This window comes from Quercus lobata, chromosome 2, assembly GCF_001633185.2.
Source record: "Quercus lobata isolate SW786 chromosome 2, ValleyOak3.0 Primary Assembly, whole genome shotgun sequence".
NCBI classification, from domain to species: domain Eukaryota; kingdom Viridiplantae; phylum Streptophyta; class Magnoliopsida; order Fagales; family Fagaceae; genus Quercus; species Quercus lobata.
In genome coordinates, this window is record NC_044905.1 from 17,973,864 (window position 1) to 18,044,518 (window position 70,655).

The window sequence follows — 70,655 nt, forward strand, 5'->3', positions numbered from 1 at the left end:
AAAGATAAAGCGACAAAAGGGCTACAATAGCATATGGCATGACAAACATAGCCTAGGCCTAGGCACACAAAAATGGCATAGAGCGCACAAGCATATGGAAGATGGCATAAAGCATATAGAACATAGACCCAAGCACATAAACATGTGAACATAGAGATCTAGGCATATAAGCATGTACGGATGCGGATCTAAACAAAAAACATGGCAAAAAGCGTATGAACACATAGACATCACATCGAGCATGTGAGTTCATAACCCTAACATCAACGCAAAGCAAAGATAAGAACAAAACAAAGGAAACATGGCATAAAATCCTAAGTATGTAAATCTAAACATATAAGCATGTAGAAACATAGATCTAAGCATAAAAACATGGTAAAAAGCACATAAACACATGGATCTAAGCAAGGAACATACATAAAGCAAGAAACATGCTAAAGAAAGTAATAAATCATGTTATTATGGCAAAAAGAGCAAGATTGTGCTAGGAAAAAGATTTAGAAGGTTAAGGGCATGCATGATAGCTAAAAAAAAGTTACATCCACACCCTTAAACCCCAAATCCAAAGTGTAGAACCAATGAAAGGAAGATTAGGTAAAAAAGAAATAGCTTGTGTTCTTGGTGAAGAGAGAAGAATGAAGAGACTTTGATTTGTTTTTTGGAGTGTTTTTTGGTGTTTGGAAGAGAGAGAAAAAACGTAGAGAGTAGCTAGGCAGCAGAAAAATTTCAGAATTTTTTTTTTTTTTTTTGGTTCTAGGGCATGCCTGGGGCTAAAAAGGTATGGAACTCAAAAATCCAACGGTCAGTTCAAAAGTTATGGCTCTCGGAAGTTTGCGATGCAGCGATCGATATGTCATCCTAGTTTTTGTGATATCTCAGCCGTTTTAACTTCAATTTCGACCCATGAATAGTCGTTCGAACGAGAATAGGATAATCTTCGCAATGGCATTGGTTTCAACCCATTACGGTAGTCAGATCAAAATTAGAGTTTTTGGATCCACCTAGGATCGACTTCGGGTCAAACTTGGTCAAAGTTGTTAAAAATCTCTAAGAAGCTCGGGTTTAAAGTAAAACTGTGAAAATTTTCATTTTGTGAGAGTCCAAACCATGGTTGACCTTCGGTTAAACCTAGGGCTAACCAGAGGCATTTTGGTCATTTTAATTGAAAAAGGCACTTTGTGTGCTCCAATGCCAGAACGGGTGGCGCCACATTGTTCTAGATGTTCTCACAACCCCGTAGAGAGAAAATGATATTTTTGGATTTCCAGGGGTCGGACACGCAAATTGAGGGCATATAAAATACGATATCAACAGCTACCCCATCTATATAGAGCTTCCACATTGGTGGCCCAAGGACAGTAATTTCTGTGATCTATGCCCCCATTGATTCATCCTCCTCGGCAATGGCCCTTTTGGAATACTCAGTGAATTCTGCCACTAGGTCTGCTAGCACTTGCCCTTTAATGGTCGTGTAGGGCAAATAGTTGATATCAAACGCCCTTAGGATTGTTCCCCACTTGGAAATTCTCCTTGTATAATCAGACCTCCGAAGTATCGATTGCAAAGGAAGTTGGGTGAGGACCACAATCGTGTGCGCCTGAAAGTAATGAAGGAGCTTCCTCGTAGTATGCACAATGGCCAAAATGGCCATCTCCAATGGCAAGTAATGGATTCTACCTCCTGTAATGACTTACTCACATAATAAACCTCTTTCTGCACCCCGACATCCATTCTTACCAAAACTAGGCTAACCGCATGACATGTAACTGCAATATAGGCGAAAAGGACTTCCTCCTTTTCCAATCTAGAAATGATAGGAGGATGAGACAGGTACTCCTTTAGCTCTTTGAAGGCCAGGATACATTCTTCAATCCATTCGAATCCCTTCCACTTGTGTAGGAGTTGAAAAAATGGTCTACATCTATCTGCTAATCAAGAGATAAACTTGTTTAAAGCAGTAGTCATTCCGGTCAGCTTCTGAACTTCCTTAGGATTCTGAGGAGGTCGTAAGTCACTTATAGCCTTAATTTGATATGGGTTAACTTCTATCCTTCTGTGCGTAATCATATATTCTAAGAACTTGCCAGAACTAACTCCAAAAGAGCATTTTGAGGCGTTGAGACGTAGCTTATGTTTTCTTAGTACTTCAAACACACTACCCAGATCACTTAAATGCTCGGTCACTAGTTTACTCTTAACGACCATGTATTCAATATATGCTTCTACATTCTTCCCAAGTGTGAGAGACTGGGAAAATTAGGCCTCTTAAAAAAGAGATATTTTTGTGTGCTTTTTAGGGCACCTCTCTTTTTAAGTAAGTGGTGTGGAGTCGCCACTTATTTTTTATACAAAAAAAAAAAAAAAAAAAACTAAATATAAATACATGACTGAATTGTTTCCTTTCATTGATTGAATAATAAAAAAATACATATTTGAAAATTTGAAAATTACATGGCTTTGGGTCCTAGTTACAAATTACTAAATAATTACATGGCCTTTTGTCCTAATTACAATCTACGTAAAATAAAAATAAAGACAAGGCTTAGATCTACTTATCTAAAGACCTAAATCTAGAGGCTAGGTTACGGAATGGGAAGGTGTTAGGCACTCATTCCGCCCAGACAAAGTCTGATCTTCTAGACTCTTGTGACCTATGTATCCTTTTTTTGCATGCTATGAATGATATGTTGCACACGTAAAATAAACTAAATCACACAAGTTTATTTATGAATGTATCCTCTGCTTTATATATAAAAAATTCAGATCTATTTTTGTGATTAAAAAAAAAAATTGATTTCAGCTTATGAAAAAAAATCAGATCTATTTTTGTTATGTAAAAAAAGTGGTTTTTGGAGAGAAAATTCAGATATGTTTTTATTTAATTAAAACAAAGTCTTTTAGTTTTTAAAAGAATCAGATCTGTTTTTAAGAACTTGGAAAAAAGAAAAAGATTTTTTGAGAAGAGGGTTTCATTCATGAAATAAATTTATGCTACAAATGCACTAAACAAAACAAACACAATAAACACAATCATGCATGATCTTTTTCTTTATTTCAAAATTTGCACATGTTAAAAAAATCAAATTAGTATCTAAGATACAAACTAGTTTTTTATGATAAAAAATTCAGATTTGCATCTAATGAATATACAGATCCATTTTTTTTGTTTAAAGAAAAATTTAGATCTACATCTAATAAAGATGCAGATCCGTTTTATTTTGAAAAAGAATTCAGATCTACATTTGACGAAGATGCAAATCTGTTTTATTTTGAAGAAAAATTCAGATCTACATCTAATGAAGATGCAGATCTGTTTTATTTTGAAGAAAAATTCAGATCTGCATTTAAGGAAGATGTAGATCCGTTTTTATTTTTAAAAAATAAAGAATTGATTACATGCAGATTTTTAAAATCAAGAAAGAGATCATAACAATTATACAAGATTCAAGAACATGCTTTGATCAAAAAAATAATTAACAATTCATGTTATGGATTAAAAAAAATACATGCATCATCACAAAAGAGAAGCATAAAGAAAAAGGGTTATTAGAAACAACCTCTAGCATGGAGCATTTGTTGTTCTTGAGAGAATATTTTAGGTTCAAAGAAATTTATTCGACTATCTTTGAAATCTAAAAACCCTAGTTTAAGAGAGAATACCTGAAAAGGGGAGTGAGAAATTTGAGAGTGTCCAAAGGTGTCTCTCTTTGAGCGTAAAATAATGTCCAAAGGGGTCCTGAATGTTCGGAGGTATCCCCTATTTATAGAGGTGTTAGTTGCTTGGAAAATAAGCTAATTATTTTGAATATAATTATCCTAAAAGCCTAATTATCCACAGTATTTAAATATTATCACCTTATTTGTTTTAATCCCATGCAACAAATCTCACTTTAAGAAAAATACTCCACCAATCACATAAATTCATTTAATTAATTTTAATCATTAACTGATCAAAATTAATTTCAATTAATCACACATGATCGGCTTCACCCCATACAATGCATGTAAACCGTGAAAACTCGATCTTGTAATATCTTTCAATCCAACGGTCCGATTTGGAAACCGGACATACTGTCACGACCATTAGAACCTCAAAATCATTTTTATGATATACAATGAATGAATTAATGTATGTAATGCAATCATGAATTTTGGGTACATGGATGATCATTCCAATCATCTTCCTTGATTAAATCAAGGGTGCAAAATCGAGTGTCTACACCAAGTTGAGATTCAAACATTCTAGTTTCCATCCTCTGATAGGTAGACCCAACATATTTCAAGCCAAAAGGCATCACCCGATAGTGATAATTACTAGTAGGGGTTAAGAAGGCAGTCTTTTCCTGGTCAACCAAAGCTAAGGGTATTTGATGATACCTTTGAAAGGCATCCAGAAAGCTCATCCGAGGATATCCAACCGTAGCATCAACCAACTAGCCAATCCGAGGAATCGGAAATGGGTCCTTGGGACAAGCTTTGTTAAAATTAGTAAAATTCACACACTCTCCACTTTCCTAACTTCTTCTTTACCACAACGGTATTTGCCAGCCACTCTAGATAAAACACTTCTTTGATTGCTCCTGCGCGCTTAAGCTTATTTACTTCTTCCTTAACGACCTTGGCATGCTCTTTTAAGGAACGCTGAGGTGGTTGCTTCTTAGGGACAACCATCGGGTTCACATTCAAGTTATGACAAATGAAATTTGGTTCCACCCCTGGAGCTTCATACGTGCTCCAAGCAAAAACATCAATGTTCTTCCTAAGGAAAGCTAACAATTCCTCTCTTTCTTGGGGAGGCAACTGGACCCCCAACTGGAAATACTTCTCTGTATCAGTGTCAATGATAACTTTCTCGAGCTCTTCACACATCAGCCCCCCATCTCCAATATTTGGGGGTTCAATTATTTCTATTAATTGCTATGAGGCTTCCTTCTAGGAAGCTGAGGCTCCCTTCTCTGACTGATGTCTAATAGTGGCAACCAAGCACTGCCTCGCCATGGCCTGACTTCTTATCAATTCCCTGACCTGTCCCTCTGAAGGGTACTTCACCTTCATATGAAGCGTCGAAGATATTGCTCCCATGGCATGGAGCCATGGTCTTGCCAAGATAGTAGTATAAGGTGAATAAGCGTCCACCACTGTAAAGCTTACTTCAACCATCTCGACTCCAGTTTGGACAGGCAACTTGATCAAGTCCTTTGGTATAACCGTCTTCCCATCAAATCCCACCAAAAGGGAATCATAACTAGTTACGTCCTTGGGTCTCAGATTGAGTCTGTTGTACAGGTCAAGATACATGATTTCAACTCTACTTCCTTGGTCTACCAGGACTCTCTTCACATCATACCCTCCAAGGTTGGTTGGGCCTACAACTTTCCTCGCTTAGACTCCAAGACCTAACCCCCAATATCTGGTCTTGCTATGGACATAACCCAATAAGGGTATGTCCCAATCTGGCTTAGGGCTACAAAGATAACATTAATTGTCCCCATGGATGGCCTCAATACAAACTCCCTTTAATACCTTGATCCGGCCTGGCTCCCCTGCCCAGAGGATTGATGCACAAATTGATTCAACTTTCTTGCTTTGACTAGCTACTCCAAGTGATCACGGAGAGTTCTACAATCTTTGGTGGCATGCTCACGATCTTGGTCGGCCACTTGAAGTAAGGCTCACTCTTTATCTTTTCAAGGATCTGGTGTACTGGCTCCCTAAACACCGAATAGACCATCTGAGCATTTGGGTGCTTAGTGTGATGAGCAAAATCTATCCTGGGTTGGCTATGACTATGCCTCCCCATAGGGGTCTCCATCTATCTCATTAAATGTTTTCCAGTACCTATCTGAATAAGTTTTTAGGGTCTCACCCTCTCTCATCACCATCGATAGCAAGGAATTCAAATGATGAGAAACCCTGCTACATGTAACAAATCGGGCCCCAAAAGCCCTAGTTAGCTCTTCAAAAGAGCTAATTAAACCTTCATCCAATCCGTCAAACCACCTCATTGCCACAAGTCTCAAACTTGAGGGAAAAACCTTGCACATCAAAGCCTCATTCCTAGAATACACAGCCATCCTCTGGTTGAAATGACTGACATGCTCCACAGGGTCAGTCCTCCCATTACAAATAGTAAAGGTTGGTTGTGTAAATTGACGAGGGAGTTTAGCCATATCAATTCTATTTGTGAACTGTGATTTGGAAATTTGACGCAGCGCCTTACTCATCGTATCATTCCCCATGCTCTTGGGCCTCGGACTTTTAGCTCTCTTCCTATGATATCGCTCCTCTCTTTCCAAATGTGGAGATAAAGAGAAGGACTCAACAAGTTAAGTATGGACCTGAATTGATGGGATAGATATTAATGAGATTGAAAGCACAAATTAATAGAAATAACGCTCCTCGGTCAAGTCCAAGGATAAGATGTTCTTGTATTTAACTCAAGCTTATCTTAATACACTATGTTCTTTTTTTCTTTTTTTCCTTCCTAGATTACATGCCCCATGTGGTCATTTCCTTATATAGTCCTTCACACCTTCATCCCAACCTTCCACCCATTAATTTTGTAGAAAATCCCTTGGATGCTTGTCCCATCAGGACCTCTTGGAAGCTTTGTGGGTAGCTGTGAGCTGAGATGACACTGTTCAGGTGTCATTTCTTCATAAATGCAGCCAGTTCATTTGGTGCATTGCATTTAATATAATGGTAACAGTCTTCTTCCCAGATATTTCTTCTTTTATTGTTGATTGAGCTCTGCTACTTTCCCTGAAACTTATCCTTCCATAATGATTACCTCCCTAAAGCCTTCCCAAGGTGGCCCGGCTCCTCGGAAACCACAGTTGACCCATTACTCTTTTCCTTTGTCCTCGACACATTGACACAGGCCTAACAATCCCGTTGACCATCCTCAGGGCTTTTACTCGTCCTCGGGCAATGTACCTGCTTGGATTTCCTATCGCCACAGTATATTATTCAAATACTATAAACTTATCAACTCACAATTAATTATTTGCAAAACTTTAATGAATTTGTGCAAGGCACACCTCTTTAAAGGAAGAGTGTCTAGAGTTATAGCCCTTATGTTGTGAATGGTAAGGGGAGGGTCTTAACTAAGTGTACCTTTTGATTGACATCTCTTAATGAACATTTTCTTAAGCGTAAAAATTAGCATATAGTTAAACATAAATTTTATTTAAGCAACTAAATAATTTTTTACATTCATTCCATCCGTGCATATTTTATTTTAATTTACGATTTACCTAAAAGATAAAATATTTTTAAAATTATTCTTTGGGGAAAAAAATTAAGAACACATTTACCCACTTAAACATCAACAATGAGTCTTCATTTGTTGTGGCATTAGCATTTTTCAAAACTATTAGACTCTCACCGATGGAATTAGGGTGAGTTTAGCTATAGTTTTTTAGTTTGGCTAAAATGCAAATTACATTTTTCCTTTAAGTTTAAATAAATAAAATTCATTTAAATACACTTAAATTTATTCAATTAAGTAAATTTTTGACATTGGCTTTAAAAGCTAGCTTTTTTTACTATTCAGCTTATTTTTACTACTATTCATAGGTCTCATTACACTTTTGGTATTATTCATAGGTCTCCACTGTATTATTTCAGCTATCTTTTAGCTTTATCTACAGTACTTTCAGTAAAAAGTTTTTAGTTTTAGCTAAATAAGTTATTCTCAAATGGACCCCTAAGGGCTCGTTCGTTACTGCTGTTTAAATATTACACGTATTTTCACATTTTTTCACCCACATGTATTTCCAAAAAATATAAACAACATTACTAGAAATCTCTTACCAAACGAGCCTTAAGGGGTTATTTGGTTTTAAAAAAAATGCTTACTCATCACTAAAATATCATCACTCATCACTCTATAACTCATCACTTATCACTAAAAATACTACAACTTCCTAAGAGCATTCACATCAGTTCTTCTAAATTTTCTGTCTATTTTACATGAAAAAACCTACTTTTTCTATTTTACACATCCACTTTTACAAACCACCCACATCAGTTTATCTATTCTACACATTTATTTATTAAAATATTCATTATTTTACTAATTTTTATTATTCGCTCCCTCACTGTCCCTCTTTCTCACAAACTCACAGCCACCATCACCACCACCATCACCACCCAGCCACCGTCACCACCATCATCAGAAACCAAACAAAAAACAGATATCAACCCACATGAAAAATCATCAGAAACCAAAGAAAAATCCGATCAACCCACACGAAAAATCAAATTCAACATCAGATCAACCAACACCGATCAACCCACACGAAAAATCAATGCCGATCAAAACGCCATCGTCTCCATGCCTCCACGCCTCCACACATACCCAGATCAACCCACAACCCAAATCAACCCAGACCAAGCAAACCCCCACAAACCAAGACCAACCCACACCATAAACTCAGATTAAACCACCGTCGAGACCTCCCCACGTCGCCGCCATTGATCATTGACCCAAACCTACACCGCCACCATCGAGACCACGCCACACGCCACGCGCCGATCTCGCCATGCTGTGACCCACAGTGCCGATCTCGCCACGCTGTGAACTTCGGTGGCATGCTTTGAACGAGAGAGAGATGTGAGAGAGGGAGAGAGAACTAAGGATGAAAGGATTGGGTGGGTTTTTTGTGAGAGAAAGAGAGAGCGCAGAGAGGGAGGTGAGAGACAGTGGAAAGGAGAGAGAAAAAACTTTAATAAACTAAATACACGAGCTACAGTGCCCGTGTAAATTTACACGAGTACTGTAGCTCGTTTAAAAATTTAGACGATTTTACACGTTTTTAAACGGACTAATGTGGGATGTTTTTTGGTTCAAAATGTGTAAAAGTAGTCAAAATGTGTAAAATACACATTTATACACAATTATACAAGGGCTGGTGTGAATGCTCTAAGGTAGTATGTTTAGCACTTATTTCCAATTTTGATAACTTAAAAAAAATTTCTTTTTGTGGGACCCGCTACTTGAGCACCATGTCAGAGATATTGTTAGCCTACCCGCCTCACACACATTCATACCTCATTCCATTTTATGTTTCCCCTTCAGCCCTGTTTATTCTCCCAAACCCCTCCATGAACCCAGCGTAAGTCTTAGCAGGAAGGAACCCCAAATCCAATCTTCGGCTCTTCAAACCCTCACTCCGCCTCTCATAAAATGAGAACCAGCTTCGGCAAAGAAAAAAATAAAAAATAAATAAAAAAACCGGACCCAGATGTGTGAAGAACAGAGCAGATGAAGCCCAACAAACTTTTGTCACCTTTTCAGCTTTTCTCATCTTTCTCTTCCCCTACATCTCAGATCCAAACCCACCACAGCCACATCACGAATCCAAACCCCACACCCATAACCACATCTCAAAAATCAAAACCCCAAAACCACATCTCAAGTCTGAACTCCACGGCCACAAATTAGATCAGAAGCTTGAAATCACCTTTAAAATACCATACCACAGATCTTGAAAGAAGAAATAATGAGAGAGAGAAAGAAACAAGATGAAGTTGAGAAAAGAAATGGGTGAAGAAAAAAAGAAAGATAAAAATAGAGCAGAAGGATCTAACACAAACTCGAAAAATACTTTATTAAAAAAAACAATTATACAGCATCAGATTTTCGTGGAGGCTGCCGGGTTTCGGCTGGAGCTGTTGGGTTTCAGATGCTCCTGTTGGGTAGCTGCTCATCTTTGGATGCAAAGGAAGAAATGAGAAGAGGAATGAGAGGAGGAAAGTGAAAAATCAATGAAATGGGTATACTATGGTAGGTGCGGGTTCAGACAGTGGAATAGAGATACCAAAGGGAAGGAAGAAAATGGCGAGAGACGTTGGGAGTGGCTGAGGTGGACTGACTTGATAGAGACACAACATGACAGTGGGTCCCACATAAGTCCAAAAATTTACATCAACGCCCACAGTAACTCAGTTTCATAACTTAAAAATACCCCCAAATGTGTTTTCAGATTTGCTAACTCGCCACTCAAAAATAAAAAAATTGAGTGACAAAAACCAAAACTAAAAACAAATCCAAACACACCCTTCTGCTGTGGGACCCACCAATTTTAAGTTATCAGCTATTAATTTAATAAAGTGATAGAGGATGAAAAATATAAAATCCAAACAGCCCCCTAAGTCTTTCATAACCACACATATAACCTAAAATGATATTTTGGCTTTTAAATAAAACAAACTCGCCTTCGGGACTCTCCTTCCTTTTTGTGTAATATGAATTTAGAAATTAGAAACAAGTTGAATGGCCTAGAAGCCACTAGAAATCATAAAAAATTAGAAACCAAGTATATTTTAATGTCAACTCTACTTTTAAGATTTTTTAAAAGCATGAACGCACCATAACCAAAACTCAAGATGCTTTTGGCTCATCCAGATCCTACCACCAATGATGAACTACCTATTTAACTATTATATTACTCCTACCACATAAACCAATAGCGATTCAGATTTTGATACACTAGAATAAAAAAACGCTTATTAAGCAGTCATTAACTAATTATTTAATAATAATTATTATACTAATCCTATCACATAAACCAATAGCAATTCAGATTTTGATACACTAACAAGAAAACACTTAACTCAGTATGGAACTTCCGAGAAAGAAAAAAAAAAAAAGCAGATAGAGCATCGCAGTTCGCAGCTCCTTGATTGCAAAACAAAAATTCATTACATTACAAAGTTAAAAAGTTCTAAAGAAAATCAACGGTCAGGATTCCGCCGATCAAACACCATCATCGTCATCATCAACTACACATATATATACAAAATACAAAAACAAAACGGCCTCTCCGTCACAGAAGAGAGGTGGAGCTAGATAGTACATACAGCGTTCAAAACGACGGAACGACGCCGTATCCATAGATACGTTCAACATCGACCTCGACGTCCGTACGCTTTGCGAACCTTCCTTTGATTCGCGGCCTCGTCTCTGCGTAGGCTTTTCGCGAAGCGTATCGGATCGTCTTCTCGAACTTTCGGTTCTTCCTCTTCTCTCTGTACCTCAAAACCCTCGCTTCCCGATCCGCCGCCGAGATCTGAACCGCTCGATTCGCCGAGTCTGTTGTCGGCTTATTATAAGAATCGGATATTTCCGTCACGGTGCTTCCATCTGGAACTACACCGACATCGTGGGACGAAGAAGACACCTGAAAGAAAATTACCATATCAAATCAGAAAATCGAAGCAACCAAACACAAGTCGAAGAAGGAAAATTATTTAGGAACGTACACTCTGGCTAACGCACTGAGTGTTGTAGCCATAGGAGTAAGGTTTGGAGGCTGAGAAATCCATGTCGAAGCAGTGGTCGTTAATCAATGGAGGTTGAACATTCTTGCTCTGTACTGGTACTACTCCATCAGTACCAGAACTGTTTTGCTCCTGAGCTTCCAATTTCGGATCCACCGGCCCGTATTCCAGATCCATATACGGATCCACTTCCGGTAACAGAAACTGACCCGTATTCAGATCCGTACTCTCCATAACCTTGTTATTCGGGTTCGGAAGCAACCAAGAAGCAGCTTCGGCCTCTTCCCTGCTGACGTCAGCTTCTCCTTCCACGTCGGAGAAGTAACGTTCTTCTAGGAAGTTAACGGCGCCAGCCTTGACGGTGGCGGATTCGTAGAACGGAGTGACGGGAACGCGCTCGTGGCGGCGTGCGAGTGGGTTAGCGGAGTGGATGTCACGGTCGCACGTGACGCAGAGAGCAGCGGCGTCAGCTTTGCACGTGACGTGTGCCGGAGCTTGCTCGCAGACCTCACAGACCCACACACGCGCGTGACGCGACGCGAGCTTGTTGGCCGCGTGGATTTTGGAGTCGCAGCCTACGCAGAGGAACGCCGAGTCAGCTCGGCAGAAGATAGTCGCAGTTGCCGATTTGCACGAGTCGCAAAGCTTAGATGCCATAAGTGAGTAACTCAACTCAAGTACTCTCTCTGCACTAAGCTCTTCTTTCTCTTTCTTTTTTTTCTCTCTCTCTCTCTCTCTGTTTGTGTGTGGTGGTTGTTGATTATGTGTAATTTTTGGTCTATCTTGTGGGCCTAGGGAGATCTGGAGAGTGACGAATAAGAGAACGACACGTGGGAAAGGCTTAGCCAAATAAATGAAATTAATTGAGTTGAAAATGAAAACAGTTTAGACTATAATATTTTCACAATATTTTCACAATAAATTATAAATAAATAATTATTAATTCGTAATAATTATAATTTAAATTTACTGTTGAATTTTTTTTTTTTTTCCGCTGATAAGAGCATTAGCATTGGAGAATGCTAATGCTATATCTAAGGAAAATTTAGCATTTGTAGACTTAAAATCACCTGCATCAGAAAATTCTAAAACCAACTATTGTAAATTTTTTCCAATACTTGCTACAGTGCAATTCTATCTTTAGAATTGCACTGTAGCAGTATTCTAAAAAAAAAATTAATATTTTATCTCTACTCTCTCTCCTCTGTCTCTCATCTTTCTCATTTTTTCCTGATCTCTTCTCTCTCTTCCGTCTCTGCTTCTCTATGCTCTCTCGGCTCTACTCTCCATCTACTCTCTCATCTCTCTCATTTTTTTGAATGGGTTTGCTCTACTCTCCATCTGCTCCTCTATGCTCTCCGGTGATGATTTTTTTTTAATGGATTTGCTCTGGAGGCTCCGGTATCTCTACTCTCTCTTCTCCGTCTCTCATCTCTCTCATTTTTTCTGTTCTCTTCTCTCTCTTCTGTTTCTGCTTCTCCATTTGCTCTCCATCTGCTCTCTCATTTTTTTGAATGGGTTTGCTTCGGTGGCTCCGGTGATATTTTTTTTGAATGGGTTTGCTCTAGTGGCTCCGGTGATGATGTTTTTTGAATGGGTTTGAATGGGTTTGCTCCGGTGATGATTTGTTTTGAATGGGTTTGATCCGGTAGCTCCAGTGATGATTTTTTTTGAATGGGTTTGAATGGGTTTGCTCTGGAGATTATTTTTTTTGGATGGGTTTGCTCCGGTGATGATTTTTTTTTGAATGGGTTTGAATGGGCTTGCTCCGGTGATGATTTTTTTGATCGGTGGCCTGGGTTTTAAATCGGCGGCGTGGGTTTCAGATTGGTGGCTTGGGTTTGCTGATCGGTGGACTGGTTTGATGGTTTGTGAGTGTGGCTCTGTTGATGGTTTGTGTTTGTGTGTGGCTCCTTGTTGCTGGTTTGATGTTTGTGTGTGGCACTTTGTTGCTGTTTTGATGTTTGTGTTTGTGTTTGGGTGTGTGGGTGTGGTGATGGGTTTGGGTAGGATGATCGGTGTATGTGTGCGTGTTGTGTGTTGAACCGGTGCTAGAGGTTGAGAGAGAGGAATAAAAATTGCTGTTGGAAAGCCTAGGAAAGCCCAGGAAAACGGTTGGAAACAAAATAATAAAGAAAGGTAAAAAAATAATATTTTAATAAAAATAGAGTTTTGGGATGTGAAGGAATTGTAAAATGGTATGGTATATTGATAAAGTAGTGTTTTAGAATGGTAAAATAGAATAGCATTGGAATTTTCCAATGCTAATGCTCTAACAACATGCAAACTACTTAAAATTTGTTGTGCAAAATAGTGTGTAAACAGCCTATTTGGTTGAAAATAGGGTTTGGGGGTTTACTGTACGCTATAGGGTAGGTGTCATTTTAGGTGACCCCACGCGAGATGGCAGGAGGTTGGAGACTTTTGGTTGGAGTTTGGTTTCGGGAGTTTCTTTTGTAAAGTTTTCAACGTAGTAAATGGAAATGGGGGAGGGGGAGAAGGGTGCCAATAAATGAAATGTGTGTGGACTGTAGAAGAGTGTGGACCCCAGAGAGTGCCAGATTGGTCCACCTGATTGATGTGTATTATTTGTACCGTGACCTTAGCTGGCTGGTCCTAGTCTTAACATACATAGGCAATTTGACAAGGGAGGTCGTGCTCGCATGCACCGCGGGAGCTTGCTAATAGGGAAGACATCTATATGAGATTTTGTGCGCAAAACTCTTAATCAACATCTTGGGGATTGAAAGATTCTTTTTTGTATTTATCTGATATGTGTTGAACAGGGAGAGTGGGTTGGGGGTGGGGTGGGGGGGCTACGCGTACTTAGGAGAATAGTCAAATTCTCGAATATTAATGTAAAAAAATTATAAACATTTGATCATGCAAATAACGGATTTTATAAACTAATAGACATATAACAAAAAGTTTCAATCAAACTTAATAGACATGGGTTTAAATTAAGAAAAATATTACATTTTTATTTTTTACCTATTTTTAATTAAAAACTAAGTGTAAAATAAAAAATAACTTATCTTGTCTTAATCTCTTAAGCATAGAATAAAAGACAAGTGTTGATTTATTTAAATTTTTGGTTGAGTCATGAAAGAACTGGGTTATTTTAGTCTTATTTTATTTTATTTTTTTATTGGAAAGACGTTAATAGTTGAAACAAGATTTTAGGTTATAAATCAATCATTATTGTGGGGGAATGGGGCACAAACAAAAGGCCCATAGACCCAAGCCCACAAAGAGTGGAATGAAAGGAAAAACATATTTCCAGCCCAAGATAACTGCTTAAAGAAGTAGGCCCTGCACATAGATAAGAATAACATGAAGAAGTACGTTGCGCAATAAGACTCAGCCCATGGGTGTTTCCTGTTCCCAATCGGCATGTGGCCGAGGAGAATTTTGTCCTTGGTCCATGACCGAGGACACAGACAAACTAAGGAAAGACAAAGAAGTACTTTAAAGTGTACATTTGGATCCCGTTTATTTTGTTAAAAATTGAAAAATGAAAACAATAAAAAAAATAATTTCTGATTATTATTTCTTACTGTTCAACACGGTTTATTGGCCTAAATATACTGTTCATGGGTGCATTAAGCAGTAGTCAAAAAAAAAAAAATGCAAAATGTGGACATGAGAGATGCTATCCAAATGAAGCTGAAGTGTAGCCAACGAACCTGGGAAGATAAATTGGTAGAGCCTAAATTCAATAACAATTACTTCCGCATTAAATAGTTGTTCCCACCTAACCAAGGCTGCATTTATTGTTGAATAACGCACTTGAACAATACTCTTCACCCATTGACCCACTCACTTCTCCAAAAGGTAAAGGAGACATTTAATAGAACAAGTATATTTCCATCTCCTCCACACAATCCCCCACTAAGAGGAGGATGCCACTAGTATAAATAGGACCCTTCACCAATTCAGAATGGTGATTAAAAATAAAAAAAATTTGAAAGAGAAAGGCAGAGTGTAAAGAAAATTTCCAACTTGTAATTGCTTATCTCTATCAAGCTGAAGAGAATTCTAAGACCCCATCCTTTTTCTCTTTCAGTTGTGATATTACCATTTTGATTTTGATTTTGATTTCTTATATAGTTCTCCCATAATTCATAAATAAATTGTGTTATTCATTTACTTTTTTGTATTTTGACTCCCACAATTATAAAAGAAAGTTTTGTAATACCATTTAGGATACCATGAATTTTAAACATTAAAAATTATTTTTACAAACACGTATAAATTAGCTGCCTAATATTTATATTGAAGCATATTCAGAATATACCTATATATTTTAAAAAATTCATGGCCTTTGGGGGGCTTGTGGCTCCGCTACTGACTATAGACTTTATTTTTTATAATTATCTTAACAAAGTTGATTAAGGCGAAGGCATCAGTTTTATTTGTTGTAGCCTGTAGGGTAAGTGTCATGTAACTATGTAACCAACATGTCTGTCCACATTTGTGTGGGGCAGTCTATCAACCAAGGATGTCAATACCGTACTAGAGGCCGTACCGATTTGGCCACCGGTACGATATATTTCGGATACCAGTCAATACCGGTGTACCGTTTCGGGTTTACCGCTATTTTTTATATTTATAAATATATATATATGTATGTATGTGTCTGTGTATATATATATTATAATAAATATAAAAGTTTACCATAAAACATTTCCTCAATTCAGAACTAATTATTCATGGTTTTAGATTTTAGTATCAATTAAAAGGGAAAAAAAATAAAATAGAAAACTTAAAAGTTACCATTGCACACTAAGAAAACAAATAATACTAATAAGTTAATACAAATAAGTTACCATTATGTCCTAACAAAAATTCAAAAATTACAAAACTTAAAAAAAAAAAAAAAAAAAAAAAAAAAAACTTTTTTCTGTACCGGCCGATATTGCCCGAAATTGGCCGGTACGGCTGGTATTTTTTCCAGTACGAAATAAGGGGGTTGAGTGTATCGGATTGCTCGCTGGTACGATATATTCCGGCCGGTATGACCGGTACAGTACGGAATTGATAACCTTGCTATCAACCGTAAGACATTTTCCTAATAAAGGATCGCAAATCGCGATCCCACCATCAAAAGCTTCTTATTTTATTTATTAAAAAAAAAGTCTTATTTTCACAATTATGATCATCAAAAACTTCTTTATTTTTATTTTAAAAAAAAATCTTCTACAAACTAATTGGCATAGATAATATTATTCCTATTTGTCATTATATATTATCCACAATAAAAATTTATTGTAAAGTCAAAGTTTGGCTACAAAATTAGAGTGTTAGGATTTTCTAAGATTTTGGGATAATTTGGTCTCAATGTAACATTTTTTCATCTTGTCCCAACAATTTCATGCCACATGTTCATACTTTTTAAAAGAAGATGGTTTGGTCCCAATTAGATACCACATTAGCATTTCATTAAGCAACGTAGGATATAAACTAACGAACATAGATAGAAGGATATAAAGTAAAACATTTTGAAAAATTTAGGGAAGAAAAACAAACATTTTAAAGTTGTAGAGAATGTTTTGTGACAAAGGGTCGAAAATGCAAGAATGAGCCCAAATATCCCCTCGGATTCTTTAAATTCTTTGTTTTTTCTTTTTTCGGAAGCTCAAGTCCAAAATTCCAAATGTATGAGGAATAAAGGCTAATGGTGTTCAAGAAAGAGACAAATCAAAATTATAATAAATGAAATCCAAAATATTTCTTAAAATACTAAGTCTAAAACCTTTTTTGCAAACAGCAAGAAGAGGAAATTGAGAGAAATTGTAAGAGAAAGAGATAAAGACTCCTCTATACCAGTACTTTCAACCCTAAGTCTCCAAATAGTGTAACTACTTACTGGTTGACTGGGCTTTTTCTCTAAAATTTCAACTCTAAGACTTAAACATGATTAGGTTGCTTTTGAGATCATGGGAGCCTTCTACATTGAGTTTAGGGTGCTGATAAGGGCTGGTTTTTGGTTAATGGAAGAGGCTTTGGACCCCCTAGGTGCTAAGCTCGTGTTTTTGTTTTGTTTGCTTTTGCTTAGGAAGTGGGTTAGCTTGCTTTTTACATAATTGAGGAAATAAATTGACTAAGCCTCATTGGTTGTTCTTCCCTAGCCATTGCAGGCCCTTGGAGGCTGCACTTAGTGGCTACCAGCAAGGCTATCCAATGGGGGCCAACCCTACTTTAGAGGCCAAATTAGTTAGGTTAGAAAGTTTCAATCACGGACAGCAAGAGCTTGAGACTTCTATTTGGATGAAAGTTTTGAACTTTTGGATACTAAATCCTCTCCATGAGCCTTAGTTGTTGCCAACTTCCGTGGCTTTGGCCGGGTCCACATCTATTCTCTTGCTGTGAACTAGGAAGCCCAAGAATTTCCCAGAGGACACTCCAAATGCACACTTGAGAGAGTTTATTCTTAGTTTGAAAGCTCTACACCTCTCGAATACCTTTCTCAACACATGGAAGTGTTCCTCTCTCCTCCTTGATTTTACCACTATGTCATCCACATAGTCCTCTAGTTCTTGATGCATCATGTTGTGAAATATGGCCGTCATTGCTCGTTGATAAGTTGCACCTGCGTTTTTCAACCTGAAAGGCATCACAGTGTAGTAGAAGTTTCCCATGGGTGTTTTGAAAGCTGCATCCCTTGGTGTCATTCTGATCTGATTGTACCCATTGAATCCGTCCATGAATGAAAACACGGCGCTTCCTACTGTAAAATCTATTAGTAAATCCATGTTTGGCAATGAGAACTCGTCTTTCGAATAGGTTCTGTTGAGATTTTTGAAATCTACACAACATCTTATCTGCCCGTTCTTCTTCATCATTAACACTATGTTATATAGCCAGCGCAGGTGTTAAATAGGCTTAATAAATCATGCGGCCAGCAATTTCTGTACCTCCTTGACTATTTACCCTTCTATCTTAGTGTGGAATATCCCAGCAGGCTGGGCTACTGGCTTGGCCTCTGGGTCCACATTCAACGCATGCACCATTGGCCTGGGATCTAACCCTGACATTTCACTGTAATCCCATGCGAAGACGTCTTTGAACTCTTTCAACAGCAGTATCAGTTCTAATTTTTCCTTTTCTGTCAAACTTGCACTAATTGAGATAGGCGTTGGTTCTTGTGAGCTAGACCCCAGGTCAACTTCTTCCAGCTCTTCTTCTGCTACAACTTGTACATCTTTTTCTGCCACAACTTCTTCATCTTTCTCTTTATTACCCTCTTCCTCCGAACTTTCTTGAGCCACGTAACATGCCAAACTTTTGTGCTGCCACTCTTGGGTGGCACCCGCTTGTATTCCACACGTGGGCCCCGCGCGTCTTCATAATTTGTACACAGTCCTGCTGTCAGAGCCTCGGACCCTAACACATTGCAGTGTGTCATCTAATTCTACGGCGGGTGCTTCCTTCCTTTTCTTCTTTTGTGATAGCAACTCCCTTAAATCAGGTTCTGGGTCACTTTGGATGTCTTCCCGCTTAGGTACAAAAGTGTCTTGTGCTTTTGATACTGAGCTTTCCCCAGATGGTGCCCATTGGTCGTAGAACATAGTTTCTACTAGATGGGCTTCCGTCTGCTCGAATGGCGATTGATTTGCCGTTATGCATATCATCTTGCCATTTAATCTTCCCTTCACGCACTGGTGATAGGTGAACAAGACCAATCGGTGTTTGTGCAACCATGGCCTCCCCAAAAGCACATAATATGAGACTTCTGTCTTCACCATGTGGAACCAAGCTAAGGAAGCTATGGGGCCCACCTTTAACCACAGCTGGATATGGCCTGCGATGTATTCGCCCCTTCCGCCAAACCCTGTCACTTCCATTGGGCATCCCTGAATCTTTTTTATGGAAATTCATACTGCTTGTAAAGTGCTCAATGGAATGAGATTTATAGAAGCACCTGTATCTACCAAGTAGGGCTGGATTCTCCTCTTTGTCCTCCCCTGGATCTACACAAATTACTACCGTTGCTACACCCTTCCCTTTGTGGTTTAGGAGTGGGTTTCTTTGGACTTCCTGTTAGGATAGTTCTAGAGTCCATTCTTTGATCCTGCGGTGTACCAATCTGCAGAGCGCCCAACATTCTGTAGTAGGATGTTGTACGTAGTTGTGCAAACTACAGAAACCTGGGTCCCTCCGCTCTTCCTCCGTGGGTTCTCTAGAAACTTTATTAGGGTTAAAGACTCCATTTGCTATCCACTTGTCTAGCAGCACGTCTAACTCTTTTGGGGTGCATGGTATTGGTAGGGGAGTATCATATTCCCTTCCATCAGTCTTCCTTCTTCGCTCACCAGTGGATGCTACCATAGCCTGCAGAGCGTTCCTCTTGTCGGAACTTGGTTTCACCGACTGGGCAGTCTTTTTGGCCTTTTGCAACAACTGTGCAAACTAGGGGATTTCTAAGTTTTCTAGGACTACCCTGTACTCCCTGATCATGTTTGTCATACACATTTCCACCAACGTTCTTTCTTCACAATGATCATAGCAGTCGAGTACTATGTCCCTGAACCTTTTGATATATTTCATTAAATCCTCTTCATTTCTTTACTTGGTTGCTTGCAAGGTTGCAAGCGTTACTGTTTCTTCCCCGTGGAAGTATTTAGTGCAAAATACGTCCACCATGTCATCCCAAGTTGGGATTGATCCTGGCTTTAGGCCAATGTACCAGGTGTATGCCCAGTCACATAGTGATTTAGAATCTTTCCTTAGGTGCTTTGGCCCTCTCCTATTCCAGGAGGGCTACTACTTCAGCCATAATGATAAAACGTTGGTCCATATTCTGTGGGACACCTCCTGCTGGTGTCTCCTCTTTGTCTACCGCATGCTCTGGGACATGCTAGTTCCCTTTCTCTTTTGTTTTGTCTGTTTTCAGCTGACAAATTTCTTCCATCATTTGTTACTACGAGTGCTGCAGCGATTGCAACACTTCAATGAAGACGTTGGCATTGTTTGTGGGGATTCTTGGCTGTGGTTGGGGTTCAGCCCCCATTCTGTTGGCACCTTCTGTCTGGTTAGGCTGCTGTTGATGAGGCATTGTTGGCCTGGATTCTGCTTGTGAGGGCATGGCACTCATGTTTCACGTCGTCCTGGATTTTGGGATATCATTTGTGAGGGCTTCTGTATTCCGCCCCTATTTGTTTCCCAACTCCCCAATGGAGTCGCTAATTTAATGTAGTGGGCCTTTTTTACAATGTTGGGTTGGGCTATCTCCTGCGGTACTAGGCCCAAGTGTTCTGAGTAAGGGAGTTAAAATCAGTCCAACTGTAACTCACTTTGGTTCGGCTTATGCACAAACTATGCCCCTCTTGCCAGACTTTGATCACATACCCATAGCAGGCAAAGCTGCTACAGGTAAGTTATAATAGGCAGATATAATAAAGATAAAACAAGGAATACTAGACAGAATAAATAAAAGGGAGTGACAAGAAGTATCCCCGTACACAAAAAAGTAACATAAATAAATGGGGAAATAATAATAATGGGATTCTTGGATTAAGGAGGGAAAATCAATCTGCCACGTCAAGTAACACTATGGAGCTGAAACCGAGAAGGAAAACCACTTCCTCAATGCAATTAATCTCCCAGGAAAAAGAAATTAATTGCTTTGAAGGAATGGGCCTAAATGGTTTATGTTCAATGAGGATCCTTTTTCTTCGATAAAGAGCAGAGCTTTAAAGGGAGAGAAGAGACCAACCTATTGGTGCATATCTGCCATTCTAAATTCTCTGTTTTTCCCTCTTCCTTTCTTAGTGCTTTCTCCTGTATTATGATTTACTCCTAGAGATTACTATTGCCTTGATCATGATCCCCCCCCCCCCTTTGTGCATGGCAATGGCCCTTTTTATAGTGCTTACTGTGACTGATTTTTACTATTTTAGCCTTTAACTACCTTTGTTTGGTATGGTTGTCCTTGCTGACCACTACTGGTTCATCAGTTGTTCAGTCATTACCACTTACCTGTGCTAGCTGTGCCACCTCCCATTACTAGACAAAAAAGACTATTTTGTTTGTTTATCTGCCGTGGCCCTCCTACCTGTTACGGTGTGGGTGCGTTCTCTTTCTATCCCTCATAGCATGCACATAGTGGTTCCCACTCATCCTTCCTTCTTTTGGGCGGTATGTCATCCCAGTAGGACATTTCCCCCAAAAAAGCCTGAGCAGGAACCCTAGAATAGGTTTGCCCCTCTCTCCACCGCCAGACCATGCCCTTTTACCTCTGACTCATGACCTCACCACGTCCTATATTGGCTGGGTACAGGCTGGTGATGTCTGGGCCTTGCGCATGCTTCACTTCTATGTATGTTCAAAGCTTGCCTGCTGCGTTTGCCGTGATCTGGAGGCTTGTCAACTCATTCTACTGATCATTTTTGGCTTCTTATGGCGTGGGTTGATTTCTAATCTCCTATCCTCTATGCCTTGCTTCCTTTGGGGGCTAGGCTTTGCTAGATTATGGGCTTTCCTTCTTTCAACCTACTATTTTACTCTTTTCATAGCCTTGCTATCATTTCCTGCCATACCACTCTGCCATTCCTACTGGACCTCTTTGGGCCTGTCGTTTATTCTTCTCCCAATGACTTAGTATGGTCATTGGTCCTTTTATTACATTACTTGCGGGCTCCTACGTCCCATTTGTTTCTTCTTGGGCATCCTTGACCAATTTGCTTTCATTGGGCTTCCTTAGCCCTTTCCCTGACTCTGCATTCCCATGGATTTTTATTTAACTTCTTTGGACTTCTCCGGTCCAATTACCTTATCCCTCATCCTTGGGGCTCATGGGCTTGCCATCAACCCTTTATTTTCTTTGTTTGCATTACTTCAGGCTTGCTGTGACCCATTTTCACTTTTTTATATCACATACTGCCCATGGGTTTGCTGCTTCTTTCTCTCCGAGCTCTTTTAGGCCCATTTGCTTCCTCAATGCCCACTTGTTTATTTTATGGGTTTGTGATCCATTATTCCTACCACTTGAACTTAATGGTTTTTCTATTCACTTACTAAGTCTTTTCTGCCCATGTTGCTGGACGTCTTCTTTCTACTAGAGTTCCCAAAATGAGCATTAACACTTTTCAAGAAAGATCTATGACGAAGAAGTCATCTTGAAAACAGGTGAGAAAAAGATGCTGTACATGTGTGTGCAGGTGAGAGGAAAATAATCATGGATAGAGTACGCTATATAATAGTCAAGATTTACTTTTTCAAGTTCAAAAAACAAGAAAGATTTACTTCTCAAAGAGTCTTAAGTGTTTCTCAGCCAAAAAATAAAAAATAAAAAATAATTGTGAAGTGGCACATCATTTAAAATGAATCATTGTTCATTATTTCAGAAATTTTAAATGATGTGACATATATAGGCTTAGTTTCTTGAAAACTAAAAATTAATTATGAAGTACCTTATCAAAAAAATAAATAATTTATGAAGTAGATTGTATCCATTTTCTTTAAAATGGAGAGGATCCTAATCAGGGAGAAGCTCTATAGTCGATTTAGCTAAAAGTTCAAGCGAGCACGAGGCTTTCTTTCAAGGAGCATTGATGGATTTAAATCTTTATGCTTTTACCTCTGGTTCTGACCCAGGAATTGGAATGTGGCATGAAAATCCCAACTCACCCAAACTGGATAACTATAGTCATGATCAGCTATGTTACCTCGCTATTTTCTATTGCTTGTTACGTTCGCAAGCTATTACTGTCCATTATCTGATTGAAAATTAGAGTAGGTCCAATCCGAAGGAACTATATACATTGTCATAATCGAATATCTTAAATCAGAAAAGAAGACATATTCAGTTATGAAAGAATCAGTGAAGGGATATCAAGTATAGAGGCCATGTTCATTCACAAAAAGATTTACATAGTACTTATGGAAGGGAAGAAAGTACAAAACAAAGAAACAAAAATGTTGAGAAATCCATCTCATACCATTAGATAAAGAGAGATCTCAGAAGTTACCATGAATGTATAACTATGCTGTGCATGACCCAGCATTATCCTTCAACACCATATATATTCTTGAGAAGAAAATTGCACTTCCAAACATCATGTTACATATCAAAAAGCAATTTGACATACATCGGCGCCCATTTAGTTAAGACAACACTACAAGTTAATTGGCAATTGCCTTGGTGCTACTGCTAACATACTGAAGTAAAAAAAACCTCCGTGTCAGCAGTTTTTCACACAAAAAAAAAAAAAAAAAAAAAAAAAAAAAATCATAAAACTTTTTGCTTGTACATTATAAGAATTGAAATGAATTTATGATAAAGGCTAATGTTCTTTTGATAAGACAAGAGTGACTTCATAAGAACAAGTGAGTAACTTGTAGCATGGAGTAAAAGAGGTTAAGAATATCGTTACTTGACCACAAATACAGGAATAAATGAGAGAATATATCTGAAAATGAATGTATGTCACTTAAAATCTTTTTCAACCTTTATGGATCTTTTCACCAACTGAGAAGCAATACTGCTACTTGGAAATAGGAGGCTCTCCTAACCACTTGGCACGAAAGCCTGTTCCCTTACAATCAGAGCAACACATTGATCCCTGGAAGTACCATGGCATTATAAAGGGTCAATCATACAGCTTTTGTAGAGTTTGTGCATTGAAAACAAAGGAATTATACTAGTTCTAGATTGAAGGCCTTGTAGATATATTTACCTTTCCAGAACAAATAACACAACTGGAGTTTCTTGAAGGGACTTGGCAGAGCATGTTATCCCCAAGAATAAAGAAGCCTGTACCCCCACACCATTTGCATTCAACATGTCCGTTTGAGTTGCAAGAAGTACAATTAATTGGTCTGGGTTGCTGAAAGTAGCATGAAACATTGGAGAAACAGGGAAACAATCAATATGCAGATTAGGCTTAACATCAAGCCAGTTGCACAAAAGTAGCAGCCCATAATAAATAAAGTAAATTGCACTCTTCCAACAAAATATCTTTCTGCAACTCGGAAAGTGTACAGGGAAGTAATTCAAATCTTCTACAAGGTTTTAGTTTTCATAGACCAAATTTGTCCCAAAACCTACTCCATGTTTCTCTCCGGCACAAAACAAAATGGTTTCTCTCTCTATTATTTTATTTTATTTTTTCTTCTTTTACAAGAAGAAGCTCAAACATTACAATGAAAGATGGAATTTTCTGGAACCATTTCCTAGAAAATGTTTTAAGTACAAACTTACAAAGGATATCCCAAGAGCCTTTTTGTGGTATAGATCATCAGAAGAGCAGAAGTTCTTCTAAGAACAAGAATATTACTGTACCTTTAAATGACTATGGCAGAACAACATACATAAACAATGCCATGGCCACCAAATGCCACAAGCATAAAATCAAATTGTAATCACCCAAGAAAGCAAGCATATTACACTGGTAACTTAGAAATAGCAATTCATCTAATAAATACACCAATCATATAAAAATCCATAAACCATGTAAATCAGGGAAGATTGCAGAATTTATAATCCTAACAAAAAGATTACATTGATCTCAAGTTTAAAATGAATAGAAAATTAGAACACCAAAAAGCCATTTATCACACTTTAGAGAGGCAAAGCTCTAACAAACAATCATACAAATATGCATAGAACAATCTGTAGCTTTGAACTATGAAAATATGACTCCTGTTTGGACCTGTGTATATTTAGTCCCCATGGAAATAACAGCTCCATTATGTATGCATATTATACACAGAAACAAGAAAAAATACTCATGGAAAAGAGGCATTGCAAGTTTAGAGTTTAATTGTGGGTTTACCTATTGTATACTTCCTGTGCACTTGGGCTATGCCTTTTTTTCCTTAATAAAATTTGTTAATTTAAAAAATAAAATAAAAAAGTAAAAGAATAGAGGATTGCATTGATGTTCTTTTTATCTTTTGATATACTGGCTTATCAGATGCATAATTAATGTTGAGTAATCCAAAGCAATTTTGTAAACCAAAAAATCTTATATGCACCGTCAGATTAATCTCAAAGTATGATTATATTATGCGTCGACGAAGCACTATGGAGCATCAAATTAATCCAAATATTGACTTTCTAAACTTAGACAAACAAACTATTATGATTGGAGTGCTGAAGGAAATCTGAAAGGCCAATCGTAAAGATCTAAAAACATTTGTAGGCAGGGGCGGTACTACAACGGACCTCGGGGATGAGGGGGGCCAAACCTCTTGAAATGCTTTAAGTTTCCCTTATATTCAAGGAAACTTTCAGTAAAACACACACAAAAACCAGTCTTATATTCCTGGCTCCTGGTTCCACCCCTATTTGTAGACATGGCTAAAAATTTGCAAGCTTCCCCCATCCCCCTTTCTTCTTATCTTCTCCCTCTACCAAAATAGTAACTATCATAATAATGCTGATAAGTCTAGGAATTGCACCATCAATGAGTGACCTAACAGACAGAAAAATACATGTAGAAAGCACGTACCATATGCTCTGTTTCTATCTTTATGTCATTGGTCCACCTAATATTTCATTGTTGGGGTACATTCCTCCCTCCAAATGGATGAAATTTTTTTTTTTTTTTTTTTTTTTTGGGAAATATCCAAAAGGATTGAAAGTATTTACTCCCCAAAAATTTCAAACATTGTTCAAAATTTTCACATCAAGCTAGGTTTGAGGAAACAAAAGATATTGAAAATTTAAAACATGCATGTAAAGCTAGGTGCCTTCCATCGGGCCTCAGTGTGGTGGCAAGTGCCTTCCATCAAAAGTGATAGGTCGTAGGTTCGAGTCCGGGAATCAACCTATCTAAAGAAAATTTGGAGGTAAGGCTGCCTATCAATCACCTCTCTTAGACCCCACAAAAGTGGGAGTTTTATGCACTAAGTATGACATTTATGTACATAGCAATTAAGTCTCTTCTACCAATATTATTGATTCAATCATGGAATTATAAAGTATGACTAACAAGCACTTTTTGCCATGCATTGATTGCACTAGGGATGGATTCCACAAGTAAGCTAAACACCTCATCCATGAAGCAACAACTGCTCACCAAAGAAAAAATAGGAACACGACTTCCAAAAAAGAAATTCTTAATAATAATACACTCTTAGAGGATAAAATTCTGTGATACTGTGATTCAAATCAGTAAACATAGGCGAAATGTATGAATAATTGTTATTTTTCACCATGTATCAAGACGTAAATGGCATCTATGCAAATCTCTAGATGCACCTGTTGTTATCAATGCTCACAAATACTATAATATATACCAAAAATAGGGAATTCTAAGGAGGGGGTGGAGAGGAACAGACTTTAAATAGGACTCTTTACCATAAAGATTGAATGTGTATGTAAGTTTCCTAAATCCTTAGTCTATGTACCCTTGTTCAGTACCTTCCTTATAGATGATAATTCACAGTAAACATAAGCTTTGTTATATTTAGCATTGAACTCCCAAACTAGATACTGCCACCACATAGTTGCTCAACTAGGTACTGAAGAAACTTATCAAAAAAAAAACTAGGTACTGAAGAGTCTACCATTATAAATTTATAGTCATTACTAAACAATTTAGATATGGTAATTAATATAACCAACAAAGAGCTTAAATTGTAGTGAATGGTAGAGTTTTTGGTAGGGCTGAAATTGTAGTGAATGGTACTGAAGAGTCTACTATTTGGCATTACTATAGGAAGTAGAGCTTTAACAGTAGTGTTTTTGCTAAATATAGCTTTATTTGAAATGTTGTTTTTAGTGTTTTGACTTTTGAGTATTTGGCAAATTGTAGTGAATGGTGCTTTAAAGTCCTAAATTTATAAAGTATAAACAGTGAATTTTAGAGTTTCCCCTAAAAAAAACTCCAAATTTCAGCTTTAACCTTTAAGGACTCCTTAAATATCTATTTTTTGTGGCTTAAAGTCCTATTTAAACACAGAGCCAGACAGACCCACAATACACTACTAGTACTAGTACTAGGTAGTAAGATTTGTGTCCTCCTGTTACAAATTAGGTAGTTCCTTCTTATGAGGATTTTGCTTAAACTGTCAAAACAGAAATAAATTTCAGATTACTCAAACTTCTTAAGTTTCCTAAAGCTGCTCTTCGTGTTGCCCAGAATTTCATCTATTATGCCAATCAACCAAATCCAAATTCCATGCAACCAAACACAACTTTATTCGAACAATTCAATAAAGAGACAATAAATAAGAACCTGAGAGATTAACCAGGCTTTCTCCATGCGCTTAACGAAATCGAAGGAGCTCTCATAGGAGTCCACCATTGAAGCCCGAACAACACAAACCCTAGAACTCGAGGTGGGCCTTGCAGTAGTGGTTGTACCATGAGGTACAAACACCCGAATACCAATCGGCGATACGAGGATTCTATTGTCAATTGGTTTCGGTGCAATCACAAGCCTACTACAACACATACTGTTCGTCGTCATTTCTTCTCTTTTGTTTTTACTTTTACTAAGAGATAAACAAAATTTTGGAGATTGGTTTGTGCGTTGAGCTAAAGAAAGTTCCCTCGTTTTTAAAGAAGAAAACTAGCGGAGAAGATAGATCAAAATAATAAGATTAATATTATTATAGGAGTAGATGGTCAGGATTCATTAAATTTTAATCGCCTCGAAATTTATCCAAAAAATAAAAATAATAAAGCATATTTTATTTTATTATTGTTAAAAGACAGAAGGAATAAAAAATAAAAAAATAGGCCGCTCCTTGTTTGGACCAAGAGAAAAAGAAAAATGGTACAAGTATTGGTTTTTCTTGGAAAAGATGTGCAAGTTTTGAGGAGCAAGCGAAGTGTGACCCTCAAGTCGAGTAACGCGAACGTTGAAATGAAAATGAAAACTGGGCTTGTTTGGCCCAAACTCTCAGTTCCGTCACATACTATTGGCTATTTATTAAAGCGACATTTTTAAAATTAAAAAATAAATAAACAAAAACCAGCACGAAACGGAAACGAAAATCAAAGTTTGACTGACAAAAGGACAAGGATGCAGCTCCGTTGGATTTAAGTTGTGGTCCTTAACAAGATTGAAATTTAGCTTGGAAACACATGTTAAATGCGAAATTTGGACATGGAAGCTTTGAATTAGATAGCACAATTCTTGTTATATATTTAAAAAAAATTGTCATTGTTGGAGGTGTTGTTAGATCAGTCCTGGTGCACAACATTCTGGGCCATAGTCATAGTCATAGACATAAATCACAAGTTGAATTACTTCTCATTCGCTCTCATCAGAAGTCAGAACTGAGCTCTCACGCAAGCTCATCAAAACTACTAGCTAGTTATTACCGCTGAATGCGGTAGCCGTAGGTAATACAAGAGAAATTCGATTTGTTAAGGGTGAACGAAACTTCTTCGCTTTTTCGATTTTTGTCCTTTTTTTTAATTCTTATTCGGAACGGAATTTATCTACAATATTTTAAAGTAATTATTTTATTTTATATATATATTTGGTTTCTCTATTCTTTGCCTAAAAATTGAGTTTATCTATTGCTTCTTCTTTTTTTGAGAAGATTTTTATTATTGTTATTATTATTAAAAGATAGAAAAGTTTTTTTTTTTTTTTTTTGGAGAGTGAAAAGATAGAAGAGTTTATCTATAGTTTTAACAATATATAATTCAATTATTATTTTTATTTATAATTACAATTCAATCGATGTTTCATCATAATTACTGTTCTTCCCTAAAATAATAATAAATTTATCTATATAATAACTAATAGCCGAAACGTTTGACTTTTTGTTGACCGCACCTCATTGCACCATGTGGCTACATCAATTATTGACACGTCTGCATTTAAAAATAATGAACAATTGTTTCTTTTGGGATTTTAACTTACCGTTTAGTTCAATTCGTTTCACAAGATATTAACTTGAACAATTGTGCTTTTTCAATTTGTTGATTCAATTTTTAGTAACTAACTAACTACATTATATATATATTAAAACAAAAATTTGTCATTGAGAAGAAAACATAAGGCGTAAGGAGAGAAAAAAGAGTCAGAAATTTGAGGGCACTACAACCGTCAAGCAAGCATAGACCAGCATCCCACAACCAGAATTGGTAAAGGTATTCTGAATAGACAAATTTAGATTTGGTTATTTTGGTTAGATTGATCTAACAGTGTCTGTGATGATTTTAGATTTTTGGTCTCTCTCTTATTTTTGTTTTTTCTTTGCTTTCAGATTACTTCTTCTTCGTTTTCACCGGCATCCATCGGCGTGTTTTGCTCTGCATCTTCTTCTATACTTTCTCCCTCCCTCTCTCTCTTATTGTTTTTCTCACTTTTTCATGTGAAAGTTGAAACTAGACTCCTCAGTAAAAGACGTGAAGCATTCAAATCTACTTTTTGACAAATGTGTAGCCATCGAAAGAGGATAATACAGAATTTTGATTAAAAGATAAAGTAGAATGAAATATGATAAGACAAAAAAGGAGGAAATAGGTGGAACCGTGGAAGAGATAAACTAAAACAAGGAAAAAAAAATTAAAATTAAAATAATAGTGAATGCCTGGGGCCATGGAGGACAATAAATGAGAGTTGAAATATGGGCAAATTGCAATATTAGAAAGACACACATTAGGATTAGGATTAAAAAAAAAAAAAAAAAAAAACTTTGGATTAAAAAAAAAAACATATCAAAGTAAAATTCAAAACCAAATAGAAAAAGAAATCCCTCTCTCTTTGGGATGTTTCCTCTATATATATATATATATATATATATATATATATATACTAAGCACTCTCAATCTCTCTCTTTCTCTTTGAGTGTTCTAATCTCTCCGTCAAGGTAAAAATTCTCTCATTCACGCTTTTGTTTTTGAAATAGTTTTGGCATATTTTGATTACAGCTTTAGCTTCTTAGTTGGTTGTTTATTTCAATTTTGTTTATTATTGGTGTTATTTTTATTCTTGGTGTGAGTGGATCTAGGGTTTAACATTTGTATTCAAAGCTAATGTCTTTCTTTATATTTGCTTTGTAAAAATTTTATTTTATTTTGTGCCTATGACTGTTTATGGTTCCTTTTCATTGTTTAGAATTTAGAACCAATAAATCTTAATGCAGTTTTTCTCTAAATAAATAAAAATCAAACTAAACCAAAATTTCTGGGATGGTGCTTTGATGTATACTTATAAAATATTGACTTTTTTGTGAGGACGACTCTGATTTGCTTTTTATGTTAAAAAAAAAAAAAAATCTACACTTTTATTTATTAAATTTTATGTTAGAATATGTTCATGAACTGCGATTTTTAGAATATGTTCATGAATAGTGAGGTTTTGAGGTTTGTAAGATTTGTCGTTGAAGTTTTTTTGTTTTAGAAACATATTTGTTGTTGAAGTTTGTGAAAAGTATTTGGTTCTGATTTTTTTTTTTTTAAATTACCATGCATATATGTAGATTTGAATTTTGATTTAAATTATGAAATTTGTTATTAGTAATTCCTCTCTTTTTGTTAAATATGGTCATGAAACAAGTTATAATTAATTGATTGATGGTCAATGTGATTGACCAAGAATTTAATATCACTTTACTGTCAATTCATTAATATTAGAGGGTCTCTCTCAAAAAAAAAAAAAAAACAATGGTTAATTCAGTTTGATTTTTAGACAATTTCCTAATTATATAGAATTTTTTTTTTGAGAATACTAAATATTTTTAACAACAGAGGAGAAGGTCTTAAAGAAACTTACAGTGATCTATATCCAAATATAGATTGTGTTTAAGTACGATATATAACAATGTATAAAGAAATATATAGCAATGTATAGATACTATAGGCAAATATTATGCACCTCTTTGCAAGGTAATATATGAACTTAACTAAAAATTTACATTATTAATATTATTATAAAAAAAATGTAGAAAAAGTGCTTATTAAGTATTTTTTTTAGAGGATACTTAAATTACATGAATTTTAATACATTCTAATACCATAATTTTGTGAATAATTTATTTCGAATCTTATTTTTAATAGTTTTTCCGTGCATCGCACGGGTTAGCGACTAGTATATATATAAAACCAAAGCTTTTGAAACTCTCACAAATTTCCACGTCAGCATAATATTAAAATAAATTTTTTTTTTCTAAAACTAAAAATAAAACATAAATGCAAAATAAAACTTTTCTAAAAACAAACCCGATAAACGTGTTGCCTTCTCTTTCTCTAAAATGCAAACCTTAAGCTCCGTCTGCCATCTCCCCCAACGCTCCTCCTCTACCAGCTCCCCCAACGCTCAAACCCACGGCAAACCAATGGAGATCTCCTTCCTCAGACCCACAGCAAAGCATCCAAAGACACCATACCCACAGATTCCTCAATCAAAACCCACCACACCCACCATACGGCCATACCCACAAACCAATAGAGATCTCCTTCCTCAGACCCACGGCAAAGACCACTTCTCCTTCCTCCAAAATGCATACCCACCAACAAACCACCACATGCAACCTCAATTATGTTGGTCGGCGATACACCATCACACCCAGCCCAGCCCAGTCGGCGATACACCATCACACCCAACCCTGCCTGTCGAAACTGGTCCACAAAGGTAACTAATATACAAATTTAATTAGGACTCTATAACTATTTTCTTTTTCTTTTTTTCACGGCTGTTCAATTTACAGGTTTCATTCTTAATTTTTGTTCTTCCATTCACTTTTATTTAGATCTAATATTCCTGTTTAATTTATGCTTTTTTATTGCCTTTCTCTTCAGTCTTTTCCTCCATTCAAATCAAGGTCAAAGGTATGGTATTCGTTTGCCTCTATTCTAAATTTCTGAATTTTTTTTTAGTATAAGGTTATGGTATTTTTTTTAGTATATTGTCAGTGGTATTTTTTTAGTTTATAATTCTGAATTTTTATTGCTCTCTTTATAATTCTGATTTTCTATTCAGTTTATTTTGGATTTAATTTTGTGAATTCTTATCTAGGTTCATGTATGGCTGCCAATCTCTGAATTCTTATTGTAATTTATGCATGATTGGGTGTTGGTTACTTAAGCTTTTAAGTTTATTTTATGTTTCTAATTGTGCTGGGAATGCCCTGTAGATTTTCTTTTTCGTTTGCCTCTATTTGGATTTTGAAGTATTATACCAGAAGTATTTGCTATATAAAATCCAAAAATTGCATGTACTGCTCAAACTTATGCTTTAAATTTAATTTTTACTCTTTTGCTTGCTTTACTTTTGTAAATTAAAGGGTTTAGGGGTTTATCTAACAAGCTAAGTCTTGAATCATAAATGATTTCCACAGCAAGTAGGACTTCATTTCTGATTGTAGCTCCTGTTGGATTCATATGTTATTTGTACTGCTCATTTTGCATCTATGTTCATCAAATTTACACTCGCTTTGAAATTCTCCAATCCCAAAACAAAGAGAGAAGGAATGAAAATTCCACTGACATGAGCACCAGCCCAAGCACTATCTTTAACAATTACAACTCTAGCGTCCAATTCAATGGCCTTTACAGCCAATGTGGTACTTCTCTGCCTTCCAAAGGTGGACCATATCACAAGAAGATTGGCCAAAAAGCTTCACCTACTTTTCTGTACATATCATAATTTTTACTAATTATTTCTTCTTTTTTTTTTTTTTTCCTAAAAACTCAAAAGTAAATCTGTATGAAGTGCTTGATCCCCAATTTAAAATTTTCTGATAATGTATCCAACAACAAGTAGTCAACATACTATAGGTATTAGACAAACAGTGTGGGTATGCACACTATGTAATAGATGATGATTATGAGGCAATGTGCCACTTCCATTATAGACTGATATTACAGCTTCCTTCAAATTTATTGCTCATGTAGAAATGAAAGGTTCCCCTGTTACTCTAGAAGATATAACACTTTATTTGATTCGATGATTTTAAAAAATGTTAGTTTAGTGTGGAACTCAATGAAGTTGGGACTTATGAGACATATGAGTAGGCCATCCACAAAATAGCCTTTCTGAGTAATAATTTTTTCACCTTTTTATGATGCGTTTTGCTTGGTTTTGTATTTTGAATTATGTATAATTGGTTGTTGCACATTTGGTTGGAGTCAGTGATATGCTTTTGTTATGATGAATATTTGTGCATAGTACTTTCAAATGATCATATCAGCAAGTATTCAGCATTCCAAAAAATATAAATTAATGAAACTTTGATTCCACATTTCGTCCGTTAAATTATCTTTCATTTTTTCTTATTTTGGGTTGATGATTTTTTCTTTTGACCAAGATGACGGCTTATAAGTTTTCCTAGCACGATCATACAAACTCATACGGTCAAACTGGGTATTCTGGATGTTCTGACTAACATTCCCGTTGCAGCATATTCCTTCGCCTTCCTTCATCAATATATAGCATCGACTTTTCTTTGTGTTGCAGCTAGGACAAGAATTCCTAACATATGGAAGTCAGAAACCATAAGGAAGGTTTTTTCCATCAAACGAAGGTTTGTCACAATTCACTAGCACCAATATAAATGCCAATAATGTAAATGGTACAATCCATTTATACTCCATATTGGAGACTAGAGAGAGTTGTGTAATGTGTTCCTTCACTTGGAAGAAAAGGAGTGGATGTTAATGTGATTACGAAGAATCATGAATATTTAGGGATTAGGTTTGCACGACATAATTAGGGGAATGATCGATTCAATTTTACTTTGAATTAAATTACATATTTTCATTCATTTTTAAGTCATTATACCATCAATCAAAATAAATATATGTAATTTTTTTTGTTCTTTGCTTTCTTTCTTTCTTTTTTTTTTAATATATCTCTTTCATCCTAATATGTCAATAAGTTTTTAATTTCTATATTACATTGTTCTATTTTTTTTTTTTTTTTAAGTTCCTCTATTTCAGCACCTGAACATCAATCAAGTTCTATTTCTTGGCTATATCTGTTAGGTATTTGACAAAAGGCCTACAAGAGAACTATTGTACATGTATTGGAATAATAGAATAAATGAATTGACATAAACTATTTGATGATGACCCATGGTTACTAAGCTGCATCTTGCTGTTCAATGTGTCATTAAGTCATGTATTTCTATTTTATAACTTATATTCATGGTTGCATATTTTTGCTATATGAAAAATGCGGTGTGATGATGGGGTGAACTGACTTGATTGTATTTTTGAAGACTAGGTTTGATTATTGATGTGTGGATTTCTGTTACCTCATTGTTTGATTCTCTGCTGGTAGATGGGTGCTTTGATAAAAATATGTTGGATTGCTTTAATTGGAAATACATACCTACCTTGGTTGACTAGCTCAAATCCTAATGAAATTTGTATATTCCTTTTTGTGTGAGTTATTCCTTAAAATCCAAAGTGAAAATGTCCATTTAAGTTAAATTTCTCTCAACCCAACAAAAAATGCATTTAATTTGATTAAAAAAATATTTAGCATTTCTAAGAACTTTCCCGTACATCGCACGGATTAGCGACTAGTAATAATAATTATCATTCGTGTACGAAATTGAAAGTTGTAAAGTTATAAATAACTTTCCAAGGAAACTATCAAAACAATTGTTGGCTTGAATGAGCAAAATTAATGTCACAATTTGCTAACAAATAAATATATGAGAATTAATAAAATACATAGCTCTAGCTCCCAGCGTCGATTATGGGGGGGGGGGGGGGGGTGAAGCTTCAAAGCAGTGTAAACAAATTTGTAAAAAAAATTACCATTTATAATGTTTCTAAAAAAAAAATATATATATATATATATATATACCGTATATGATTGTTGACAACGGATCAGTGTTTAGGTGATCGATGTAGCACCAATCTAATGACTTCGACGTCTAATTCAACAGAGTATATAAGAGCAATGTGTTCATACCTATTTCTTGTTTTCATTCTCCTACATATATAAGAGCATTCTTATCAAGGATTGCAAAAAATTTAACATTTACCATCTCAAAACCCATTTTTATAACATATAACACACCAATTTACATCATCCTTTCCATCAAAACTTCTATTTTTTTTAACACTTTATTTAAATATTCTTTCTTTATCATTTTTTATTCTTTTTTATTTTTCCAATCTCTTTCGCTGACTCTCTGTCCTCTGTGTCTCTCTTTCACAACCCAGCACCGCCGTCGGCCATATCCACCCACCCATTTCACAACCACCATATCCACCCACCATCGCCGCAACCCCCTGTAGGAAGAACAGAAAAAGAAAAAAACCAAAGCATAACCACAACCATCCACCAAAATCACAACCAACCACCACCCAACCACCACAAAAACAACCAGCAAACCCACTAGCAGACCCATCACGCCAAACCAAAACCCACAGGAACCAAAACCCATCACACACACATAAACCCAGGATCGGTGACCCACGACCCACGCCGAACCAAAACCACAACCACAAACCACAGCAGAAAAAAAAAAAAAAAAAAAAAAAAAAAAAAAAAAAAAAAAAAAAAAAAAAAAAAAAAAAAAAAAAGAAGAAAAGAAAAGAAACCTCCATTGCCCAACCTCCACCGTGACCATTGGACCATCGGACCCACAACTCATGCCCATCAGACCACAATCGCCGACCACGAATCATCACCGCCACCACCCATGACCATCGAACCATCCAATCGGACTCAAACCCATCAGACCACGACCTTAACCATTGGACTACGCCGAACCATGGTACAGAGAAGAGAGAAGAGGAAGGAGAGAAGTGATAGGAAAGAGAGAAAAATAATAAGAAGAAAAGAAAGGGCCCCACCTGAATTAAAAAAATAATTTAAGTTTTACAATAGATGAACAGTGCGGTCTCAAATTTGAGACCGCACTGTTCATCAATTGCAAAAATTTTAACATTTGAAACTCTTGATAAAGGTTGTTTTTTAGAGTTTTGAGTGTCAAATGCCAAATATTTGGCATTTGACACTCTTAATGAGAATGCTCTAACTCTTTCAAAGGGATTTTTTTTTTTTTTTTTGGGTGAATTTATTTAATATTTAAAAACAAAGTACATTAAGTATGTCCATTAGACACCTGTACTTATGGCATGTTTGGAAGTTTAGAGAGGGAGGAGAGTAGAGGGAAATGGTTCCCCTCCACCTTATTTGGATGTTTTTAAAACTAGTAAGGGGAAGGGAGTAATTAGTCCTTCCCCTTGTTTGGATGTTTTAAAAATTAGGATGGAGAGGAGAGAAAATGATTAAAATAGACAAATTTACCCCTATTTGAAAATGGACTTGCAACATTGGTCTATTATTAATTTAGAAATGGTAAATTGGGAAATTTATCTAGTCAATAATATATCTACTCTACTCTCCTTCCAAATCTCTCCAATTTTGGGGAATTAAAAATGAGGGGTTAGAGGTGGTTGAAACCCCTCCAAACTCCTCCCCCTCCTTTTTAAAAAAATTCCAAATAAAGTAATTGAATTACTCTCCCTCCCTCTACTCAACTCCCCCTCCTTTTTTAAACTTCCAAACAACTAATTATTGTCCGTTTGGGAACAGCTTATTTAGCAAAAATTGAAAAAATTTTGTTGAAAGTACGATAGATAAAAATAAAAGTTAACTAAATAGTACAGTAGGACGCATGAATATTACCAAAAAGTACAATATAACCTATAAATAATAGTAAAAATAACACAAAATTGTAAATAAACTGAAGTTTTCAGTTTGTCCCAGACGCATGTGTTTACAAAAGGAACCATAGAGTACTCTCTTAGGAGTCCATTTTTGCAAAAGGTCCCACATATACTAGAAACAAAAAATAAAATAAAAAAAATTGGATACTGTATATATATTTTCAGTTGGCTGCTTCGCTCCCTTTCCCTTTTTGCTAGCCCGTCCGTTATTCCATTTGCCTCACGATAAGTATGACTTAGACAGACTGTCCAGTCTCTTAACAGAAGAATCGTGCAATCACAAATTAAAGAAGCCAAGGCTGGAGCCATATCCCCATGAAAAGTTAGATAGTTAATAATTAAAGTCTACCTCTGTATTTAAAAAATTTATGCTTGCCTCCCAAGCCATATATGGCCCTTGCCTAACTGCCCAAAGTTCAGCTACCATACCATCATTGTCATGATGGCCCTATAATGAGTGGCATAATTGCATCCATTGTGGCCTAGATTTTGGACATGTAATTGATAATTCCGCACTATTAATAACACTTCCTGGATAATGCACTTAATTTTTGGGTTTAAGCTCATCATTTATGGTCGAGTTCGTCTTTCATGCTCTAGATCTTAGGCCAAGATCTCGATACTGGCTAAATCGCAATTGGGTCTGTACCACATTGGTACCCCTTCTAGCCCTTGTCACTTTGGCAATTACCCTATCAACTACTATGCAACCTGACCACTAATCCATCATTGGTTAATGGTTATTATCTTTATCAAAGTATGTGTTTACATAAGGTTGTTTAAAATAATTGTAGGATCGGATGGACTAATCAAAATCAATCTAAATTCTAAATTTTGATATATTTTCCAACCTTTTTTTTTTTTTTTTTGAGAAACGTATATTTTCCAACCTTAAAATTCGGTTCTCCCAACTCCCCCTCTGGGAGATTCAACTATCTAGAGTAAAATATCACAACCTACACTTTGATATTAATCGAGAAATTTCCTTTACATCATTTTAACTATTGTATATAAATACTCCCTTGACCCCAATCTCATTTCCCTTGCCCCTCTTCTTCCACCCCCAACTTCACTCTTGCTCTTCAGTCTGCCCCCTCCCCCTTGTCCAAAAAAAGAATCACTATAGAACCCCATGATTAAGATTATTGAGAAGTTTTGGGGCTTAACTCCAACTATGCAGAGGCACATGATTTTAACTCTAATATATAAATATTTCCGTAATTCTAGTTTTATTTTTCTCTGTCACTTCCTCTTATCGAGGCACCATCTCACAAGTTACAACTTGTCCCCCTTTGAGATATTCACCTATTTAGAGTATATTAATCACAAGCTACATACTTTGACACTTACTGAGAATTGACAATTTCTATTTACCTAAGTGAATATGAATAGCTAGCTATGCATTGTGGAAGCAAGATTATTATTCAACAACAAATTATAATTCAACCATGCACATGAGAAAATAAATTATTAGCCAAGAACCTTATAACTCAACTAGCATCCCTTGCCTCTTGGTGTTTCAAATGAAAACATTCAAAGTTCAAATCCTATCTCCCAAACTTTCAAATTATAAAAAATAATTAAAATTTCATTGAAGTTGAGATTTATGGGATGTAATCACTTCTCATTTAGCACAATTTTTTTGAAAATCTTTTTTAAAATCATTGCATAACACTTCAGAAAACTTTAACTCTTAGAGGATTTCTAATCTAAGAAAGAGCCTCATTAGATAGAAGATTACTACTCACAAGGCTTGTCTAACTTATAGAAGCTATGAGCAGAGAACTACCAAAACTCATGGAACTATGACCTTACATAGAGAAAACATGCTAGAATTTTTTTTGCATTTAACATTATTTTTGAAATATTTTAGTTAGTTGTCATATTTGCAAAACTATGTAGCAAACTAGCATCTCGAGACTCTAAAACTCAAGACTGAACAGACCTCCACAAATAGACTTGAACCTCTTCTTCTTCCTCAATTCTTTTTTTCTTCATTCCAAATTTGATTCTTCTTCTTCTTGCCCGATCTGGTCATCTGTTCTTCCTTTCCTCTTCTTCTTCTTCTTCTTCTTCCTTCCTGATCTGGTCCTCTGTTCTAGATCTGATCTGATCTGGTTCTACAGAAATCGAGTCCTATAGACTCAGGTTTACTTTTTACAAACTCGAGTCTATAAGACTTGAGATCTGTGTGCCAAAAAACCTCCAAATGAGCAAGTGGAACTCGAGTCTTTGAAACTCGAGTTTTATACTGAACTCGAGCCAATAAAACTCGAGACACTACTTTACTAAATCGTTTCTAACACATGCTAACTAACACTATTGTCTCCTGAATGCTTTCTAGCCTACAAATTACCTCAAACATGCTAGTACGACAAGAAAGCATATTAATTTTTTTTTTTTTTTTTTTAACAAACCTCCCCTTACACACAATGATTCCTAACCATAGCAGGTAAAGTTTTTGGAGAACATGTTGTGTCGATCGAATACTTGAAGCATGCCAATCAAATGATCGAGGTTTTTAGACTAGAATTGTGTAAACCCTAAATTCCTTCTTGATCAAGCAGTCAATTAGTTTGGTCAAACATCCAAAAGAGTTTTACACTCAGGAGAAGCTTGAAAATAAAGCAGATGTATTGGACACAAATGCTTTTCACTTGAAGGAAGTTGGCTGAACGAGCTTGTTTATAAAAAACATAAATAACAAATAGTGTTAAATTTTTAAAAACATTTTGGACAAGAATTTTGAAAATTCATATTGTACGGCACCGAAGTGCCCAGACCCAATTGGGCCCTAGATTCAGGCCCGGTAGCACGGCCCCATTTTTCAAATCTCTGCTTTATACTACCCTCATAAACTACAAGTCCGAATCTCGTCCCCTAACCAGTGCTTGGCATAAATTTCCCGAACAACTAAGAAAGGCTAAAATCCAGACGTACCATAGGGTGCTCGACAGTTTCCAGGAAACATCACTACCGGGCATATTAGCTTGAGTTGGAACCAAGTTCCAAAGCCATAATCTCAGCATTCCACTCTCACCTAAACACCCACTTACAACAGATAATATTGGACCTTTAATTGCACTAACAATGGCAATAATCATGGCCTCCCCACTAACTTAGAGCTATAAATAGGAGGAGTTGGGGAAGAAAAAGGGGTTCAGAAAAAAGGGAGAAAAACAGGGGGGGAAGGAAAGAGAGAGAGAGAGAGGATATTACTTTGAGTCTCTGTGCCGAGAACGACCCAAAGTAGGAAATCCTAAAACCCACTTCATAAATAAGTTGTGAGCCCAAGTGAGGTTAGGCCCAATAACTTCATTTCCGATGTGCACACATATTTTATGAATGATGTGGAAATAAAGTGTAAACTCTAATGAGTGGATCTTGGTCTGTAGGTCACTTATCAAGTTTCAAGTATTTATAATCTTCAACATGAAACATTTCAAACCTTTCATTGAACACACATTTTCATCCTTATCATCAGTCCTACAATGTATCTAATCACATTTTAAGGATTTAGTCATGGAATATATCAATACTCTCATTTTGGACTTATCCTCTCTCTCTCTCTCTCTCTCTCTCCTAAGAGAAAGCACCTCATGGCATTAGGATCTTCTTTTATTTAAAATAGATCAACTTCATGGTTCATATTAAATATTACAATCTTCTCCAAAAAATTTATTAAATATTACAAATCTAAATAGTATATACGTCATTTAAAATTTTAAATGATGAAAATTCTATTCGCTTCTAAATAAATAAAAAATAAAACGTTAATTATAAAATGAGCTCTAAATAGAGAAGATCATGTTTCTATCTCATGAGACGGTCTCATGGGCCCTTTTCTATCTCTCAAAGGCACAAACACATTTCCAAACAAAATAAAAATGCAAATATATCCTGATATTTGGTATCCCATTAATTACACAATCACGGAAGGATCCTTTAAATTCACAAGAAAGAGAGGTGATACAATTCAATTAAAAGAAAAAATAAATAAAGGATAAAACAGCTAAAGTAAAATTACATGCCCAAGTCTGTTTGGTAATTCTGTTGCTAACTTGCTATATTGAGTGCATTTTACGGATTCTCAACGAACGCCCCCACAGCATAATGACTTTTCTTTGCGGCCATTTTCCTTTTTTTCTTTTTTGGGATGACGTAGTTGAAAAAAAAGTAGAATTTCCATTTCTAAGGAACTTCCTAAAATATAAACAAAAATAATTCATCCCTTACAAAAGTCAAGCTTACAAAATTCTTGTATAGCTTGATATGATACTTGATAGAAATTGAACGATTAGAGTAATGATGTTTCTATAAATATATTTTGCTCACAATGATAATCTCATCAAAACTCTAAGAGTACATGTAATAATGTAATGCGAGATTGATCAGTCTACACTAAAAATCATTTTTTCGTTATATGTGTAAAAAAAAATGAAAAAAAAAAGAAAAAGAAAGAAAAGAGGTCAAGTGTTTTCCAAAGTTAAAAACCAAATGTATAGTACAGGTATAGCGTGAACTGGGTTGTATGGGAATATTCCTATACCTGAACTCACATTATAAAAACCATCCAAAAAGATCGCTCTTTAAAGGTTAAAGGGTCTCTCACTCAGTCTCTTACTCAGGCATTTACCAAAGAAAACACGTACAGAAAAAAACAAAAACTGATCATTCTCTCTGGAATGGAAAAACATTCTACTTCTAGTACGACCAATTCCATGAATTCACCAACAGCAACAACCTTTGTGCAAGCAGACACAAACTCCTTCAGAGATCTAGTCCAGAAGCTGACAGGCATATCCGGTAACTCTGACAAACTCCCGGTCACCGTCCCTTCGAAACATCCCTCCAAACCATTCACTCCCGGTGAACCCGCCGGCCCTCGCCGGTCACCCTTCAAGCTCCACGAGCGAAGGAACACCCACACCATGAGAAAGCTCGAAATCAAACTGGGCCTAACCAATCTCGCCAACTCACCGATTCAGAGTCCGGTCACCCCTCTCGGCTGCGACTCACCTTTCCTGCCGAGTTCCGGCACCGAGTCACCTTTGTCCGACGAGGACAAGGCTATAGCCGGAAAAGGGTTTTACTTGCACCCATCGCCGCTGTGTACGCCTAGAGGTACTGACCCGCCAGAGCTCTTGACTTTGTTTCCACTGAGTTCGCCGAGTCAGAAAGCTCGAGATTCTTAAATTAGATTCTTGGGTTTTTATTTTGGGCTATAAAAAAGATCTTTCAAATACTTTTTTAGCTCATAAATGGCTGGCTGGTTATTGGGTCCTTTTTCTTAATATATTGAGAATGTAAGATTTTGCTATAACGATGATTTGTACGTATTTGGAAGTTTTTTTTGTTTTTATCTTTTCAATAAGTTGTTGGAGGGGTAAGGAAAGTGAAAAGCTCTGAAAGCTGGAACTACGAGAGGTAGGTTCGTTGCTAACTGATTTAATTCTCCAGCCGATCGAGATGTCTTAACAATTTGACCTCCTCCATAATTTTTACTTGCCTACATTTTTTTTGCTTTTTTTTGGATGAATGGGATTTGATAATGTGAAAGGATTTTCTTTGAGGATCGAAAAAATTTTCATGTGATATTTTTGAGAATCGACATGTTGAAATATCTTGGTCGTTATTTTTTTTGGCTGAATATCTAGCTCATTAGATATTAAGCTAAAAACAAGTACGCGGAGTTGAATGGCAAATTTAGATATTATTGGTAGTTGGTTCGTTCTCTCTCTCTCTCTCTCTCTCTCTCTCTCTCTCTCTCTCTCTCTCTCTCTCTCTCTCTCTCTCTCTCTCTCTTCTCAATTAAAAAATCAAAAATCAACTATACATTCATTGAATGTATTTATCCTCATCTCTCACATGGGATGGGGTCTACCTCATATGAGAGAAGAGATACATACTACATGTTATATCACCTTATTAAACAAATGTTATGTTTGATATGCCAAAACAATTATTCATGTGGAATTATGTGTGTGTGTATACATATAGAGAGAGAGATATTCAAGTGTAAATTGTAACGTGTAATTAATCTGAATGATGTAAAAAAATTTAAATGAAAAAAAGAAAAAAAGTTTTATAAACCTGCTCGAGCGAGGTCAATGCAACCAAATTAATGTGATCAGAAAATCGAATGGATAGATCGGTAAATATAAAGTGTTTATCTACACAATTGGTTTAGCCTATTCAAGTGAGCCTTCAACAATGAAAAAATGGATAAGTAGGTACGAGTGAGCTTAGTTGGGTGCTTGGTCGATGTCCGCTCAACGGCCACTCAAGCAAGTCCACAAAGCTCACTTGAGTGAGGGTTGTCTTGCTTAAGTGAGACTGTCAAAGAAAGTGCAAATTTTACCTATCAAATAAGGTGTAAAAAAGAAAAAAAAAAAAAAGGGAATGAATCGCATCACCTATTTTTAACTAAGTAGTAACAGTTAGAGCTTACACAGTTGTTCCAACCAAAGTGACTTTTAAAATGTGCATTTTCAAGATCTACTATTCATTATCAATAAATATAGACTACATATTCTTCTTCTTCTTCTTCTTTTATAGATTTCACACCATTAGAAATAAATTCAAATAATTCTCTAAGTTTGATGATTTAGTTATATCTTGGAGACCAATTTACTTGTAACCCTTTAGCAAACTCTTTGTGTGGAGGCAAATATTATCTTATAGATAACAAATTCATTCATGCATCCAAGCCATTAAAGATATTGTTGTGCTCTTTTATTGTTTATCACATAATAGTTATTTCTCTTCGAGAGAATTGTAATAGTTATTCTTTAATATGCACAATAACTTAAAAAAATGATATATCTAAAAAAAAATACAAACACGTATATAATAATTACAAAAATAAAAAATCATCCGTAAAATGTAATTTGTCCTTATTTTACACCCACATGCACGTATATATAATCCTTAACAATATATATATATATATATATATTCATCTCTCTAATACCTAATTAATTATCATGCCTAAAAAAAAACAAAAAACGAAACTCCAATCCTCATATAGTCACGAAATCTCTTTCCACCACAATTGTGATTTACCCCCAATGACCTTTATTGCTCAAATTGTCTTGTTGTCCATCTATAAACTTTCATCCCTAGCCACACCCTTAATAACTATTTGAAGTAACAACCTTTTTATTATCACTCGATACCTTTAATTTTAGTTGTTAAATCCTACGTGCGGCGCACATACACGCACATATATGCAATTGGAATACAAAACTCCTTCGACAACTAATTCATGATCAATCCATAATTGATGATGAACTTGCCCACAACCCGCAACCCTCTAAGACCATCCCAGTCATTGTCCCAAACATCAGAGAAAAAATTTCTACATAGGTATGGTCCTTTTGTATTTTTTCTATTTCAATGTCCCTTTATAGTTTTGCAACTCTTATGTTCAGTTTTCAAAATATCATGTATTTAAAGGCATGTTTGGTATGAGGATTTTTGTCCTTGTTTTAAAAACAAAATGAAAATAGTTTTCACATTTTTTGTGTTTAACACTTTGACTCTCACTTTTAAGAACAATTTTAAAAATACTAAAGAAAAAAAAATGATGATTAGAATGATCATTTCTACTTTGAGATTTTTTTTTTATAAAAAAATAACGTGTAGATTATTTTTATTTTATTTTTTTGGGATAATGATAAGTTTCAATTTTTTTTAGATAATGATAAGCTTCAAAATTGAAGTGTGAGAATATAACTAATGTATCTTTTTTATTATTATATAATAATACGTTTCAAATTTGAAGTGTAAATATTTTTTTTTTATAAAGATAAGCTCATTAATTTAAGAAATAGAAGAATTTAGGCAAATTTGTTGGTTCCACATTTTTTTCAATTTATATACAATTATGCCATTAGAAACATTTTCTATATCTTGAAAACATCCTTTCAGTTGTTTTCAAAATCTTGTTTTGAATATGAAAAATAAGAAATAATTTTCTGAAAACTATATATAAAAAACTCCAGCCAAATAATAAATTCATATGTAGGATCCATCATTTTCTGCTTTTTAAAACAAAAAATTATATTTAAATCCTCTTACTCAACATGCCCTAAGTTGTTCTTGATTTTTTTTTTTTTTAATAAAAAAGTTGCAAAAGTTTTGTAATTTTTCGTTTTAAATAAATAATTTTCAACGAAAACACGTTTTATGCGAAAGTAAAAAGGAGCTGTAAAGGACAACATCATAATTAACACCTAAGGATAAGGATAAAAGGAACAAAAGAAATACTTCGTCAAATTTCAAAGATATTTTCATAGAAAAATTCAAAGATTATAATTGCAAGTAATTATCATGTCCATATCTTATGATTTTCAATTATTAAATTACATTACTTGTAATTTGAACATTACCAATATTTTGGGGAAAAAGAAAAGTTTTTTTTTTTTTTTGGCTAAATAAAAGATCATATTTATTTCTTAATAAAATAAAAGATCATATGATTCGATGAAGAGAAACCTCCTAGTTATCATTATTTAAAATCAATTTTTTTTTTAACCAATCATATAGTATATATTATATGCTGTCACTCGTCAGTCCCTTTGAAACTTTTATATATTTATATATATATATATATATATATACACACACGTATATAGTTTTTTTTTTTTTTTAAAAAAAAACTTATAGTTTAATAAGTTGACTTTTTCACAGTAGCACCTGACTAAAGTAGAGTATGCTATACTGTCAGTCTGTCAGTCACTGGCTCTGCACATTGTAGGGTGTAGAATTTTTTTTTTCTTGGGCAAAAAAATCAATGGGTCCTACTCGGTCTTTTGCTGAGAAATTAACGTCATTGTCTAAACGACAAAGGCATTGTAAATTTCTGACCGTTGGATGGGGACTTGTTTTTACAGACACATCGTGGATCCGTCCCTGATTCTTAGCCTAGACCTCGAATGACATTGTAGGAACATTGCTAGTAACAGTAAAGTGGCATCCTATGAGATTATGTTTTACAAATTAATGTGATAATTTTATGATTTTGATTTAAGATAAAATTTAGTAACAAAATTGGTTGTAATTTTAGACAACAAGTTTACTCAGTATTTCATATTAAAGGTGAATTTTGAAAAACTCATAATTAAATTACATCTTCTTCTTATATCTTTTATGCTTACAAAATTTCTAGAAAATTAAAGAATAATAACTATGTTATCAATAAATTATTTAAATGGCGAAAAGCACATTTTGGTCCCTACATTTTCACACGATTCCCACTTTGGTTCGTATACTTTATTTTTACCATTTTTAGTCCCTATTTAGAAAAACGTCTTCTGTTTTAGTCATTTCCGTCAGTGTCGTTAGGGCACTAACCTACGTGACAAATGGAATTATTAAAATAATAATAATAAATTTTATTTTGTCATTAAAAAATGCCAAGTCAACATTTAAATTTAAAAAATTACATTAATTAAGATTGAAGTGTGTCTTAAGCAAGAATAACAGGAACACAAACTAAGATCTAAGAAAACAAAATTAAAATCCAAAAATCACAAACCCAAAAAATAAGAACATCAAATTAAACCTGAACAAGGAATTAAACATGAAAACAAACACAAAACACAAACCCAAAAAATTAAAATAAAACCAGCACAACACTCCCACTCTCATTTTATACTTCTTTTTCTTCGTTCTTTCCAGATCCATTACTTGCTCTATTTGTGTTTGTATCTTTGTTTTTCTTCTTTCTTTTCGGATCCATGACTTTCTCTTTCTCTCTCAAATACCAACACCTTAGTGTTTAGCATATGGCCGACGACGCAGCGCACGCGCGACGCCGTGGTGGCGCGCCTCGTCGAGATGCTCTCCAAGCAGTCCATTCTCTCCAAGTGCTATGGCACCTTGCCGAGCGATCTATTTCGCACTCTAAATCTCACACTCTTGGAACCAGCGCCCGATGGGACCTCAATGGTCCCCATCCACCTGAAAACCATCGGCCCATCGTGAACCCATCAGTCCAACCAGATCAGGTCCAAGGCGGCGGCATGACGGCGGTAGTTCTCTTTCTCTCCTTTTTTCACATTTTGCTTTTGTCGCTGGTCTTGGATTTTTTTGGGGGGGGGGGGGGTTGTTGATTGTGTTTGTTGGGAGTGGGCCACGATGTTTGTTCTAAATTCGTAGGTTTCATGGGTTAATTTTTGTTGGGTTGTGGTTCCAATTTGGGTCAGGGTGGTGGTGGTTGGTGGTTCCGATCTAGGTTTGGTTTATGGCTTGCTTCGTGGTTTGGTTCTTCATTTGTAGTTTGGTTTGTGATTTATTGGTGGGTTTGGTCACTGTGATCGTCCCTGGATTCGTGGCTTGCTTCAGATGTGGTGGTTGATGGGTTTTTCTGAGTTTGAGATTTTTTTGTTTGGATTGGTTGTGATGTATTTTTGGATTGATTTGGTAGTTTGGAGTTTTAGGATTTGATGATTTTGCTGAGTTGAGAAAATGGTGATTTTGAAAATTTTAGTTTTTGAATTTTAATTTCTGGGTTTGTGTACTTAAATCTGAGTTTGTGTTATTGTTCAAGACATAGTTCGATCTCAATTCATATGATTTTTAGTTTTTAATTCTGTTTTTTATTTCTGTTTTTTATTTTTTTATTTAGTTAAAATTAATAAATTATTTTTTAAAATTTAAATGCTGACTTGGCATTTTTAATGACAAAATAAAATTTTTTATTATTATTTTAATAATTCTGTTTGCCACGTAGGTCAGTGCCCTAACAGCACTAACGGAAAGGACTAAAACAGAAGACGTTTTTCTAAACAGGGACTAAAAGCAGTAAAAATAAAATATAGGGACCAAAGTGGGAATCGTGTGAAAATGTAGGGACCAAAATGTGCTGTTCGCCTATTTAAATTACAAGTTTTTATAATTTAAAATTATGCATAAAATATAAACTTATAGATTATATAGTAAATAATATCTGATTGACACAGAATTTGACATGTGTATTAAGCATGTAAAAAACATGTAATTCAACAATGAGATTTTCAAAATATGTAGTGTAGGGATATTATGCCCAGTAGAATGTATTGGGCCGAGGGCCCAGTCCGAGGACACCTCATAAGTCTGAGGATGGAAAGACATGGGATAGAGGTCAGCACTGATAAATAAAGGAAGGGATTTAAGCGTTATGTTCCAGGGAAGTGATTCGAGGATGGATGCTTCCTCGACTGGTCAAAGCCGAGGTCAGAAGATGATGTCTTACATCAAGAGCAACGTTCCAGACAGTTCCACTGATGAGGATAAGCATCCAAAAGGAACGAGACAAAGGGAGGTCATGAACATCTAAAAGGAAAGCTGCTATTACCTCATTAAATGCTCTGCAACTAACTCTCTAGCCACATTAATGAATAAGTGATACCTGAACAGTATCTTTCAACCTTACAGCACTCCTCAAAGACTTCAAAAAGGTACTGATGGGACAGGGATTAACACCAGCAATCTAGTCTATACGTGGAGGGTAAAGATGAAGGAGGAAGATAATATAAAATAAAAAGAAGACCCTAAGGGAAGGGGATCGAGAAAAACATTGTAGCAATAAAAAATTGAACTTGTAATCAAACTTGAGATAAATATATAAGAACTGATCTCTTCAGACTATGCCGATAACGATAACAATTTTTCTTTAGATTAAACCAATCTATATTTTTTTTCTTGTCATCTGAATCCACTTTACTTATTGTTTGATTCATTAAAGTCTAGCTTTCCAACCTACTCTCTACAAATTCATTGTATTGGGTTTTTTGGGCCAAAGTCCATCCACCCTTTGCACTAGGGACTCAAATCTGATCCTTACATGTAGTAATGTTTATTTTATTAAGTAAGGTTGTAATTTTAAATTACAACTGTGGGCACCTAAGGCATGCTTGGCAACGTCTTAGGCATGCTTGCAATGTTCTTGGCCGTCCTCGGCATGCTTTTTAAAGAAGTAGTGGTACACTACTCCTTCGCTTCAAAGCTTATAAGGTAGAAAGTGGGGGGGGGGGGTTTCTATTCGATGTGGGATGTCTAGGACGTTGCAAAGCATGCCGAGGTCGGCCAAGGACATTGCCAAGCATGTCGAGGACGTTGCTAAGCATGCCGAGATCGGCCAAGGATATTGCCAAGCATGCTGAGGACATTACAAAGCATGCCGAGGACATTGCAAAGTATGCCGAGGACGGCCAAGGACGTTGCAAGCATGCCTAGGACATTGCCAAGCATGCCTTAGGTACCCACAACAACTAATTTTGTGGTTAAACTTTGTCCTTCATTTAAAATATTACTTTAAAAGTTTATAAGAAGATGTCATTAAGGAAAAAAAGAAAAAAAAAATCCTTTGATTCATATTTGGCTCTTCAAAACGAGTTGGTTCCTCCCAAGCTAATGTGTTTAGGGGTTACAGAAAATGTCTCTCTCCAAACTAGTTTGAAAAAAAAAAAAATTAAAACTTTTTTAAATCTTTTTTTTATTAGGTGTGAATTTTGAAAATCTAATCGTTAGATTGTATTTTTTTTTATTATTATAAGAAATACGTAACTTTCATTAAGAAGAAGAGAAATTTAATGCATCCTGAGCCTATGAGGGCTTGATCATGCTAAAATTTTCTTCTATCAAAGTTACAAAATTAGCAACAACATTGGCATATTAAGCCAATACATGTGTTGGTTTGTTCCCTTATCGCCTCACATAGCACACTTGTACCATTTTGAATTCTTGTATGTTCTTGGTTAAGAACCGTTGATATATAAATATATATATATATATATATATTTATAAGTAAGTTTTGGTTCAAGGAAAATGGATGGATTGATTTTTTTTTTTTAATTAAAAAAACACCCACACAAAGAAGAGAGAATGGGCGAATTAGGTGGATTGATAATTTAATATCAAAGATCAAAGAATTATACAATTTTAAAGAACGTGGAAGCAGTGGCGGCTCCACTTGGAGCCCAGGAATTGAACCCAAAAAAAAAAATTATTATAGTATTTATTATTTTATTTTTCTTGTTTTGACATTTAAAATAAAAGTTTGAACTAAGTCCAATTGAAATAAATTTAAATATAATATCTTAACAATATCTTAACCTTTTTAAACCCAAAGAAAAATCTCAATGACAAATCAATTTGATCTAAAATTTGGGGGAAAAATTTAATAAGCCCAACAACAAAAGTAGAATCTACTAATCTTAAACCTTAGAAAAAGCTCATTTAGATCTTAAGAAATTTTAAATAAATCAATCAAATGAGAAATTAGTAAATGAATGATTACTTGACTATGTACATTGAAATATATGTAGTTAGTAGGATTGATAATGAAGATATCATGCAATAATTTCAAGATATGAAACATTGTAGAAGGCAATTGTAAAACTTTTATGTATTAAAGATTTTTTATTTTTGTTATGTCGATATATTTAATTTATCTTTTGTAAAAAATTTTATATAATTTATATTTTTTATTGAACCCGCTAAAAAATAATGCTAGAGCCACCATTGCGTGGAAGAAAAATATATATTGCTTTTGATTAAAAAAAAAAAAAAAAAAAAAAAACCAAACAAACAAAAGGAATAAAAATAGGAAAGCTAACAAAATTTGGTTTCCAAGCGGAGAAAAGAGTTGAAAGATCATTATGATACAGAATAACCCAACTAAATTTCTTTGTACATACTTCTGCATTTTTCAAATGGATCATACTGCATAAACAGTGCTCTTTTTTCTCTTTTTCCTTGACATATGTTCCCACATGCCTTTAATTCCTCAATGGTTTGTACTTAGTACAAGTGGATCATCATTCCCTTCTCTCTCAAATGGGTAGGTCTCTCTAGCTCTCTCATCAGCCCAGCTTTTTCTCATAAGCGTCAAAGACGTCATTATTAGGCGGTAAATTTAACGACTCCACGGTCTTATATTTCACATGTAAAAAGAGCACAAAGGTCATGGTCTTATACTCAGTCATAGGCTTATCGCCATTGCTGGCTTGATGGTGACTTCTTGTACTGTCTTATTATGTGTTGGAGACTAAGAGCTGTTGTCTCATGTCTCTCTCTTTATTAATTAGAATATATATAGGTCAAGCTTAAACTGCATCTTAATTCAAAGTTAATTATGGTATTGTAGTATTTCTTAAGCTGTATTCCAACGTGGGTCCTAAGCAGTTGACGAAAATGTTGCTACGTAACTTGTAAGTCCAATTTGCATGAACAGAAACGAACAAGGAAAATGTTTTTCTTGGGAAGGTAATTATATATGAATATGCTCGGTAGTAGTATAACAAAAACATTTTTTCTTGCCTTAAAAAAAAAAAAAAAACACTTTTTTCCATTTTCTCAACCAAAAAAAAAAAAAAACATTTTTCCATAATTGTAGAATATTTGGGTAATAGAATAAAAATGAATGGATAAAAATATAATTTTTTTACAAAGTTTAGCTACAAAATTAGTTGTAATTTTAAGTTACAATCTTACTGAATATTTTTTTATTAGAGGTGAATTTTGACAAATTCACTATGGGATTACATTTTCTTCTTAATTATATCTTACATGCTTGCAAAATTTTTAAAAAATTAAAAATTAATAGTTATGTCATCAATAAATTGTTTAAATGACAAATTTTTGTAATTTAAAATTATGCATAAAATATAAACTTATAGATCATATAGTAAATAATATCCGATTGATATAAAATTTGACATGTGTATTAAGACTGTTAAAAATATAGAATTCAACGGTTAGATTTTCAAAATACTTAATAATGTTCATTTTATTGAGTAAGGTTGTAGCTAATTTTGTAGTTAAACTTTATTTTTTTATTCAATTAAAAAATATTCTTTGAAGTTTATTTACAATTGTTTTATTATTATTTTATATAATTTTAATATTAGATAACATTAATAAAATATTAAATAGTTTTTTTTTTTTTTTTAATGAAGTTTGCCTAATAAAGCACAAGTACACATGCACGCATACTCACATGCATAAATTGTGTATGCATGCATGTTTGTAAATGTGTCAGTGTGTGTATTTGTATGTGTTTGTGCATTTATACATACATACATATGTGTTCAATTTTTGTAGGGATGTATTGAATTGTCTTTATTTATGTATTCATATTTGGAAGAGAAGCATATTAAAGTGATAATATGTACACCTTTTTTTTATATACTGTACATAATTAATCTTAATCATTAATATAAAATAGATAATAGATAAACATAAACGGCTTGGATTATGTATGTATCGTGCATTTTTTTTTAATTATATATATATATATATATATATGTAAGGTGGTGGGCCTTGTTTGTAATGTTGGACTGATTCCTGTTACACTAGGCTTGACTTTTTTGGATAAGAGAGTTGAGACCGGTCTAACTGGAACCCACTTTGGTCCGGTTTGTGCACAAACTACACCACATCTGCTAGGTTTTGGTTACATGTCCATGGCAAGCAGAGCTGCTATAAAGAAGTTATGACAAACAGATATAATACGGATAATACAAGAAAATATAGTCACTACCTTTAACTACAATAAATAAAAATGAACAACAAAAGGCTTTCCATATACAGAATAAGCTAAGTGAAGGATAAACAGAGTTAACAAAATCAAAGTGTTAGTCTGTCATGCCAAGTAATACGCAGGATTAAAACCAAAAAAGGGACGACCGTTCCCTCAACACGAGTAATCTCAGAGAAGAGATTAATTGTTTTGAGAGAACAGGCCTAAATGGTTTATGCCAAAATATAGATCTTTTGCCTTTTATAGAGAGCAAAGCTATTGAGAGAGAGAGGAAATCAACCTATTGGTGCATGCCTGCCGTTCTAAACTCTCTGTTTTTCTTTTCCTCTCCTTACTACTTCTTAGTTTTCTTTTTCTTTTGTTTTACCTCCTTTCCTTCTCAATGCTTACATCTGGGTTATGTTTTTTCCTAGAAATTCTTATTACTGTAATTTTCGAATCCTCTTCTCAGTGCATAGCAAGGGGTCCTTTATAGAGCCTACCGTGACTGGTATTTACTGTTTTAGCCTAAAACCCTTAACTGCCTTTGTCTGGTGTGGGTGTCCTTACCAACCACTTACTGGTCGTCAGTGGTTCAGCCACCACCACTTACCTGTGCTAGCTATGCCGCTCCCCTCTGCCAGACAAAGAAGGCTAATTTGTTTGCTTGCTTGCTATGGCTTTTCTACCCGTTACAGTGTGTGTGCTCTCTCTCTATCCCTCATGGCATGCACCTGGTGGTTCCAACTCATCCTTACTTCTTTTGAGTGACATGTCATTCCAGCAGGACATTTCCCTTAAAAGAGTCTGAGCAAGAACCCTAGAATAGGTTTTTTCCCTCTCCCCACTGCCAGACCATGCCTTTTGACCCATGACCCACCACTTCCTATATTGGCTAGATACAAGTTGGTGGTACTTGGGTCTTGCACGTGCTTCACCTTCTTCACCCGCCGCTCATGCATTTGCCGTGTTCTGGAGATTGGTCTCTACGTTCTACCGTGCATTTTTGGCTTCTTATGGCGTGGGTTGTTTTCCGATTTGCCATTCTTTATGACTTGCTTCTTTGGGGATTAGGCCTTGTTGGATCATAGGCCTTCCTTCCCCTGGTCTATTCTGTGTTCACTCAGTGGCCTTGTTAGCATTTTCCTATCGTACCACTCTGCTATTCCTACTATAATATTGTTTGACTCAATCTTGCTAGGCCTCTTTGGGCCTGCTGTTTATTTCCATCCCAGTGACTCAGTGTGTTCACTGGGCCTTTTCTTATACTGTTTGCTGGCTCCTGTGTCCCATTTCCCTCTTTAGGCATCCTTGGTCCATTTGCTTTCCTTGGGCTTCCTCAGCCCTTTTTTAATCTTGCTTTCCCATGAGCCTTTATTAACTCTCTTGGGCTTCCCTGACCCAATTACTTTATACTTCATCCTTGGGGTTGATGAGTCTTCCATTAACCCCTTACTTTCTTTACTTGCATTACTTTGAGCCTATTGTCGCTCATTCTTGCTTTTCTACATACTGCCTATAGGTTTGCTTCATTTCTCTTTTTGGGCCCATTCAAGCCTATTTGCTTCCTCAGGACCCACTTTATGGGCCCGTGAGCCATTCATTCCTACCACTTTGGCTCAATGACTTTTTCTTACTTGCTAACTTTGATCTGCCCGTATTGTTGGGCCTTTTCTCTTATTGGGCTTGTCAAAAATGAGCCTCAACAATATATATATATATATATATATATATGTTGAACTTTTTGCTGATGATAGAAGTCAGTGAACAAAAGCTTCAAATTTGCAATACTCACTACTAGGTTTTATTTTTATTTTTATACAATATAGAATTTCTACTCTAACCTAATCTAAGGGCATGTTTGGTAGACTGTAATAAATACTGTAATGTAATAATTATTCCTATGGTTTAGTTATTCTTTAGTTTGGTTATGTTTTTATTACAAGGAATAGTAATTCCTTATGAATAGCTATTCTTTAAAATTAGAAATAACCATTCATTTTTAAAATGTTGTATTAGTTATTCCTTAGTAAGTGCAATAATTTCAAAATTTAATATATTTCCAAATAAACAAACTTTCCATATACATCTAACAATTATAAAAGTAAAAAATCATAAAAAAAATAACACATATCTCTCTTAAATTTAAAAATAACAATTTTTAAGGAGATATAATTGTATAAGTAAAATATTTCCTACAATAAATGTTAAGTTTCATTCTAATATTATAACTTACAACCAAACTAATGAATATGTTTTAGTTATTACATTACAACACATTTTATTTCTAGTAATAAAGATTATAATTCCTATCGTAATTCCTATTCAGTGTACTAAACATACCCTAAGTGTATATATGTGTGAAGCTCCCTTCTCGAGACTTGAACCCCGGCCCTTACCCCCTACACCCCACAAATACTTATCTTGTAGAATGACTAACACACTTAAGGGTGTGCGGTGGTGTAGTTTTTTTTTTAATTCAATATCAAAGAGATATTGATCATTTATTAAATTTATATTTAATAAATAATTGATCATTTCAATATTATCTTCAAGAGATTAAATTATATAAGGATGAGGTGTAAAACTCATGTTTTACACCATCCAATAAGTGATTGTCACATCAACATTTTACTTAAAATTCAATACATCCTACCATACCTAATAACATCTCAATAAATTTCCAATTTGGTTGGATTTATATATGGGTATTAGAATTGATTGAGTGCGATTGTGTTTATTCTTAAATATGTGATAAGATAATATAGCATGCTGGAATTGGAGAGGTAAAACATGGGTTTTACACCATGTCCTTATAGAATTTAATCTCTATGTTCAATTAGTATTATCACGTGATGTATAAATCAAATAAAATCTATATGTAAAATATCATTGAAATTAGACAATAAAATAAACATTAAAAATAAAAGAAAAAGAGTATCTTAATTACTTACGTTAATGTAAAACTAAGTTTTCATTTAAAAAAAAAAAAAAAGCATTGTTGTAGATAATTTAAAATAAATAATAAAACTTGTTTTAATTTTTTTTTTTAGTTTTTGGTTAATAAAATTTTAATTAAATTAGTATTTATAAAATTTTTAGTAAAGTTTAAACTTAGTAATTTACAACTTAGCTCAACTGGTAAAGTCTTTGATGGTTGTATAAGAGATCTGAGCTATCATTAAAAACATACGTCATAAGTTGAAACTCTCTCAAAATTCTTCTAAAAAATGTATCATTAATAGCGGACGTCATAAGTTAAAATTCTCACAAAATCCTCTCAAAAAAATTTATCAGTAAACAACACTGCCAAAGCGTGTTATATAGGATTCTCAAAAAAAAAAAAAAAAAAGCATGTTATATAGTAGTATTATTTTAAACTTTAAAGTGCAATACATAACGAGGCAATTAGGACTAACGAGTACCACTTGGTATAAGAGCAGGTATCCACTTAGCACTTTTCAAAAAAACATTCTCCACTTCGTACGACCACAATGCATAAGATGAAATTTTTATTTTATATATAAAATATAATAAACATTCATATCTATAGACAATAATTTCAACCGACATAGTTTGTATTCAGTGTATCAGTGTGTTGGACACAAGCTTTAACCCAATTTCAACTCCCTGTTATGATTTCTTTTTATCTTGTTACATTCAACTATCTACTCTTAAATAGGTCTATATATCTATATAATAACATATTAAAAATAAATATTAATTTTTGTTGACATATTTTAGCGCTGTCATCATATAAGTTTTTGAAAGATAACATTTTCCACGTGAAATATGTTTGGTCATTTAGCATTTAGAGTTCATCTTCTTGGTTAAAGTAACACAATAATAAACAAATCTGATTAAATTCATTTTCATCTCCACTAAACAAATTATGGATCTGTTAAGATACCTCTTATTACTGAAAATATTGTAACAAAATAATTTTTAAATATGTGAATAATACCGTGAGACCCAGTTTTAAAATTATTTTTGCTTAAAAAAGTACTTGTGGGTCCTATGAACAATGCACGGGACTTTGTTCACGGGACCCATTAAAAAATGCACGGGACAATACAAACATACACGTTGAGGAAAAAACGTTATATCCAAACTAACACTATATCATTTAAAAATATTTATTTATCAAACTTTGTACATCACCTGTAAATATTTTTTGTTGAATCCGTGCATTACACGATTAGCTACCAAAGAAATGAGAACTTGGGCCAATAATTTACACACCTTCTCAACAATTAGGTAGTAATAAGTACTTACTAAATCCCTCATTAAAAAAATGATAATGGTGTGAAACAATTGATGACCCCTCTCTCTCTCTCTCTCTCAAATGACTCAGTTGACTTGACAGGGAGCCCCATCTTGGTGGATCGATGGTGCACACCAACCTGATTTTCATTGTATTCAATCAATTATTTTTTTAGGTTTTAATTAATTGGAAGAAATGTCTTATTCTCCAATCATATCATATTGATCCATTTAAATGGTATAGTAATATTTGTCTTTTGTTTTTCAATACTTAAGCTTATTTATTCTTGCAAATCCTTTGAGTATTTCTATCTATCTGTGGACTTGTGTATGTGGAGAGATAAGACCAAATTATATTTTAACTGTAAATGTAAATATATATAGTGATAAGATCAACTTATATTTCTATTTAGTGTAGTTTTTTTTTTTTTTTTCTTTCTAATCTACATCATTCAATAACTTTTTATTTGATATATAATTTTAAAATCTCACTATTAGATTTTTTTTTTTTTAACACGCATATCAAATTTAGTGTTAATATATGATTAAGTTATATCTAGTGTAATTTTAAGCAATATTACACAATTTAGTAACTTTGTATGGAATTAATATTTTGCAATGAATGTGTTTGAGTGTAGAATTTTTCAATAATTATCTTAAAAAGAGAACATAAAGAACAGTACCTAAAATACTATATATAAGTTTTGTCCTATATATAGTGAAAAGGGCACATTTGAGCGTGAAGATTTTTTGATTGATGCTTAGCCCAACCTACTTTTGACATGTCCTTCAAGCAACACAGAATTTAACCTAGTTGATCTTCTTTTTTTCCCCCATTATTACTCTAGACAAGATAATATAAATCCTCTAATCTTAAGTTAAGGATATGTCTCCCCGAAAAGAAGAGGAAAAAGAAAAAAAGGGATTTTCTTCCAATGCACGAAAGGTCAAGCTGTTCTTATGAGCTTGCACAGAAAAAGAAACAGCCATGATTGTCAACTCATTTTCAAGGGTTAGGGTTATTGCACATATTCTTTCAAATGGTCACTAGAAAAAGAAATTCGTTTTGTTATTATAAGCCTTTGAAATATGTTCAAAGATAGTGGATTTGAGCATATAGATGAGTGATGAAAGCATTTTCAACGAAAGCTAGAACCACTTCACTTTTGTGAAAGAAAAAATTCCAAGTGGCGGCATAAGTTAATATTCGACAAATCATTGCCAATGTCAGAAAGAATTGGACCACCTAAAGATTCATTGGTGCACAATTTCTAATTTTCTACCCATTTTGTCTCTTGACAGATAAAATTGCAATCTCTGATGTTATACGCACAATTTGAGGATTGTTTTTCAATTGCCATCTCTATCTATTCAACACGATTCCGTATTCAGCATGCTTTAGAATGCTTGGCAGCAACTTGTCAAAATATTATTTATCAGTAAACTTGTCATCATTATATATATTTTTTAGAAATAGTTTAAATCTATAGCGTCCGCTATTGATAATTGCTATTTATCATTAGACCAAGACATCAATTGATTTTTAGCGTAGGCAGGAATCAAATCCTTGATCTCTTACCAACTTGTCATAATTATATGTAGATTAAGATTTGATGTTATTCGTTAAAATTCAACAACAAAAGAAGACTGAATTGAGTCTGTTTTTGGCACAATAAATTCCGAAATGAGCTAAAATAAGAGCCCAGCAAATGCAATTCTGAGTTTCTGACTGCATGAAATTCAGCATTTAGAATACCAAATAGACTTGGAGATGAATTGCTCTTAATTCAGTAATAAATTTTGTTGAGCCACAATTATCACCTTAAAGAAAGAGTTTTCAAGCAAAGAATCTTGTAGCTCAACTAATTAGTGTTTTTAATAAAGACTACTGAGATTTAAATCTTCCCTCTCTTGATGTAACTATTAAATTATCAGAAGAAAAAAAGAAAAAAAAAGTATTTTCAATAGGACTAAAATTGGCATTAATTTTTTTTTTCATTACGAATTTCCTCGACTGTTGCGAGCAGGACAAGAGGTGACTCTATACCAAGTAGAAGTTTTTTAGACGAATCTTGACAATTATATCAAAAAGCCTCCACTGATGCCGGAGTGAAGCATTTTTCATTCATCGACAAGTGAGGATTATGGGTATCATTTCATGTTTGTATGTTTCTCTTGTGGACAGTGAATCAGTGATGGATGTGTGTAAAAAGTAAAAAGTGCCTACTTTTTTTTTTCCATTTCACACACGAATACTGTATTCATCACCGACTAAAAAAGAGTCGAGACAAACCCAAATTCTTGTGTAGATCACTCTTTATGTAGCATGTCTACCTTTCTAGTGACGAATTCAGTTTTCAAAATTAACCAAGTTCGCATTCATATTCTCTTGGACACTATTGATGGGTCTTTTCCACCAGATTCTCATGTCAAGTTGACTATAAATGGTTTTTTCCTTAGAACCTTTAGAGCATTCACATTGAAAATGTCATATGACATATGACAGGGAAAATTTAATATAAATGCCCAAACCCCCCCCCCCCCCCCACATATCTGGACTTGTAAAAACTAATTATTGCAAAAAAATTAGAATTGCATTGTAGCTCAATTAAAAAAAAAAAACAATAATATTTTATTCACTTATTTTATCAATTCCTCTCTTTTTCTCATCGGGTTTTTGGGTTTTGGATTTTTGTTTTTATTTGGGTTTTGAAATATATTATTTTATTGTATAAAAATATTATTTTAATGTGTTGTATTGTAAAATAAAAGTTGGGATGCTAAAAGTATTATAAAATGATATAGTATAATTAATAAAGTAACTTTTTTAGATGATAAAATAGGATGAAATAGAATTTTGAAATGTAAATGCTATAAGAATATGAATATTTAAGCCAGTTGAACCTAAATAAGTAATAACTATAGTGGGTTGGTTTAGTCCATAACAAAGAGCTTTGACTCTTGGTATAACTATTAGCAAAGATAAGAAAACATATAAAACTATTTTACATAAAGTTAAAAAAAAGTTTTTCATCGGAAACAAACAAAAACAAAAAATACATGTTGTGAATATTGCGTCTATTACGTAAGTCCCATCAATTAAATGTTCATGATAGATACTATAAAACAATGTAAAACACTTAGAAAAATCATATTTATTTGTGAGTTGATTAACGAAAGGTACGCAAATAATGAACTTTTGTTTCCAATATTCTTCATTTCCGCTATCGACAAGTAAAGGAAAAGCTTTACTGACATGGTAGAGATAAGGATAAGGACGGAACTAATATGAACATCTATCAAATAATTGAAAGCAAACCCATTCTCTTCACCTTATTAACTAACCACTATTGAAGGATTAAGTTCAACAAGGCCTGGATTAAGTTCGGGTTATGGCTGGGCATTGCTCAGAAAATAGCAATGTACAGCAACCCACAGCGCTCAAACAGTTGGTTCTTGACAAGTTATATTTTTAGCACAAGTTAAATTTTAAGTACAATACATTATCATACAATAATCCAATATTTACATGAATTCAACTCAGTTGAACAAAACCAAGAAACCTAATGTGCACAAAAGTTCTCAGACACACTATAACATCTAACTTATTGTGTCTTAATTTCATAATCTTCAGGAGTCTGGAGGTTGAACTATCATGCTTGATACCCAAACTATTTCATGATGTTCAGTTGCTTTAAACTATAGCTGAGAAAAGTAATTCATTAATATCCTGAGAATCCGATCCAAGCTTCTCATCACCTGCATCAATAACAATAAATCTCTCTCAATATATACTCTTAAAAACACTTATTTGTTAGTTAGTTATGCAGTGTCGTCAGCAAGAGCAACTCATTGAACCAAATGACATTAGCTTTTGCACCAAATGAAAAGGCACATATTCCTAACAGAGACATTGCCTTTTACATCTAACTCTCACAACAATAGCTCACAATAGCAAGATTGAACCCTTGGCTGACAGTCCCTAGCTCTCAAATGCATGCTAATTTAAAAGCATCCTATTACGATGTTAAATACAACATAAAATTCTGGCCTCAAGACAAATATGTTTGTAACTTAAGAGGTCATTAACAAGTTCTACCTACCCATTAACCACCCACTTCCCTCTCATCTGCTCCATCTTTTTCCCATGCTCATGTTTATGTCTCAATTTTAGAGGTAAATTGGCTTGAATAAAAGGTAAATGACAGGAATGAGGACCAAAGCATGATAAAATATATAATTAACAGAATAGCCAAATCACTTTTGACTCCCAGATCCTGCACAATCCATTATTGACACATTTCTGGTTCATTACTTGAGTCCACCAGAATAGTAATTTGTACAGCTAAGAATAAACTTCCTAACATACTTTTATTTTCCTGAAATTTACATCTAAATACTTGACTTCACACACTTTTTTTTTTCTCTAAAATATACCCTTTTCATCACAAATGATGGAGCATGAATTTCAACACTAAAGAAAATAGCCATAAGCTCCCGTTAGTATAATTTGTAGAAATTCTAAAATTAAGTGCAGTTATAAAGCCTTACCTGTCCTTGATCTGACTTGAACCGCCCACTCATCAACAATCTGCCAAAGTCAAAGATCAAAAGAGTGATGAGATTGCATTCCAACACTTTGTGCATGGATGAGCTGAGTCTCAAGGAAGATAAGTGACTGAGAGTAACAAGGCTCATTTATTTAGGTTTTATCAGCATGATGAAAGCTACCCAAACATCCTTGCATGGGTGTTTACTTATAAAAAGCCTCACTGTGTGTTCAATCTTGGTTGCTTGCTGGCAAGTGGTGCAAACACTCCAGACACCACATGGAAAACACACAACCTTCCAAATGATTGGTCTTTTTTTTTGGGGGGGGGGTGGAGGTGCAGGTTCATAAGTGCAACCTTACAGTCAATAATTTAACAACTTTAATGTTGAAAAGAAAGATTCTATGGTGCTCCATTAGGTTGCTTTGAAGATGGGGAGACTGAATTTTCATTGATTTTCTTTCAAGTTGATAATTTAATTGAGCAAAAAGTTTGAAATTGCATTTAAGTTTATTGATGAGTCCATAACACAAAAATGAGCATCAACATAAGATTAGAGTAAAGAGGACAAAAAAGAGATATATTTGGAGATTGCATAGGTATCACATTTCCCTACTTTGTAAAATGTACTGAAATTTCAAATGATGGATGTGATAGAATATTAAAAAATACTAGAAGTTGTTGAATTTATATTGGACAATAATGGCATTTGGTGAATTTGCATAGTAGAAGTTTCTCACAAGCTGGCTAATTCTCAGACATACTAATCGCATTGGATTTTTGGAGGTGGATGGAATGTCTTGTGAGGGAGGATTCAAGGACAAGAGATCAGGTTGTTAGGTTCTATAAACAATGGTGGATGGGTTGGATTTTTCTACAATTGATGAGAATGAAAACTTGTTGGAAAGGGAGTTTGATAGGAAGCTCATTCAAGCACTAAAGGAGTTGAGAGGCGATGAAGCTTTAGGATCAGATGGTTTCACTATGGTCCTCTTTCAAGTTTCATCATTGCTGGCAGGTGGTTAAAGCTAATATTATGGCCTTCTTCAAAGAATTCCATGAATCTTATAAGTTTGAAAGTGTCTAAAAGCTTCATTTATTTCATTAATTTCCTAAAATGAATAATGACATAGATATTAGGGACATTTTAATACAGGGAATTGTAGCCGGTTGATTCTAGGCTCAAACCATTTTCCTCCAACGCACCAATTATTGGTAATGGAAAGTTTGATGCTTGTTCATACTATGCTATTTTGTAAGCCCCAACTGAAATTATTTTCCATGGAAAAGCATTTGATGTGCCAAGGCTTTAAAGCAAGTTGCATAAATGCATTCTTTGTGTGGACAGCAGCTTGAGTGATTTTGACTAATGATAGTATCATGAAGAAAGGAATCACGCTAGTAGATCAGTGTTATATGTGTATGAGCAATAGGGCAATTGTAGATCATTTGTTGTTTCATTGTGATCTTGCACATGCTTTGTAGAGCTTTGTTTTTTGTGTATTTTGGGGTTCAATCGGTGATGTTGAAGTGGGTACTTGACCTATTGTCTAAAATTTTCCCCCTTATGCCTAATATGAACTTTGTGGAGGCCAGGGGAAAGTGAATTGTAGCACTTTTGAAGATGTGGAAGCTAATCTTTCATTAAATCAATACTTGAGTGGTTTATTGCATTGACTTTGTAAAAGTGCTTCCATTATAGAGTTCATTGAGTCTCTTTCGTTTGCTTGTAAATCTTTTTACGTAAGTCTTAATGCAATTTGTATAACTATTATATACATGAGATAGTTTTTTCCCTCAATGAGTTAAATTACTAAAAAATAAAAAATAAAAATAGCAATCCAAATGTAATGTTAAATACAATGGGGCCATTCAATTTTTATGCGACAACCAAAAGGTACCAGGCTATATTTTTCCAGTCAAAGGTCATATGTTCCAGCATATAAGTTTCAATCTCTTTCAATTAAGTTTAGCTCGTTTCAACCATTTGTAGGTGAGTAGCTGATTTCTACCATAAAGGACTCCATTATTTTAAGCAAGTGCAGTTCACCCAAACATACTGCAGGATCAGAAATTACCTGGTTGAAATTAGCAAATGCAGGATCATCAGAATTGCTGACAAGGGGGATGATGCCCACAGATGCTTGCATCTGCTGCAGCAAAGTTCTGTTCCCAACAAGAGTGGTCCGAGCCTTATCAATTAAGTCCTGAAAATTAAATCAGTAAGCAAGATCAACTTCAGAAAACCAATACTTAAAAATATATATATATATATCAAAAATAAAACCCCTTCTCTTTTCTTATCTTGTATCAGATATCTCTTTGTCACTTCAAAAACCATAGATCAAGAATCCCCACTAATTGATTCATATAATTGGTCCTTTATTTCTCATTTTCCATAAATCAGAATGAAATGATATGCGATATACAAGATTATAAATCCTTTCAGTACCTGTTTGGCTGTTAGAAGCTCGCGACACTGCTCTTTCAAGATCAACAGATCTTCCTGTACTTTCTTTATCCTAGACACCAACTTCATCGGGTTTGCCTGTAGACAGAATTACAAAATTTTCAAATCATGCACAACAATTTCATATTTGAATATTTCCCAAAAACAAAAGTAAGTGTTGCTCTAATGATAGTATCACTTTGTTTCATTTCCAATTAACCAGACCAAAATACACATATGATAAATAAAAATTACACTTAAAAAAATATGAAACTCAGCTTTAGACAGTAAATTTAGATTGGAAAAAAAAAAAAATGAAAGACATGGCAATATGCTTCTAAGCAAAATTGAGTGTGAAATTCACAACTCAGTACCCACTATTTAGTTTCTCAATTATTTAATTTTACATTCTCAGAGTAGTTCTGAGAGAACAAAACAGAGTTTAGAAATAAAGAGAGAGAGAGAGAGAGGGAAAGAAGCATTTACGTTGTCAGGGTAGACTTGTTGAAACTCCTTTTCGAGCCGGTGCTGAACCACTGTGAGATCATGACTCGCCTTTGTGAACAGATTCACCAACCCATCTGTTGCTTGATGGTGTTCAATATTAATAGTGTGCCCCATTCTCTTTCTCTTTCTCTCTCTCGCTCACTCTCTCTAGGTTTTCTTTCACTCTCTGATGGATAGGATACGAATGAAAAAATTATGAAATGATGAAATTCCCCGCCTGTGCCTTGGCTTTTGATTTTTGGAGGGCCCCAGAGCTTATTAGAACAAAACATGCTCTACGAAAAAACCAATAACTATGCTACAAGTCGTTTCATTTCATATACGACTTTTTTTTCCTTCTATTTCAGCCTGGAATACCTCGCACGTGTGAGCCACTAGCATAAATTAAAGTGCAAATAAAAGAAGTAAAGATTACTCCGGCTCACCTGACTTTGCAAAAAAATAAATTGTACATATATACTTGCAAAAAAAAAATATATATATATATATACATTTTATTAAAATAATATATTTTAACCACCTAATAAAAGTGTTGAACACCTTAATTTAAGAATCACAACTTTCTCAAAAAAAAAAAAAAATTTGAGAATCACAATAATTTTAGTTTAACAAAAATATGGGTAATTCTACGTTTACAATATTTTTCACATTATTTCACTACAAATTTTATGTGATAAGGTGTTATCTATATATATATAAAACCGAAACTGAAGAAGCTCTCACAATTTTCCACATCATCATTATTTTTAAATATCAAAATTATAAAACAAAAAATTCTGATTTTAATAACTATTTCTCCCCGATACTCCTTCTCCTTCCTTATAAAAACCCGATCAACTCTTTCGCCTCCCATCTTCCTCTATATCACAAGCGCAGCACAATCCAAAACCAAATCAAAACAGTAAACGTAAGCACAAAACCAAAGCACAGACCCAAACCAAAAGTTTCTCCAAAAAAAAAAAAAACCCCAAAATAATCCCATCTCCCTCTTCGTCATCTTCCTCCTTATTCCATCCACCTAGAAACTCCATTAAAACACCTCTGAAATTCCAACGACCCAGAAACTCTATTAAAACCAAAAACAATCCAAAATTCTCATATCCAATTCCATCAATCAAACAGTAAAATCCGAAATTCCTCATAATCGCTTAAAACAAAGGCAAATAATAAAGAATTTGATTTCTCGGAAACCAAACAGAGTCTGAAAATTAGCGAGAAAAGAAAAAAAAAAGTCATAGATTACTTAAAACTCCTACGTAGCATAGTTGTTCAAAATTTGTGACGAAAAAAAAAAAAAAAAAAAAAAGAGGTTTCAGATCGTTGGAGTTGCAGAGCAAAATTAGGGCTTTCCGAAAGAGACTGATATGTGATTTTGAATTTTCTGAATTTTTTTTACAGTAAAATCCGAAATTCCTCATAATCGCTTAAAACAAAGGCAAATAATAAAGAATCTGATTTCTCGGAAACCAAACAGAGTCTAAAAATTAGCGAGAAAAGAAAAAAAAAAAGTCATAGATTACCATTTCACGGGCTTGAAACTCCTATGTAGCATAGTTGTTCAAAATTTGTGATGAAAAATAAAAAAAAAAGAGGTTTCAGATCGTTGGAGTTGCAGAGCAAAATTAGGGCTTTCCGAAAGAGACTGATATGTGATTTTGAATTTTCTGATTTTTTTTTTTAATTCCAATAATATGGAATTTAAATCAAAGAAGAAGAAGAGAGAATCTTAGGGACGAAGAAGAACATGTGAAAATGAGAGGAAGAGAGTAGAGAGTGTGAGAGAAAGAGATGAGAAAAAAAGCAGAAAATAAGAAGAGAGAGGTCAGAGGAGTTTGAAGTGAGAGGAAGAGAGAAGGTAGAGAGAATGCAGAACAGAGAGAAAGAGAAATAGTGAGAGAGAGATGACATTTATGACACCATCACATGCTTATTATTCACAAAACTGCCATTACAATATTTTATAAAAATATTTCTTTTAAATAAATAATCAGATAATCATTTTTAAATATTTTAACTTAATAATAATAGTAAATAAATTCTGACATAAAAAAAATAGTAAACAAATGACTTTATTTCAATTTAGGAAAAAAAAACTTATTTCAGCCCAAAAATAGTAGAAGTAATAACCATATTATTATTGTCTAAAGTCTAACTGAAATGCACAAAAAAAATTGCATAGGTGATAGCTTCAACTCTTCATTCATTTTTTTTTTAATAAAAAAATTTAAGTAATAGCTTAAATTCTTCATTCATTATTGGAATTTTTTTCATAATCAATAGTTTTCCCGTGCATCGCACGGGTTAGCGACTAGTTAATTCTAATTTGGAACAAATATTGATATCACTTTTTAACTTACTAATAATAAGTTGTCGCATAAAATTTGTTGTGAAAATATTGTATAAGTGTCCCATTATTTCAAAAATACTTATGGCCCCTTAAACATAACCCTTAACCCCTTAAATAACAATAATAAAAATTTACCCCAAATAACTTGTTGGTGCAAATACAATATTTCCATTTTTGACACCTCCACCCTTCACCTCCTCCTTGTGCACATATTTAGCCCAATATCTGATTCAATTCATATTAGTCCATTAATCACCACAATTAAAATGAATAAAATAGTCTCTCTCCTTTTCAATGTGGGATTAAATATTTTCACTAACTTCTCATCTTCTATATTCACTCTCACATCTTTACATTTATATTATAATATTTATTCATTTTAATTAATTAATATTAAAATGCTCCAACATAACTCAAACAAGACTAGACCGGATAATGACAAGTGAACAAATTATTCAAAAAAAGCATATTCAAAAACAAAAAATAAAAATAAAAATTCATAATCATTCAAATTCGTAATTCATTCAACTCATTGCATAAAAATAATTTATAATTTAATTTTTTTCCTTAAAAAGGAAACCAAAAGAAGTATTGTGAACACAAGTTTTCTTTGGCAGTGTCGGCAATTATGCTCTCTTTGGTTTTACAATCGCAATAATTTTATTTTCATTAGCGACTCAACTTACAGTTGAAGCAAATATCATTCATCTCTCTCTCTCTCTCTTCATTTCAATTCTCTCTTACTTTATTACTCCCATCCGAGCATTCTCAATTTCCACATTATCTCTTATTAGTATTTTTTCTTTTCTTTTTGTTAGTAAAAATAAATTGTAATACTTCATGTATTTGTGTGTATATATATATTTGTGTGACAATAGATTCAAGTTATCTTCTTATTAGATTTTGTATGATTTAAGTTTTTCAGTGATTACTCTTAAACAAAAAATCTTTGAGCCACCATTGGTTCCCACCGGGGGTGCTTAAAAAAAATTATCATTTTAGTACCCAAAAAACTATTTTAGCATACCATTTTACAATTTATACTACATTTACATTTTTTTTTTTTTTTGCTTTTTACTATTGTGCATCTTTGGAGTAATGGCTACTCTACAAGTACAAGTTTTTGTGGGGATGGGGCGGAAAGGATTAGGGTCCAAGGTTGTTCAAGTCTCTTAGAAAAACACTTAAATTTGACTAGAATATATATATATATATATATATATATTATCTCAGATTAAAAATATATATCTCTTAATTTTTAATTTAGACCGTTTTAATAATATAAATTAACCAATAGAGAAGATAGATAAATGATTAAAAATTAAGTGGCACCTTACTCCATCAAGTGCTAAAAAAAATTGCAAAAATTTTGTAAATAACACATTGGATGGAGGCCTCTTTTTGGTATTTCATGTTCCAAAATATCATCTAGTGTGTTTTAGCACCTAAATGCGAATGCTCTTATATTAAAAGTTTATAATTGTTCATTTAATATGTCGCTAGCTCGTTGCTTAGGAAACTTTTTTCTCCTTGTATTGTGATAGGGTTCCCTAGCCTGTGCTTTGGCACGAGGTTGCACTTTATTCGCTACTAATCTTAATCCCCTTCTTTTAGAATCAATCTCTTTTATCCTCACTCAAATTCCCACCCCAATCCACTTCTCTACCTAAGTTCCATCTACTCACTGTAATCAATATCCTTTATCCTCACTCAAAATTTCATCCTAAGCCACGTCTCCATCTAAAACCTCAAATCTCCAATATAGTTACTTTCACCGTCTCCCTCTCTAAATTTGTTGTCCTCCAATAACTTCATTTTCACTCTTCAACTCTATTCAATGGATTTTGTCTTTTGTAGGTGGTCTAGGGGTCCCTCCTTTAGCCACTTTACACCTAAACCCATGGATAAACAAATAGATCTAGTGGAAACAATAACAAATAAACTCAAATGCACGAGTAAGACAATAAAGTAAAAGGCTAGTGAAAAGGCTACAGAAGAGCTTGTTAGAGCATTTGCAGCAGTGGAGCTAAAAAGCTATGATGCTATTTTAGCTCCACCAATATAGCAAAAAGAGCTTGTAGCAGTAGAGCCATATCTATAAAATTTAGCTTATTTGCTACAGTGCACATCTATCTATAGATGTAGATAGATGTGCACTGTAGCACTCATCTAAAAAAAAAATTTTAATCCCACTACCGATTAAAATAATAAAAGTCAACTTATTTTTTTCATTCTTTTCTTCCATTTCTTCACCGCACATCAGAGTACCATTTCTTCCATCTCCCTCATCAAACACTCATCTCCCTCACTCATCTCTCTCACTCCGATCAAGCACTCATCACCGTCGCCGTCCCAGCCCCAGCCCACGTCGTCTAGCCCAGCCCAGCCCACGCCGTCGCAAGCTCTCATCTCCCTCACTCATCTCTCTCACTCCATCAAGCACTCATCACCGTCGCCGTCCCAGCCCCAGCCCACGCCATCGCAAGCTCTCATCTCTCTCACTCATCAAGCTCTCCATGCCGTCGTCGTCCCAACGCAGCCCACGCCGTCCGTCTCCGTCGTAAGCTCTTATCTCTCTCACTCATCAAGCTCTCGTCTCTAATTTGTGCTAGGTTTGTCTCCGGTTGGTGATTTGGTTTGGTCTAGATTGAGGATTTGGGTTTTTTTTTTTTTTTTTTTTCTTTGCTGTGGACTGCTGCTAGTGGTGGTGGTGGTGTTGGTGGAGGATGTTTGTGCTGTGTGGTGGTGGTGGTGGTGGTGGTGGTGGATGTTTGATGTTTGTGCTGTGTGGTGGTGGTGGTGATGGTGGTGATATTTTATTTTATTGGAGTAGAAATATTATTTTATTGTGATGAATATATTATTTTATTGTGTTGAAAGCTAAAATAGATCCACTGCTGCAGTATGTGTGTAGGTAAAATAGATAAAGTAACTTTTGGTGGAGCTAAATTGCTAAAAATTTAGCTCCACTACTGTGTATGCTCTTAACACTGGTTTGGTGGGAAAGCCTTTATCAGACAGAGTCATCAACAAAAATGTGATCAAAGCCATCATATTAAAAGCATGGAGAACTTCTAAAAGTGTACAGATTGCGGACCTCAAGGAGAACATATTTTTGTTTAAGTTTGCTTGTGAAGGAGACAAGAAGAGAATCGTAGAGTTGGGACCTTGGAACATTGAAGGATTTCCGCTCATCCTCAAGATGTGGCATCAAAATTTTTCTGTTGAAGACATGGATTTTTCGAGTTTCCTTTATGGATCCAGGTTCATAATCTCCCCATTGAGTACATGTCAAAGGAGAATGCAGAGGAGATTAAAGCTTTAGTCGGAGAAGTAATAGAGGTAGACTTCATTGGTAATGGGGGAATATGTATGAGCAAATTCCTAAGAGTAAAAGTGGAGTTGAAAGTGGAAGATCCCCTTTGGAGTGGTTTTTTCCTTGACAGAAAGCCACAATTGGATCTGTGGATCCAATTTAAATATGAGAGACTTGCAGATATATGCTTTAAATGTGGTAGATTGGGGCATTGTTCCACTTTGTGAAACAATTAAATCTCAAGGAGCCATTGGGATTTGGGCCTTGGATGAAGGCAGAAACAATGAACAAAAGAACCACATGGTGGGTGAAGTTCTTAGATGAAACTGATCAAACCAAAGATGAAGAAGAAGAAGAAAGAGGAAGACATTTGCAGCTGGAACTTGATGTGCGTAGAGAACATGCCCCAGGAGTTACAAGTACCAAGGTACGATCAACTATTTCCCCTCTAGTTAAGGTCGATGTTTCTAGAGATTGTTAGAACAACTTTGAAAATTTCGAAGCCCACATCTCATCAAAGCAACTAAGCTTAGAGAAGCTTGCGGATACCCTCACACAAAGCCAACCAAACATACAACCAAAGAACAAAAACCAAAATATCTTTGACCAACCATTATTACTCACAACCTCAAATACCTTTACACCTATGGAAACTGATCGACAAGATGAAACTAACCTAACCATACCCGTCCAATCCCAGCCATGCACCATCTCCCAAGAAAAAAACCAACTCAATAAACCCATCAGATAACCAAGAGATAAACCTTCAACTTGACCATGAACCAATACCCGAGGAACCCAAACTTACCCAAGACTCAACCTC

The 70,655-nt window shown here is 34.8% G+C and overlaps 5 protein-coding genes across 6 annotated transcripts; 2 read left to right on the forward strand and 3 right to left on the reverse strand.

Moving 5' to 3' along the window:
- Positions 1–10,590: 10,590 nt before the first annotated feature.
- On the reverse strand, positions 10,591–12,034 carry LOC115974794 (zinc finger protein CONSTANS-LIKE 4). The gene is made up of 2 exons (XM_031095312.1): positions 11,269–12,034; positions 10,591–11,186 (listed from the first exon to the last, which is right to left on the reverse strand). The coding sequence occupies exons 1-2, from the start codon at positions 11,941–11,943 to the stop codon at positions 10,872–10,874; spliced, it is 990 nt and encodes a 329-aa protein (XP_030951172.1). The 5' UTR covers positions 11,944–12,034; the 3' UTR covers positions 10,591–10,871.
- Positions 12,035–23,330: 11,296 nt separating this feature from the next.
- On the reverse strand, positions 23,331–27,897 carry LOC115974796. The gene is made up of 4 exons (XM_031095315.1): positions 27,474–27,897; positions 23,967–24,116; positions 23,738–23,852; positions 23,331–23,448 (listed from the first exon to the last, which is right to left on the reverse strand). Exons 1-3 carry the CDS (start codon positions 27,705–27,707, stop codon positions 23,775–23,777), a joined length of 462 nt encoding a protein of 153 aa, XP_030951175.1. The 5' UTR covers positions 27,708–27,897; the 3' UTR covers positions 23,331–23,448; positions 23,738–23,774.
- A 3,508-nt stretch (positions 27,898–31,405) lies between these two features.
- LOC115978172 lies at positions 31,406–33,834 on the forward strand. 2 transcript variants are annotated; one of them, XM_031100195.1, is made up of 3 exons: positions 31,406–31,832; positions 32,000–32,029; positions 33,600–33,834. In XM_031100195.1, exons 1-3 carry the CDS (start codon positions 31,453–31,455, stop codon positions 33,658–33,660), a joined length of 471 nt encoding a protein of 156 aa, XP_030956055.1. In that variant the 5' UTR covers positions 31,406–31,452; the 3' UTR covers positions 33,661–33,834. The 2 variants fall into 2 exon arrangements, with proteins under 2 accessions (XP_030956055.1, XP_030956056.1); XM_031100196.1 differs by lacking the exon at positions 33,600–33,834 and adding an exon at positions 33,508–33,539.
- Positions 33,835–41,436: 7,602 nt separating this feature from the next.
- Positions 41,437–42,514, forward strand: LOC115977941 (VQ motif-containing protein 33-like). The gene has a single exon (XM_031099973.1). The coding sequence runs from the start codon at positions 41,578–41,580 to the stop codon at positions 42,085–42,087; it is 510 nt and encodes a 169-aa protein (XP_030955833.1). The 5' UTR covers positions 41,437–41,577; the 3' UTR covers positions 42,088–42,514.
- A 17,764-nt stretch (positions 42,515–60,278) lies between these two features.
- Positions 60,279–64,624, reverse strand: LOC115974797 (spindle and kinetochore-associated protein 2). Its single transcript, XM_031095316.1, has 5 exons — positions 64,149–64,624; positions 63,666–63,761; positions 63,292–63,420; positions 61,215–61,254; positions 60,279–60,422 (listed from the first exon to the last, which is right to left on the reverse strand). The coding sequence occupies exons 1-5, from the start codon at positions 64,281–64,283 to the stop codon at positions 60,358–60,360; spliced, it is 465 nt and encodes a 154-aa protein (XP_030951176.1). The 5' UTR covers positions 64,284–64,624; the 3' UTR covers positions 60,279–60,357.
- Between the last annotated feature and the right edge of the window lie 6,031 nt (positions 64,625–70,655).

Coding starts and splice junctions, on each gene's coding strand:
- LOC115977941 (XM_031099973.1), top strand. CDS start 41,578: ATGGAAAAACATTCTACTTCTAGTACGACCAATTCCATGAATTCACCA.
- LOC115974796 (XM_031095315.1), bottom strand. CDS start 27,707: ATGACGACGAACAGTATGTGTTGTAGTAGGCTTGTGATTGCACCGAAA. Junction 24,117..27,473: donor AAGCCTGGTTAATCTCTCAG/GTTCTTATTTAT, acceptor TGCTACTTTCAG/CAACCCAGACCAATTAATTG. Junction 23,853..23,966: donor GTGTTATTTGTTCTGGAAAG/GTAAATATATCT, acceptor TGGTACTTCCAG/GGATCAATGTGTTGCTCTGA.
- LOC115974797 (XM_031095316.1), bottom strand. CDS start 64,283: ATGGGGCACACTATTAATATTGAACACCATCAAGCAACAGATGGGTTG. Junction 61,255..63,291: donor CATTTGCTAATTTCAACCAG/GTAATTTCTGAT, acceptor TGACTTTGGCAG/ATTGTTGATGAGTGGGCGGT. Junction 60,423..61,214: donor TCAAGTCAGATCAAGGACAG/GTAAGGCTTTAT, acceptor TTATTGATGCAG/GTGATGAGAAGCTTGGATCG.
- LOC115978172 (XM_031100195.1), top strand. CDS start 31,453: ATGCAAACCTTAAGCTCCGTCTGCCATCTCCCCCAACGCTCCTCCTCT. Junction 31,833..31,999: donor GTCGAAACTGGTCCACAAAG/GTAACTAATATA, acceptor CTTTCTCTTCAG/TCTTTTCCTCCATTCAAATC. Junction 32,030..33,599: donor CATTCAAATCAAGGTCAAAG/GTATGGTATTCG, acceptor TTCCCGTTGCAG/CATATTCCTTCGCCTTCCTT.
- LOC115974794 (XM_031095312.1), bottom strand. CDS start 11,943: ATGGCATCTAAGCTTTGCGACTCGTGCAAATCGGCAACTGCGACTATC. Junction 11,187..11,268: donor CTCAGTGCGTTAGCCAGAGT/GTACGTTCCTAA, acceptor ATTTTCTTTCAG/GTGTCTTCTTCGTCCCACGA.